At 37.4% G+C, this 72,089-nt stretch overlaps 1 protein-coding gene across 3 annotated transcripts; it reads right to left on the minus strand.

Moving 5' to 3' along the window:
* Positions 1–219: 219 nt before the first annotated feature.
* EHF (ETS homologous factor) lies at positions 220–39,998 on the minus strand. 3 transcript variants are annotated; one of them, XM_034417356.3, is made up of 9 exons: positions 39,825–39,998; positions 19,998–20,097; positions 18,264–18,509; positions 16,809–16,868; positions 13,422–13,490; positions 13,253–13,321; positions 5,764–5,829; positions 4,926–5,121; positions 220–2,477 (listed from the first exon to the last, which is right to left on the minus strand). In XM_034417356.3, exons 2-9 carry the CDS (start codon positions 20,092–20,094, stop codon positions 2,378–2,380), a joined length of 903 nt encoding a protein of 300 aa, XP_034273247.1. In that variant the 5' UTR covers positions 20,095–20,097; positions 39,825–39,998; the 3' UTR covers positions 220–2,377. The 3 variants fall into 3 exon arrangements, with proteins under 3 accessions (XP_034273247.1, XP_034273244.1, XP_034273248.2); XM_034417353.3 differs by having other exon boundaries at positions 18,264–18,512; positions 39,825–39,963; XM_034417357.3 differs by having other exon boundaries at positions 18,264–18,378; positions 39,825–39,953.
* Between the last annotated feature and the right edge of the window lie 32,091 nt (positions 39,999–72,089).

Raw genomic sequence — 72,089 nt, forward strand, 5'->3', positions numbered from 1 at the left:
TGTTCATGGCCATCCTCTTGACTTTATTTGCTCATTGATACACTGAAGGCCAACAATTTCGAGAAATCTGTATTTACACTGCTATCTGTATTCTTTATTTTGTGTGCAGCTGAAATGCAATTTTAATTCTCATATTGTTGAAGAACAATGCCATTTTTTTTAAATTTCACACACACACACACACAGTGATATTAAGACTATAATTTTTCACCCAGATTCTTACACATAAGACAACAGAACTTATTTATGAGTATATATATTGCATTGTGAAAAAAGTAGATATATCCTTATAGATACCCTACAATAACATTGCTTTGATTCAACAACACAAGACAGTATCAAATCCAACTTATTAGATGTGATATTTCTGCACAAAAAGATCATTGGATTATGGAGACCGATTGATTTAAAAATAAAGAACAGGAGAAACTGAAGAAAAATCTCATCCAGCGAGTCAGTAAATATTCAGTCAACAGAAAGGACTTACTCTGAAACCTGCTGTCCTGGTTACCAGCTTCTTCTGTAAATAAGATTAACTGCCCCCACTCACCTTAAGCAAAGTTCAAATATCACATAGCTATAATGAATGTATGCTAGCTAAAAGTTTTGGCAGGAAATGTGGCTGCAAAGGTATTTTTTAGCTGCCTTGTTTAGGAGTATTTTTCATCAAATGTTGAAGGAGCAGCTACCAATTCTTACTATAGCAAAAAGCATAGACTCTCTATTCCACAAGTGATTTTTATATATTTATGAAAAAACACTCAACTGGCATTTCTGAGAACACAGAAACTTTAAGTTTCAGACAAGTTTGGATTTAAGTCTCACAGCTGAAATTTAATTTGCTCAAAGAAACCATTTTTAATTGTAGCTCTTGGGCTGGTAGATGCTTGTACTGAATCATTTTCTTACACAAAGGAACTTACACGACTGAATATTCTTCTATATGCTACACCAACCCAGCAAGTAAAAACTAGGCACTGGGAGAAAGAGAAGAAAGACTGAAACAGAATCTTAGATTATTAGCTTTCTGAATGGAGGGGCATGGTTTATGTAACATAAAATCTTAATATCAAAGTACAATTTCATTATCACATAGACATCTATCAATAAAGGAGAATATTTGTAGCTCAGGGTTGAAATGAAGGGTCCATTGTTGCTCTCTGAGCTTGCTTGTTTTCTTGTAGACATTTCATTACCCTAACTAGGTAACATCATCAATGCTAGTTACCTAGTTATGGTAATGCATCATCTGCAAGAAAACAAGCAAACTCAGAGAGCAACAAACACCCCTCACACCGAAATCTATATTCATATCCAAATATATACTAGGTTAGCGACTAAACAAATGCTTAGGATGCAGAAAATCTCCAGTTCAGTTTGGTACAGATACAGATACAGATTAACACAGTTGGAAGAGACCTTGTAGGTCACTTCTGTCAAAAATGTGGATATTTGCTGCTAGTCATTACGCATTCTTCAACATGGCAGATGAACTAGAATTCAGTTGTCAGAATGTCCAGTTTGCATAGTTGTTTGTAGTTCCAAAAACCCGAGTGATTCCAGGTTAGGAAAGGCAGCTTTATGCTGCTGACACCTAAGATTTCATGATGAGTCACAAACATTCAAGATTGGTTATGAAGCTCAGCTAAAGTTATTGAGGTCTACAAATAAAGCATCCACTATTCCTAATTCTTCATGTTCTAAGACTTATTTCAACAGAGAATTATTTGGGAATGGAATGAGCTGATAAATCCAACTCTAAATGGATCCAGGCTACTGTAAATGGCCATATTATATTGTATAGAAGAAGCGGGGTGGGGGGTGGGGAACCCCAAGAAAAAAATTAAGCCATAACTCAACAGCCTTTGATTTAATTAACCATTGGTGTGTCACTAGTCGACAGCCTTTGAAAAAAGTTGTATATTTTGAATGGAAAGACCTATCTCATATAATTCTGAGACAGATATTATAAATCCCTAGTTCTCTAAAATGCAGTGATATACCTAAGTATAAAGTAATGCCCTGTAATTTGCTCCCACTACAGCAAATGCCTCTCGCAGCATTATGCTAAATCACATTTCTTTTGGAATTCATTTTCTTTAAAATCTTTACAAGAATGGCAAGTCATCCTTATACATTTACATACAGTATTATCATAGGTCACAGAAAACTGTGTACATACTCTCCATAAAAGGACATATTTCAAATAAAATAGTCATAACATCAATAAACAATAGTGTTCCTTCTTCCCATTAGACGTAGATTTCTGCAGCCCTCAATTTTTGTACATAAATAGAAGAAAACAGTCTTTGGGATATTTACATCTGCTAGGATTTCTTGTCAGTGAAGATTTCTACAGCTGTTTTTAAAGTTGTACTTAGTTTTCATTTTCTCTCCAGCCACGAGCATTCTTCCCAAATTTATATACCAGTCTCCGGCCATCTACACGTTCAAGAATTTCTCTTTTATAATAGTATCTGTTAAAAGGAGATGATGAAATCAGATACATAAAAACTCATTTTCTGACCATTTCCCCTTTTAATTTTATTTGTAATTGGACTTAGCATTTAAGATATTTTCTCATGAAATCAGAAAATAATCCAGTATCTCATCAGGTGTTGAGTTACTACCAAATCACAACCTTTGCATAAGCCCATTGCATATAAGATAGAACATATCCATACACTTTATATTGATTCTAATAGAATTGCCACCTTTGGCTTTGGATGGGGTGGAATTGCCCCAAACAGACCCAGTGCGTAATCTGGGGGTTCTCCTGTATTGTGACTCTTGCTCAAAGAGCAGGTATCAGTTGTGGTCAGTTGCACAACTATGGGTTGTGTGCCAGTTATATCTTTTCCTGGACCAACAATCTTTATTCATTGTCACTCATGCCCTAATCCAGTGGTGAAATCTGAACCAGTTTGCTACCGGTTCACTGGCCATGCATGCGCGCTGTCACCAAGCGTGCGCTGTGCATGTGCAGTTCACACCAAACGTGCACTGCATGCCCATGCAAAATAGGCACCGAAAGGAAGCTTGGAGAGGTAAGTAGAACAGCGGGGGGTGGGGAGAGAATCAGCTGCAGCGCACGATCTTGGGAACCATTTTAAAAACTTTTTAAAAGCATTTTTTACTACCAGTTCGGGCGAATAGGTAGTAAAAATGCTTTTAAAAAGTTAAAAAAAAAAAAGGTTCTGACGATCGCCGGAGAACCTTTTTTTAAAAAAATCTTTTTAAAGCATTTTTTTATTACCGGTTCGGGTGAGTAGGTAGTTAAAAAATGCTTTAAAAAAGTTTTTTTTAAAAAAAGGCTCAGACGATCACAGCTGTGCTGCGCAATCGTCCGAACCTTTTTTTACTTTTTTAAAGCATTTTTTTACTACCCATTTGCCAGAACCAGTAGTAAAAAAAATGCTTAAAAAGTTTTTTTAAAAAAGTTCCAACGATTGTGCGTTGCTCTGCTGATTGTCAGAACTTTTCTTTTACATATTTTTACTACCAGTTTGGCGAATCAGTAGCATTTTTTTACTACCGGTTCAGGCGAACCGGTCCGAACCAGTAGCATTTCATCCTTGCCCTAATCACTTTCCATCTTGACTATTGCAACATGCTATACATGTGACTGCTCTTGAAAAGCATCCAAAAGCTCCAGTTGGTTCAAAATGCAATGGCCAGAATGGTTTTGTGCAGACCTCAGTGTGCACATTTGTCACTGCTCCTGTGGAAGCTGCATTGGTTGCTGATTTGCTTCCAGGTGCAATTCAAGATGCTGGTTATCACTTTTAAAGCCCTTCATGGCTTGGGACCAAGTTATTTGAGGGAGCGTGTCTCTCCTTACATCCACCTTACACACTAAAGCAGGGAGGCAAGGAATGTTGCAGGTCCCATCCCCTAAGGAAGTACATCCAGCAGGACCCAGAAGAAGGGACTTCTCCATGGTGGCTCCCTTCCTTTGTAAGATCAACCCTTCAGAAATTAAACTGGTCCCCACTTTGACACTCTATCATAAAACCCTGAAGACTGGGTTTTGCCAGTGGGCCTAGAGAATCCAAAGTGGGATGAATTCATCAAATGGCTTATTTGACCATGTGTTGTCACCAGGTGGGTGGGTGAGGACTTACTGTTTTTTTTATTTTTATTGTTTTTTTTATACAGTGTGTTTTTTATTGTTTGTAAGCCGCCTAGAGTCGCTGTGAGCAAGTAGGCGGCTATATAAATTTTTTAAATAAATTAAATATTTTTTTAAAAAATCCCATTGATTGAAAGAAACCTATAGAACAACTGTACCTAAAACCTACAGTTACAAATTGCACCCATTGAATGCAAAATCCCTTGAATGCGATAGGCTATGCAAGTTTCTCTTTATCTAAGGAACTTTGAGCAGGAACTGAAACTGATCAATGAACTGATGCTGTTTCTGTATTAAGGGAAAATCATATGATTAATATCTGAAGTACGGTAAGCAGATTATTAGTTTGAGAAGAAATGCGAATGTTTCTGATGATTCAGGAGGACTCGCAGAGTCTGTACTTGCCAATTTTGTGGGACTTAAAGACAAATGGTGAGTCATTGTTTAGTCAAGGAGTCGACACTTTCTCATAACTGACAAAATCTCTGTGTTCATGTGAAGACAATTCGGCAGTCTTTCTAGCTATATAATGTGGTTTTCCAGGGGAGGGGGGAGGAGCCCTCAGAACAAGGATCTTAGATTTCCCATCTTGCCACATCAATTCAACCAATATCTTTGGATCAGGAAAAAAAATTCAGGAGGAAATTATGCCATAGGAAAATAGCTTGTGCTTCACACTATTTTACATTTTAAAAACTCCCCTGCGATTTCAGCATACTCTGGCTCTTTGCTTGTCATTGCCACTGGGATTAAAGGCAGTTATTTTTTTTAAGCAAAATGTTCCCCTTGTTACCTCATGGCACGGCTGAGTTTCTCATATGTCATGCTACTGTTGTTCTTCTTCTTTCCCCATAGCTGAGCCACTGCCTCTGATTTTAAGAATCGGAAGATGCCTTCTGACCGATCCTCCCATTTTATCAACCCAGGATTCTTCTCTGGATGAAGGAGAATGTCTCTGATAAACTCCCACAAGTGAGTTCCTCGAGGAGCTATAATGAAATAATGTTCAGAGGAAATATTATTTGTGTTGAAAAACAAAGGATGATGGGTATACATTTTAGGAATTCCTAATATTTCTTTTTTAAAAAGTCCTTCCTATACTTTCTTAGGCTGGTTCCAAACTCTAGAGTTAATCATTAGAATTTGGGGGGTGGGGGGAAGCAGGAAATTGATATCACAATTGCAGTCTCACCGCATTGTACACCCACATAATGGCAACACACATACAAAAGACAGAGTTTGGATCTCAGCATTACAATCCCTACCTTGTCGCTTTTAATCCTCCTGCACATCTTGTTGTTGTTGTTAGTTGCAAAGTTGTGTCCAACCCATCGCGACCCCATGGACAACGTTCCTCCAGGCTTTCCTGTCCTCTACCATCCTCTGGAGTCCATTTAAGCTCATGCCTACTGCTAGCTGCACTTAAATCTTAGTTAATGTAATAAGCTCGTATTCTTAACTCAAATTTATTCATTTATCTCAAAACCTATTTCGCTAATATTCTTATTCTATTGCATTTCATTGAAAATTTAATATCTCTGATATTAAAATTTAGATTTTTGTTCAGTATATATTCCATATGTCTTTAATGTCCCCCTCATAGGGTAGAAATCCAAGAATAGCTGTCTTACTGTGTTTCTTGTTGTGTGGCTTTGGAGGGTGATCTTGTGAAATTTTCTTCCCTTCCGAAGAATCCTCTGCAACAACAACAACAAAAAGGGAATCAGTTCTTGCCTCTACATATCTGAATCTGTTCTAGAAATGATGATACAACAAATGTACTTAAAAATATGTCCCATTCTTCAGCCATGCAGTCCTCAAGGCCTCAATTGGAAGCACCATAAAACAAAATGGTCTTCATTCATTTCAGAAAAAGTTTTCAAAGCAATTAGGAGTAAGTCAATTGCCCCTACCTCAAAAAATTGCAACTTTCACAGAGCAGCCAACATTGAAAATATCTGTAAGTCATGGAAAAGATGAAACCCTGTCTTCACAACAACAGCCCATCCAAACTTCACAGAATCATAGACACCTTGAGTTCAATTTCCTCCTTAGTGCAGGAATTCAAATTAAATCTAAATCCACCTGAATATATTCAATATGTAATGAATGGGAGACCACTCTTGGTAATTGAATGGTTCTGGCATTCAATCAGAATGTTTAATTTAATTTATCGAATTTCTATGCCGCCCAACTCCCAAGGGACTCTGGGCGGCTTACAGCAAAAATAATACAACAAAGAACATAGGAAAATTATTAAAAAACATTATAAAAACATTTTTAAAAACATTAAAAGCCCATGCACGCCATTCATGGCCGGATCTCGCAAGATTGCAACAGCGAGATCAATGGCTCCAGGCCTGCCAGAAAAGCCAGGTTTTCACTGCTTTCCGGAAGGCCAATAGGGTGGGGGTAGTCCGGATCTCAGGAGGTAACTGGTTCCAGAGAGCTGGGGCAGCCACAGAGAAGGCCCTCCCCCGCAGGTCCGCCAGCCAGCATTTTTTAGCTGACGGGACCAGGAGGAGACCAACTCTGTGGGATCTTACCGGTCGCTGGGTTCCTTCTGCAACTTTAATCTATTATTTCATATCCTATGTTCTTAATTTTCTTTTGTGTAACATTTTTGCAGGTATTTGAAGAGTGTTGTCACTCTTAGTCAGTGGTGAAATCCAAATTTTTTTCTACCGGTTCTGTGAGCGTGGCTTGGTGGGTGTGGTGTGGCTTGGTGGCCATGGCAGGGGAAAGATACTGCAAAATCTCCATTCCCACCCCACACCAGGGGAAGGATACTGCAAAATCTCCATTCACTTGCCACTCCTGGGGGAAGGATATTGCAAAACCTCCATTCCCATCCCACTCTGGGGCCAGCCAGGAGTGACATTTGCTGGTTCTCCGAACTACTCAAAATTTCTGCTACCGGCTCTCCGAACTACTCAAAATTTCCACTACCGGTTCTCCAAAACCTGTCAGAACCTGCTGGATTTCACCCCTTCTCTTAGTGTTCTCTTCTGAAAGCTAAAAATATCCAAGTTTCTGCTTTTTTGTAACTTATCCCAGTTCATTTGAATCCTTCTTTAAGTTGTTAGCTAGAAGTCAACATAATACTCTAGGAAGGATCTGTGTGCAGAATAACTATTAGAACTATTACTTCCTATAATTTAGAGAACTACACTTCTGTTGATATAAATTCATATTTCCTTTCTTTGTAGCCATATCAAGTGTCATGTATAATGTGTAAATAATTACTTTTCTACAAATCTTATTCTCAAACTACCGTAGGTAGCCAGATACCTACCATTTGATTTCTGTTTCCTAAATGAAAGCCATTTCATTTGCTTCCATTTAATTTAATTTTGTTATTTTCAGCACATTTTTTTAACCTATCATGATTCAATGTTGTGTCATTGGCATATTTGACAAGCAGTCCCCCTATCTCTTCATCTAAATAATTAAAAACTACAGGGCTTAGCATCAAACACTATGGTTAAGTTTTATGAGAAATAGTTGATGAATATTCTTTGAGTAAAACATTTGAGCCAGCTATTTATCTGTGTAATTGTCATGTGATCTAGACTATACTTAACTAAATTGCTAAACAGAATAGCATGGGCTATTTTGACATATACTTTGTTGAAATTGAGATACATTACCTCAACAACATTTCCACAATCTACTAAATAATTCAAAGTTTTCTAACAATCTGCTGAATAGATTCAACATTTTCAGTGCATATTCTTTACATCTGTCATCTTAAATCCTATTACTGCTAATAGTCATAAACCATCTATTTATATATTCTTTATAAATAATTAAAAACTTCCTCGTGAATAATATGTACTATATTATTGAGCTGTGGGCTCACTCATAAAGTTAGGCTACAGTCCTATTCCCATTTAAATCAGTGGGGCTGATTTCTAAATAGGCACATTTAACACTGTGTTGTTTATCAATCACTAATAAACAATACTTTATTTTCTCAGTTTGGAATCCAACCAGCTTCATTTAGGCTCTCATATTATGAAAAATAATGACAAAATATTTCCTCAGACAAGATTAAAATGAAATTCAGCAAAAGTTCTAAACCTTTATTTGTTATTTCTTATAACAGGATATATAGATAGTCCTCAGTTAGTGACCATTTACAGTTACAATCGTGATCAAAAATAACTTGACCAATTCTCATATTTATGATCTTTGCTAGTGTTTAAGGCAAAGGAAAGCTGAAGTTTAAAAAAATGAATTTCAATTAGTGAAGCTTAATGACCAAGTTGCTGGTCTCAGTTCTGATTGTTAAACAAGGATTACCTGTATCTTTGATTTCTTTCATAGCAAGGAAACATCTAATATCAACAGATGTAATGATCTGGCAAAGAGCTGTTTCTGAGGTAATGAAAAAAGCCAAATCCAGAGGAAGAAAAGCCAGTATTGTTGGCTTTTTTGTCAAACCAACAAATTTATAGAGGCCTATTTTTTTCTCACCATTGATATGTATTTTCTCATGTGACAGGAAGGAGTAGCTTCTACTCTCTGAACCCTAACAGTTTACGTACTAATCTAAAGCTGGTAGTTGGTTTTGATTTACCATATTTGCCAAAATGATAATCAGTTTACTATGTTGATAATTTACATGTTATAAACATATAATAGAACATGTATAGCGAGAAGTAGATAATTTCTATTTATTGTATTTGCCAAAATGAACATCTGTTTAAGGTGATCACCCAACCCACTCTAAAAGAAAATATTAGCCAGAGAAATTTGCCAGGAACTCAAGTTATACCTGCATCAGAGCACAACCATTATATAGTGTCAGAAAGCATAGAGCCCACATGCATTCTTCCACCTACATTCATGCATAAGCTGTCACCACAGCTTTCAGTGGAAATTAACTATTTGCATGTGCAAATGACTTACAGTAAATACCAGCCCCAGCTTCTGTACCAACTTGTTTGAATTATTTTGTTGCGATGCTGATAAGCATACTAGGGAAATGGATATAAACTACCATTACAGAAGAAAATGGCAAGTCCTTTTGCTCAGAGCTTAAAAAAAAAAACCACCAGAACAAAAACCTCAGCTAATTGCATTCATGTCTTTTCTGCACTGGCAACCTGAGAGCACCATCCTCTTATACAAACTGCTGACTTTGTGGGAAAGCAACAAAGCCCAATTAAGGATTGTTGTTTCCACCCTCTTTTATTAATGTGTATATATATATATCAAATTAAAGATTTCATTAAAAGATCATAAAAAATAACACAAACCAATATAAAGTAGGAAAGAGAAAGGAAAGAGAAAGAAATCAAAGAGAAGTGCAGAAAAGGCAGGGGAAGGAAAAAAGGAAAGGAAAGGGAAAAGATACAGAGAAGTAATTTTTGATTTTTTTTTACATCAGTTATAAATTTGCCTCTTACTCTATGGTTATAATGTGTTTGTTTGTTTGTTTGTTTATTGAAATAAGGTGGCAAACCTATCCAGCACACCTTCCTCCTATTTTCTTCAACCCTGTGAGGTGAGCTGGACTGAGAGAGCATGAGTAGCCAAAAGTCAATCCGCGGGCTTTCCTGCTAGACTACAACTTAGTCTCCCGCTTTCTAGCCTGGTGCCTTAACCACTGGGCCACACTGTTTCTCTTCTTTCTATAATCTGTTTTGTTTAATTATCAAAACCATAAATCACTAGTTCTTTTTTTCCCCCCTAGTTCACACAAAATCTGTAAGATTCGAGTCAGCAATATTGTTTTTTCTCTGATCAAAAAAGTTAATTTGGCTATCTCAGCAACCATTCTGCATTGTGGGTAATGCTGAATCTTTCCATCGTAACCTCACTACAGCTTTATAGTTATTCCATGATTCTTTTCAGCTGTCTGTCCATCAGTCCCAAAAGAAAAAACACTGGTTTTAATTGCATATTAATATTAAATATCCTCTTAATTAATGCACGTACAGTACTTGGATCCAGAATTTTCTAGTTTTAAAATGTCCACTAAATATGATAAAATGTCCCTTCTTTTTGTTCACATTTCCAACATAAATTTAAAGTGTCTTCATATATTGTATAGATTTTTTTCTGGTGACATATGCCAATGGTACATCAATTTATTAAAAAATTCTTTAAGATTATAACATAATATACATTTCAACCTTTTCAATCCTATATTTTCCCTTGTTTTATCTGTAAATTATAACCAAAAGTTTTGACCCACTTTTCGTACAACCTTTCACTTATTCTTCTGTTTCAAATTTCCTGAAAAGTATATTCATTTTAGCAATTACATGTTCATGATTTGTATAGAATTCAAACTCAGTTTTAGAATATTTAAATCCATAATTTTAGTACTTTATTTTTTTCTAATAATTGTAAATAAGAGGAGCATTGACAGTTATATCCCTCTGCCACCAGTTTTTAAAATTTTTTATTTTATATGCCCCTTGAAAAATGTTCTAGTATCTCACAAGAAGTTAGACATTTGTGTTTCCTTATTATTTATCGTATATAATATGCTACTTGGGCTGAGAGTTACAGAGATATCTTTGGGCATAACCTAGGTTTGCATCAGGGGTGAAATCCAGCAGGTTCTAACAGGTTCTGGAGAACCGGTAGCGGAAATTTTGAGTAGTTTGGAGAACCGGCAAATATCACCTCTGGCTGACCCAGAGTGGGGTGGGAATGGAGATTTTGCAATATCCTTTCCCCAGGAGTGAGGAGGAAATGGGGATTTTGCAGTATCCTTCCCCTGCCACGCCCACCAAGCGGTAGGGAAAATTTTTGAATTTTACCCATGGTTTGTATCTATTCCATAGTCTCAATATGTCTAACATAATGGCTTTTAAAATCCACATTGATCTTGAATTTGTTGTACCATTGCTATTTCCACTACAGCAGAAACCTTTGTGAAATTTGCTCTGAGTGTGAGAATCCTAAAAAAACTTATATTAGTTTTTAACTGAAGCAACATACAAGCAAGCAAGCACATAAATAAATTAATATAATGCAATAGCCTGCTGTAACATCTTATTTTAAAGAATAAGGGGATGGAATCCTTGCTGGTCTGATGCTTTCTTGTTGTGACTGATGTCACAGCAGAATGTTTTATCAGCAAAGAAATATCATCAAAATGATTGAAAGAAAGCAAAGTTGAAGGTAAGAAATGTCAGCAACCAGAAAAAGCTGATTCAGACTACAATTTGTCCCTCTCCTTCAATCTATGGCCAAGCCTCTTTTGCTGCTCCAGTGAAACTGGCATGGGAAATTTCTGTTTGGCTGTTTTCAGAGGGAGGGTAAAACAAAAGCAAAGTAGTTTTTTGTAAGAAGAGCAGCATAAGATAGCATGCAGCATGGTGTGGTACGATCAAGTACAGTTCAACAGCTCTAAAAAAAAAAAAAGCCATTGCCTGTCATTTCCCTGTCTGTCGTGTAATGCTTGTTTTCCTCTCCTCATCGCACCATAGTGTCAATAGAGGCGTGCATGGCTTTTCACATACCGCAGAGTTAATAACTAATTCTTTCACAGCTGCAAAAACAAAAGCTGATCATTTTACAGGGAGAAAAGTTTCAAGCATGAGGAGTTTTTGAAGACTGTGCCTTGATAAATGGAAAAAAGAAAAGATGTTTCAACAAAGGTATCTTGCAAAAGTTATCAAGCGAGAAAGAAAAATGCACAGAATTTGCATATGATTCAGAAGCACCCGGCTTCTTTTTGCAAAATACACAAATTAGGACATGCTATGACCCCGGCATGCTCCCCATCCAGTAGGATCACCAGTTGGAGGATAAATAGATCACAACAGGGGACAATGATCAAATTTCGCTACAGTTCTACCGGTTTGAAAAGGTAGCAGCTGCTTTACAAGAATGGGAAGTAAGACAGCAGGAAGAAAGCTGCTTGAACTGACATTTTCTACCTTCTGCACAAATAGTATTTGCATGTCCTGATTATTTTAAGAAACACAATTTTCAGAGTTTACCCAATATATTGAGTTTACACAGCAGTAATGGGCAGGTTTGTGGTTCATTGTGTTATGCAAAGATGAGTGTTATTCATGGAGCTCAATTTACCACCTGTCTCAGCTCTATTGTGTCTCAACTTGGCACCACAGGTCTCAGCCAAAGCATGTGGTGGTTGATTCATATCTTTACAGACTGAAAACAAGTAGTCAAGGCTGCAGAGTAGCCAGAAGGAGAACAGCTTGATTGTCTTATGTGCCATCAGCATGAGTTTCTTGCAAATTTCTTTGTATCAGAGGGAAAGAAAGAAAAGCTTTAGTCCAATAGTCTAACAAATTCTTCAGTACTTGCTGACTTACAGCTAAGTGTTTAGAGACTTACTGTTAGGTAAGATGAATTGATCTAGAACAGGGGTGTCAAACTCGATTTCATTGAGGGCCACATCAGGGTTGTGTTTGACCTTGGGGGGCCAGAGCAGGCATGGCCAGGATGGGTGTGGCCAGCTTAACGTCACTCATGTCGGGGGCACCTGTGGTGGCCTGAGCACTATGCCAGAGAAAATGGCCTCCTGAGCTCTCTTTTCAGCTGTGATGGCCTCCTGCAACCCTCTGTCAGCAAAATCGGAGCTTGGGAGGGCTGCATGCAGCCCTTCCGAGTTCCATTTTCACTGGTAGAGGCACTGTGAGCCAATCCTTCATTGTTTCCAGGGCGTCCCCATGGGCCAGATCTAAGCCCCCGTGGGTCAGATCTGGGCCCCGGGCCTTGAGTTTGACACCCCTGATCTAGAAGTTCTAATTTTGTTATTTAGCTGATTCTATTCCTTGGATCAAAGCAAAATATATATGTACACAGAGTACACTTCAATAACGTACTTCAGGATTTGCATAAGAGCAGCATTTCTGAGCTGCTAATTAGTAAATTAAAGGAACTGCATCATTTTTCAACCTTGAGTTTATGTGGTAACAGCTAGCACAGACATGATGTGGTTCAATAAGTACGAAAGCACTTGCTAAGCATGTCCAATCATGTGTATCTATACAAACAAAATCTATAAGTGCCTGCACGTCTATAGTAAAGAGACCACCCAAAGTGTATAGTAACATAGAATATGGTTTAGATATTTGACCTAACCTTGACATCAGGCCTAGATTATGAAATGTTAAACCTACTTACCTATAGGTTGGTGACCACTAGCGTTGACAGAAATCTGTGCTCGACAGTAGGCTTTGCTGTCCACTAGTTCTGAGGATTTAGGAAGAAAAAAATTAATGTAAGAAAATATTTTTTTTCAAAGTAATTTCCAGAGTTGCTTAAAAATATATGAAGTTCTTAAGGTAGTTACCTACTGTGCCACCATATCCACTCTCGTAGAAATAATTGTCTTCTTTCCAAGATGTCATTAGAGATGGATCTTATGCACAAAAAAAGAACAGAGCAAAAATCAATACTGATAATACTCCTAGTTAGCTACAAAAAATATTCCATATTCAGAACAGAAAAATTAAATTTCCAAGAGAGATAATGCATACAAAAGTACCAGATTATTTTACTAAGTACAAGAAGGCATACTGAATAGTCTTCATGGTCCAAAAATTGGACATTTTCATCTCCAAGGATGTGCAATGGGACATTGGAAACTGTTTTGCTTTTTTCAGGAGCAGAGGTGCTAACACCTTTAAAGCATGGCACCATTCCTGAGCAGGTTGAAAGTAAGCCCATTGCGGTCTTCACTGTTAGCATAGCTTCCAACCTGCTAAGAATGGTATCAAGCTTTAAAGCTGCCAGTATCTTGGGAATTTTGAATTTGCTGTAAGGGCTGCACCAAGATAAGGGCTGCATTTACAGCTGGTGTATGCTGAGGTTGCCTCTGTTGTGGGTGAGTAAGACGGCAAAAGGCTGATGAGTCATTGTTTGGCTCACTCTTCGTTGGTCCTGCTCCAAACATGGCACTCACCTGACCCCATTTTTAAGCCTGCACTCCATCCTTTAAGCTCCTGCAGCTTCTCAAGTTTCAACAATTGTCATTTAAACAATATTTTCATAAAGCCTTTCCTTCTTTCTTTGGATGCCTCATACTTCTGTTCATGTGTTATTGTTTTTTTTATTATTATTATTTTTACTGTGGCTACAAGCCTCAAAAGTTGGAAACTGCTCTTGGATCTCTAAAAAGTTCTGATTTTGTAATTGCTACCTTGGTAAGGCAGCAAGGAATCCTGTATGCGGCGAACTACCCTGTTTTTGTTATTTCTGTTTAAACACATTTCTTCAATTCTGCATCTAACTTTTGTAGTCATTGGGAAGACAGAGAGGGACATAGATAACTATGGCTATATTAAACTGCAATCACATGGTATAAATTTGCTCCTTTTTTTTTCTAAAATCATAACCTGATAATCTTCGAGTCTAGCAAGGAATAAACATATTATTGTAGGAAACGGGAAACAAAAATAAAGGTTTCACAATTGTTCTAAATTTATCTTTTGACCTATAGAACACACAGATGAGCAACATCTGGGTATTGTTGCCAGAGATTAGTCCTTCTGTACAAACACTTGTCCCTTTTTTAGAAGATGTTAACCTTGTTTTTGTTTCCATTTCCAAGTGCAAGTTTGGGGATCTATTTATCTTTTAAAGTATTGAATATGTGATTACACCTGGAAATGAATCATGAATGCTAAACCTTTGTGCTTTGCCAGCTTAAAACTTATGAAATAGGAATTTAGTCAATCTTCTGCTTACTAGCTACGTGTTTGGGCATCCCAAACCTATGTCCTTGCAACATACCCTCTTGTAGTTTAGATGCCTGGCCCACTCTTTGTTTGTTTTCTTTTCTTTCTAAAAATAAAAAAGACTCACCCAGGTTGGATTGGGGAGAAATGTTGTTGCTATTCTGCATGGTACAAAAATATTGCAGTAGCATTCAGCTTAGTGTAAGACACCTCCAAAGGATTCACACTGTTACATGGTGTTTTTTTTTTTAAATTTGATTTATATGCCGCCCTTCTCCGGAAACTCAGGGCGGCTTACAATGCGCTAAGCAATAGCCTTCATCCTTTTGTATATTTTATACAAAGTCAGCTTATTGCCCCCACAACTGGGTCCTCAATTTACCCACCTTAGAAAGGATGGAAGGCTGAGTCAACCTTGAGCCTGGCGAGATTTGAACCTGCAGTAATTACAGGCAGCTGGTCTTAATAACAGGGTGCTTTAGACCATTTTAGACCATTTTATTTGATAATGCAAAAAAATAATTTGAGGGGCAAGACCAGTAGTGGGTTTCAATTTAGTTTGCTACCGGTTCGCGCATGCACAGAAGCGTCCAGGTGGGTGGGTGGAGCCTCCCGCAGCTGCCGCTACTGGTTCATCTGAATCCAGGGTGAACCGGTAGCAACCCACCACTGGGCAAGACACTGAGGAAATTCAAAGTCAGGTGTGTCATTCAAGTTAGGCTTCAGCCATGGAAGCTAAGTGGGTGATTTTGGATCAGTCATTAATTTCTCCCCAATAGATCCTTAATCTATCTCACAGAATTATTGTTGTGGGGATAATTCTGTGAGATAAAAGTGGGGATCATTTGACCTCTTGGAAAAAAAGTGGGATATAAATCTAATGGATGAATGAATAAAATAATCTCAGATTCGTGGAACTGAAATCAACAAATGCTAAAAAAAAAATTCCCCTATACTGGGAAAAAATATTTTTTAAGGGATATGGGAAATAATCTGCAATTACTTAGAAATTATTGTAGGTTCTTTATATAATATGTGGGGATCTGGATGGTGTGACCTTTTACTTAGAATCTTTCTATATTTCTCCATTAATTTACCTCTTATTACCAGAGCAATCCCATTAAAAACAGAAGAGTCGGATAATTAAGAAATATTTCTTGATGGTTAGGTTTGGATCTGTCTACTTGAACATATTTTAAAAGTATATATCTTCTATTGTTGGTTCTATTATATTACATTGGCAATTGAGAAACCTTATTTTCTAGGTTGCCAATACCATATTATCTTTATTTATCAACATGAATCCCCGGAAATTTCTTATAGCTTTCTGCATATAATATTATTAATATTATAGTTATTATAATATTATAACAATATTATTAATATTATTTATTAATATTATAGTGTAATAGAACAGTGCCTATTTTGATGTAGTAGCTCTCAGGGGTCACAAGTGGAGAAAAATCTCTTTCATCAGGTATTATTTAATTCTTTGAAGGTTGACATCTGAAATGAAACTCAAGACCTCTAGCTTGAGAAGGAAGGAAAGAAGGAGATTCCCTTGTGGTCACTTGTGAAAAATCTGAATTACTATGAAATGGGGAAAAAGACTTGTAAAATAAACTGATGTTACACACTGTATTGTTAGGAATTTCCAAATAGCTCAATAGCTATGGATCATATTTTTTTAAAAAAAAATACTTTTCAGTTTAATATTGAAAATAATATTTCACCCAATATTAGATTATATAGGTTATATTGACCTAAAACATTACCTATGAAATCAATGAATTTAAATGGCTAATGTAATGTTAGTAATGTTATAATTATTAAAAAATAATTCTTTTAACATGTACATGGGCTTATCTACCATCCCTCTTCCTAGAATTGCCTGTTAGTTTATGGTTAGAATATGAGTTATTTGGTTCTAAATAATCATTCTTCTTGTTCTTGCCTGGTTTGCAATTGTTCAGAACAGAAATAATGTAGATATCACCCACCTGTTTGTTCTGTTTTGACAATGACATTGTGTGATGGATACACTTCACTTCCACACTGACCTGACAGAAATGAATGTAATATGCAATACAATTATTAAAAAAAGGTGGAATTTCAATCATACATCCCCAGAACAGCTGGATCATATTAACAATAGGACGCAATGCCATTTAGAGCTACATAAATAATATATCAGAATAACAAAAAAAAATAGGTATTCTCATGCTAGCCTTGCTTCTGATTATATGAAGTAGCAATTCACAAGCAACACTAGCAGATTTTCTTCTTATTAAATATTATTTAAAGAATCAGGTTGACTGAAGCAAAGAAGCCACACAGTTTTAATATAGGGAAGGCATACTTTGGTATTAATCAACAATAATGGTGACGATAACATAGTGTTCGCTAACAATAATGCATTACAGACAGTCTTTAGTGTGTGCCAAGTATCTTGTCCTGACTGAAAAAAAATTAAAGTATTTTTAAGTTTTTAAAAAGTTCATATTTATAATATGCTTCTAAGATTGCTTGAGACACCGCTAAAACCAGGGGGAAAAGTTGACTTGAGATAATACAGATTAAAGACCCCTGAATGCCCTACTCATGTATTATTTAGTGCTTGTGGATTTAATAAGCATTGCAGCCATTTTGTGAGAGTACCTATGTTCTCGGGATTCCAAATTTTTGCACTGAACTAAATCTATTTTTTTAAAAAAAACTTGCAGTCCCATTCTCTCTGGAGTTTAATTAAGAAAAATATACTGATATAGGTTTGCACTTCAATCCCAAAGTGTTTGTATACTATATGATTTGAATATTATATATCTGGCATAAAGATCTGATCCTGAAAGCCTGATTGAAATGTTCTGTATGATATTTTTCAAAACTTCCTATTGGACTATGGGAACATTTTGTAAATTACTGGAAGTAAATTATTTTTCAGAGACATTGTCTGTATGGTATCTGAGACCTGGATATGCTGCATAGCAATGCTTAATTAGTTGCATTAAGCCTTGGAACAAACTGTTTTGATCCTCAGCCATATTAAGAAATAGATATCTTTAATCACAAAAAGAAAGAGATGCCACCAGAAATATTATTTCTATTTCACCATACGTAGAAGATAATGTTCAAATTTTTAGATCAAGGTTTTATATAGTAGATTCAGATTTGTTCAGTGACAAATGAGTTGAGCAGGATATTTATTATGAAGTTTCTCTTTCCTTTTACCTCTTAATGATTTCTGAATGCAAGGAATACATTTTGAACAAATTTTATATATTGTGTCTAAATCTTGTTTTCCCAGCCTAAGCTTCTATTCATAACTAAATCAATTTGCATCATCTTTTATTATTGATCCCGTTGGCCAAATTTGATCAGAATTGTAATCTATTAGTACTATAATATTATAATATTATAATACTATAATACTATAATATTTTAGTGAAAGGATTTACCATTCCACTTTAGATGATGGAGGTTGTTGTAAAGAAGTTGTCCAGCAGAGCCAGCTGCCCGGGTGAAATCTTGCAAAGTCATGCTACACAGATGATCTCCACTGATGTCAAATTCCTGGAATGGGATACAGTTGGCATCAAGCTGGTTGGTGTCCAAAAGATGTTGGAGCCATTCCCAGACCTGATACTTTGTCCAATACTGAGGATGTATTTCATGCCACTGTGTTCCAAAAAAACTGCTTGATGCTGCTGCAGGGAAAGATGCATTAATCACTAAAGAAAACATTTCACTATCCATGAATAATATTGGTAAAAGTGAATAATGCTTCATTTTTATTGATGGATTAAATTATTGAAAAAAATCCTCAACACTTAAAAAGTCATAATACAGACAATGATAAATAATGAAAATAATCAAAGTGATATCAATGTAATCAATGTAAAGGTGTTACAATAAATTAAGCAGCAGAAAGCAGAGCCAATAAAAAGCAAACATCTTTAGGAATTAAAATGTAAATCTAGAACTTTGGCTCCTACCCTTCCAAACAGCAGCTAAATTCTATAACAGAATAGAAAACTAATTTTTTGGGGAAAAACCCTCATTGACACTGATGAAGAGGATTAGACTACTTTTATATACTCAATGGAAAACCCATAGCAGGATTTTCAAGGAAAAAATATCAGGTATGAATAGTTAAATAGTCTTTATGCAGTCTATGTTCAGATTAGTAATCTTAGTTTCCAGAAAATAAATGGAAACCAATGACATGATATCAAAATCAGAAATTCATGCAGTCTAACACCAACCTAGGTAATATTTAATGATATTGACTATGATTATGAATTCAGAAGTAATTACAATTTGGAGGCATCCTCAAAAAGCAGCCTCATGTAGATCACATTACAATAATCTCATTAAGAGTTCATTAAGAAAATTAGCTATGACTATGATATGTTTATTCCTATATTTAAAAGAATGCAGTTGGTGGGCAAAATGAAGTCAGCATGTGCATCAGCATACAGAATTCTAATCTTGGGATTTACAATTATCTATATTTTAGTGCTTTAAATTATATCACCTTTATGGACTCAGAACACCTCCATTACTCTATTTCCATATTCAGAAATAAGTGCTTATTTTAAATTCAGTAATGAGAAAAACATTTTTGATGAGCTAGTTATATGACTGTGATTTATTTAAAAGCAAGTTTAATGGGTACTTCAGTCAAGTGCCAAATGAAAAGGTTTCTACCTCACCCAAAATTACTTCTGGCCATCGGTGGCAATGTTAGTTTCATTGCCAATGAGAAGCAGTTAACATTAGCTCAGCACAGCAAGAATTGGGATCGAGAATTTCAAGTTGAAATGATGCGCTTTCCAGATTTCAAACTTAGATTAGAATGTGTTGTCTATTTGGGTGGAGTTGCCTCATAGATGCTACTGATAATATTACACTTTGCAGAAAGCAATTGCTCTTTTGCTTTAATACTTTAAATGGGAAAAAAATATGGAAGAATGGGAAAATAATTGCATTCAATTATTCATTGCATTCACTCAAATTTTAGTTTACAGTAATTGGACTGTATTCCATGTTGATAACATAAGATTGCAATCATATAATGAGTTTCACTTTTATCAAAATAAAATGCATGCTTTGCAAATAGCACAAGGACAAGAGAAAGTTGTATAGTTCTCAAACCTATTCATAGATCACCACTGGTGAATACTTCCTACCATTACATGTGGGATATCCTTCTGTCCAGGTCGACTGTTCATGAAGAAGACTTGTGACGGTATTAAGACTCATTCTGCCAGTTCCTTCTAAAATCATGATCTGTAAATGCACCAAACAGCTCACTTAACTTGAACTTTTTTCACCCCACAATTGCCAAGAATATCCCATCAAAACAAGCAAAGCCAAATATCTGTCAAAAGTTACCCTTTATTAAAGTTACACATTATTAAAATTCCTTTATGGATGAACACCCCCACCCCACCCCCAGTGGATAGCAAAACATGGTTACATTTCATTTTCACAGACACAAGACAAGTTATTACAACACACACACACCCATAAAGAATGAAGGAATGAATCAAAAACAAATAGCAGAGGAAATGTGCTTCTTTTTTTGTTTGCTTCCCGAAAGTAAAAAACAACATATAAAAGTATAAAACATAATGGTGAATGGTAAAACACAAGTAATGTTATTGGACATTCCCATTAAGGCAAATGATACAAAAATAATTTTAAGAAATATATAATTTACATAAAATACTTCCATGGATTTATATGCCGCTTGAGAAATATTGGGACTATGTTGCATTTGGCCAGCAGACGGTATTCATTAGTTGAAGCTCTTGAATATAAGTTCTTAATATTGTCATATTATCAAAACAAGAAATAAAAAGTAAGCTCAGACAAAATTTGAATCACCCTCTGGAGAAGGAGAGAAAGCTAACATTTGCCATTTTCTCCCATCCCTTTGTAGTTTCATCCTTTGCATTGTTCTAGATAGGCCCATCATCCCACAAGTTATGTTCCACTTTCAAGAAGTCTATATCCAGGATAATGTCTATTTCTGATCACTGTCAGTTTTGTGAAGGTTTAATCCAAAACTCCGTTCTGCTTCCTAATTTGCTCATCCAGGATTAATTTTATTGGAGTCCATGGGAAGTTACAGGGCTAGAAAAATGCTGGATGTTCCCAGGCTTCTGCCATTTAATTTTCCAGAACATTCTACCTAAAGTGATTTTCCCTTGCCAACACGAGACATTTTGAAGGTTTGAGTTGTAATTTATCACAACTAACTCACTTCATCAAATCTCCTGAATATTTTCAAATTACTCAGAACCTGCAACTTACACATGCAACATTGGACAGGGAACTAAATCACTTTTTTCCTTCCCCAAAAAATTGATTTCTCTTACTGCTGCTATTTTTCTCAAAAGATGCAGTTTCCTTATTTAACAACTATAATATGTTCTACAACAATTTCCTACCAAAATAAAGAATAAAAAATAAATTACATATTTGGTTGGCCCTGAACAAAAAGCAAGGTTTGTTTTAAATCTAATAACTTTCATTGTCATAAAAGGGAAAAAGTTAAACATTTCATCTCATTCCAACAAGAAATAAAGACACCATTGTCAGCAATCATGGTTTAAAAATGTATGTAACCATTTTAAGGGTGTAAGCATTATCATACTTCATCCTCTAAAAAAGAACTATCATTCATCCAATTGTATGAAAAAAAATGAAGATACTGCTATTTCTTCCCAATTACAATCAAAAAAAGATTATGATTTCTGAGTTAAGACTTGAATTTGCTCTCAAGTTGAAGATAAACTTCCTGGTTCAAACCCAAGGTTGATTGGAAGGTTAGACTATTTTCCAAGTCAATGAATGGGCTGAAATGGGATTTTGTAATCACTAGACACTACCTATGTAATGTGTGCGTGCACATGCATGTATATTCATGTGCATGCACGTGCATTCAAGATGCTATGGCTCCATATTTTTCCATGCCATTTCAATCAGCTTCCTAAAATATGACTATTTCCTTTAGTCACTACTAATCCTCCCATTAAGTAATGTAAAATTGCTGCCTTAGACAGCCAGTAAAATGAAAGGCCAACAAATTATTGCCAACAGAGATTGAGAAAGATGCTTTGCGATTTTTTCTATTCCATATGTCACATTCCTTTAGCACATTCTGCACAATGATTTAAGTTGGTATTTCAAGCAGCAAAATTTCTTGGGCAAGCCCTGGCTTTAATACTTTGTATGAAATTGTACTGCTATTAAAAATAACATTTGACGTTAAGAAATATCAAATTATCACTGAAGCTTGAAAATAATTTTCCCAGCAGATAACTATTACCCCTCTCCCACTACAAAAGTTACAGAAAGTTAGAACTCCGGAACATATTGGCATACTTATCAAAAAGTCTGTTTATCTGAAACCAGAGCTCTTATTTTGATAAAAGATATTCAGCTTAGCTTGCCACGCCAGGATTCCTAGCTTTATTATACTGAAACTTTTTCTTAAAGCAGAAATCATTCCAAGAAACTTTAAAAGAAGGATTGTCTCAGTTTATCTTTTTGCACCACCAAATGAAAGGTCTTTTAACTAAGATCTTGTCATTAGCTAAGCCCTAAGTTCCTGGACTGCAATGTTTAAACCAGCTGGAAATGTAGCCATCTTAAAAGAAAACAGCATGAGAAAGAACCTAAAAATAACCCCACCTTGATTTTATTTAATATCAGATGGGATAGAGAGAAATTTGCACCAGCTTTCACAATTTTGATATTCTCTTTTACTACAATAAAAAGTAGTAGTAGACCGCGATTTTGACAGCTCTGGGGTAGAGTATGTGCTAAACTAGCAAATGCTATAATTTTTTCATAAGAGCCTCAATGGATCTTTCTTGACCTGGCCTTTAATGATCAAGAAAATGCCCTGGTTTTATCCTTTTTTCTTGTTATTTGGTGTAGAAGGGGAAAGTGGCAGAACCACTTCCCATGATTAAAATGAAGAAAAGACAGCTCATCATTTCATGGTCCCATTATTCTATCAATAGAATAGAATAGAATTTTTTATTGGCAAGTGTGATTGGACACACAAGGAATTTGTCTTGCTGCATATGCTCTCAGTGTACATAAAGAAAAGATACGTTCATCAAGAATCATAAGGTACAACACTTAATGATAGTCATAGGGTACAAATAAGCAATCAGGAAACAATATCAATATAAATCGTATGGATACAAGCAACAAAGTTACAGTCTTATGTGGAAAGAGATAGCTGATGGGAACATGAGAAGATGAGAAGATTAATAGTAGTGCAGACTTAGTACATAGTTTGACAGTGTTGAGGGAATTATTTGTTTAGCATAGTGATGGCGTTCGGGAAAAAATGTTCTTGTGTCTAGTTGTTCTGGAGTGCAGTGCTCTATAGCATCGTTTTGAGGGTAGGAGTTGAAACAGTTTATGCCCAGGATGTGAGGGGTCTGTAAATATTTTCACAGCCCTCTTTATACAGGTCTTCAATGGAAGGTAGTTGGTAGCAATCAATGAAAATATTAAAAAGTCAAGGCAAGAGCGGTTCACCCTTTCCTTTTATCTCAGTGAAAAAAATATGACATGTCCATTGTTTTCTTGTTCTATCAGTAAACTTGTTAAAAAACAACAAAAGCAAACAACCCAAAACAGGTTTTCCCCCTCCAAGGATGAACTTAAAAAAAAAAAAAGCTGTGAAGAATGGGAGGATGAGGCAAATTTGTCTACAATGAAACCAGAGGGAAAGCAGGGAAACTAGACAGCACTCCTTGAATTGACACAGGTGAGAAAACATGACTTCTGAGACATGGAAGGGGAAAAAAACACATCAAGGTTGACTTCCTAATAGGCTGATTGTAGGTAAGAGCCAGGATTTTATATTTATATCTTTGACAAATAGTCAGTGGCCTGGATTCACACTGAGTTTTGCTGAACACAAGGAACAGCACTAAATGTCTTTGACTTTATGGATCCTGTTATAAAGGTGTGGGGCAACTATCAAACCATATAGCAATAGCACTTTTTAAAAAAAATTTGATTTATATGCCGCCCTTCTCCGGAGACTCAGGGCGGCTTACAATGTGCTAAGCAATAGCCTTCATTCTTTTTGTATATTTATACAAAGTCAGCTTATTGCCCCCACAACTGGGTCCTCAATTTACCTACCTTAGAAAGGTTGGAAGGCTGAGTCAACCTTGAGCCTGGTGAGATTCGAACCTGCAGTAATTGCAGGCAGCTGGTCTTAATAACAGGGTGCTTTAGACCACTGTACTACCAAGGCACTTAGACTTATATACTGCTTCACACAGGGGTGGGTTCTACTTACCTTTACTACCGGTTCACAATGGGAGCGCGCATGTGCAGATCGTCAATTATGACGTCCGGGCAGGACGAGCCTCCCGCTGCTTTTGCTACCGGTTCTAAAGAACCAGACAGAACCAGGAGCAACCCACCACTGGCTTCACAGTGCTTTACAGCCCTCTCTAAGCGGTTTACAGAGTTGGCATATTGCCCTCAACGATATGGCTCCTCATTTTACCCACCTCTGAAGGATGGAAGACTGAGTAAACCTAGAGCCTGGTGAGATTCAAACTGCTAAATTGCAGGCAACTGGCAGTCAGCAGAAGTAGCCTGAAATACTACATTCTAACCACTGCACCATCGTGGCTCTTATGAAAAAATTATAGCATTTACTAGTTTAGCACACACTCTACCCCAGAGCTGTCAAAGTCACGGCCTGCAAGCTGGATGTGTCATGTGCTGGCCATGCCCACGCCGGGTTTAGTAAAGGGGGAAAAAGTCCCGATACGTCACATGATGCCACCATGACGACACATGTTTGACACCCCTGCTCTACCCTAAAGATGAGGGTAGGGTTTTTTTTTTCAAAACTTCGGCATGCAAAATAAACATTTATATTTCTTTTCCCTTTGAACAAAAGATCACCAAATTAGGAAAACATGCAATACAAGACTCATTGGAAGTGAGACAAAAATGTTTGAAATGACTTATTCAGCTCAGGTTTTATTTTGTTTAGGAGAGGGAGGATGTCTTTAGCTTACAAAGCAGAAGAACACATCTTAGAGGTATAAATGCAGACTATAAGTCAAATAAATCAACACGGGAATATTTATAGTGTTCAGTGCTGTTGACAATATAGGGCCCTTGTCCCAGTGCCAGATTTAATGTTTTATTAATAAGTGCCTGTCTCTGCGGAAAACGTAAACAAATCCTTTCTGGCAAAGGAAAATTTGTATAGCTAGGCAATGGATAAATCCATTTCTAAAATTCTTCTCTGAATCTATATACACTGAGTTATGGGGAAAAAATCAGGGTTGGAAATCCTTGTCCCTTTGCCATATTCCTGGTTAATCTTAGTTTCCTTTACTCTGGCGCAATTTATCATCATGCTTATTGAAGGAATATATTATAATATCGAATCATGGAATCGACAAGGCTGGGATAATTGTTCCCTTGACCTTTGTCTAGAAAAGCATCTAGTCTAATACTTCCTTTCATTAGATCATAATCCTGTAATTTCTGATAGAATGCTAGGATCTTCACCACTTGTCCCTAGTTGTTGTTAGCATGCTGAAGTGAAGATGTTGTTGAGTCAAGATGCATGTGCTATGCCATCTTCCTGTATAATTTTAATTTACTCAAAAAATTGAATTCATACACACAAATACAGAGTACACACAAAAACACATACATAGATATAACACATTGTTATGCATGCCACAAGCAGTTTTCAGGCCATGAATTTCATAACTTTGCGCTGTAGGGTTGGCCCTCCTTTGCTTAGTTTGACTTTAGCTTTTATAAAATCTGCTTTTTTTAATATAGAAACAGTTTTATATAAACTGTAAAATATAACCTTCGGGCTCTGATTTAGCTTTTCGTTAGATTTTTGTCTGAAATAAATGTTCCTAGGGTTGTTTAGAGGAAACAGAAGCATGGCACTTAACAAAAAAATGTTTATTTATTTGTTCATTCATTTAATTGTTTACTTATCAAATTTTTACACTGTTATTCTCACCAAACTGACTCAGGGTGGCTTAAAAACAACATCGTAAAATAATACAAAAACAAGACTAAAAGCACAAATAAAAACAGAGTTAAAAAGCAAGGTTAAAATGTACAAGTTAAAAGTAAAAAAACCCACCAAATTTAAGAAGTTAACGAGGCTAAAGAGTTAAAACCGAAACAGTGTCCTCAAGCCATCAGCCCCCTCCAGGTTACCTAACGTTCTTAGACTCCCATTCTAATTAGCAGAGCCAGGTCTTTTTTTTTTTTTAATTTGATTTATATGCCGCCCTTCTCTGGAGACTCAGGGCGGCTTACAATGTGTTAAGCAATAGGCTTCATACTTTTGTATATTTATACAAAGTCAGCTTATTGCCCCCACAAACTGGGTCCTCAATTTACCTACCTTAGAAAGGATGGAAGGCTGAGTCAAACTTGAGCCTGGTGAGATTCGAACTTACAGTAATTGCAGACAGCTAGTGTTAATCACAATGCTATCAGTCTGCTGAGCCACCAGGTCTTAAGAGTTTTCTGAAAGCCCAGAAGATTAATGGCTCACTTCATCTGTGGGGGTAAAATATTCCAAAGAGCAGGGGAAGCTCTCTTCCTAGCTCCTGCTAGTCAAAATACTTTAACTAGCAGAATCCATTGCCCTTTCTACTTGATGGGGTGGGGAAAGTCAGTGCACTCAGGATGAGATGATTCCTCAGATAATCTGGTTCCATGCCATGAAGGGCTTTAAAGATGATAACCACACCTTGAATTAAACCCGAAAGCAAACTGGCATCTAGTGCAGCTCATGTAGCAATGTGTATACCTGTACCCAATAAAACAACAGAAGAAGACGAAGAAAGTAGAATTAAAAATGTAAACATGGATAAAAATAATTATCCTGAAAGACTAGCTTTCTTGAATCTGTAGGATCTTGAATCTTCCAAGAGCTCTCTACTATTCCTGACCTGTGCTACTAATTAAGCATCCCTGGCAATCTTTACATGTTTGGAATTCTTACATGACACTGTAGTTTCTCTGAGAGACAGGGATTTTCTAGTCTCTCAACGTAGAGAAAGCATGCTAAGCATGGCTTTGGAATTTTTTCCAGCCTCTTAGCAATGGGGCCATCTGGATGCAATGTGTGGCATACACCTATGTGCAGACTGAGAACGATTGAGGTGGTCTCCTCTGGGTGATGTGCCCAGGAGAAAAGAAAGGAAGGTTTAAAATGGAGCAGTCAACAATACAGCAGGTAGGTGTTTCCTATCCACCTCTCCCATAGGGATGTATAATTTCTTTCAGACATTCCTTTGGGCTGCAAGTAAATGCACAGAAATGGCTGCCATGGTAGTGGGGATGATTACTCATAACACTTGTTTACTGGAATACAAACTGGTGACCTTGTTACCCAATTCCCCTTTGGTTCTCCAGCTCTCCACTATTGCAGTCCAACTTTTTTTACCAGCAAAAAGTTTTACCAGCAAAATACCTGAAGATGCCTGGCATTATTTTTTCTAAGCATGCCTAAGAGTAAGTCTCAGAATTGTTCTTGTAAATAAAGATCGTGCTGAAGTTGGCTTGCCCTTTGACTTCATTTAAATTAATAAATTATAAATAATGTCATTTCAATTTATAAGTATTTTAATTAAAATATAAATACAGGAGGGTGGGGTAGCAGCTGGGCAGGTGCGAAGGAGGTTTGCCTGTGGTCACATTACATATCCCAATTTAGCACATAGCATCTAACATAGCATTTTAAACTTATTTTTCTTGGGTTAGTAGATGGGCAATACAACGAAAGTAATTGCAACAAATAAATAAAGCAACATTTTATAATAAAATAGAGTAAGTTCTAAAATATAAATAATATTTATAATGTTGGCTTCCTGCAACTTCTGCTTATACTAAATGCATCCTGGATACTTAAAACTAATTCAAACATTTGAATAGTTCCATGTAAAAATAAATACTCCTAGTACCATGCCAATAAAAAAAAAAAGCAAAATGGGAGGAGATTGGCACATTCACAAGAGCAATGTATCTGAATGTCCTGTTTTTTTTTTTCAAAGTACACTATAATCATCTCTTCAGAAGACTTATCTTCCCTAGCTTCCAGTTTCCCATGAGATTCTTTCCTTTGGCTTCTTCAAACTTTCATGGGTAGCCATAAAAGTTTTAGAATAACAAAAAACATGCACAACAGAAACCATAAATGGCTGCAGATGAACATTTTGAAATCTCCAATAGTAAAATAAGTTTAAAAACACTAAGTGAATTTTAAACAAATTCTTAAAAATCCTAGGGAGAACATTATTACCCAAAGATGAACATCTCAGAAAAAAAGGATGGCAGATTTCAACATAACAGGCTTAATATATAAAAAATATGTTGAAAATAAATTGATTCAACTCACTTAGATATTGGTGGTGATGATTAGAATTACAATTCCTAAATAAAACAAAGTCTGAAAACTGAAGAGGCTACTCCTAAATAGGTATCGGTCAGACTCAAAGTTTCATTAATTAAGCAAAAGATGAAGTACATAGGTCACAGAATGCTTAAGAATGATGATAGAATCTCTGACTATTTTGTTCTAGACTATTAAGATCAATGAACGGGAGATTCATTTCCTGATTCTCAGTCCTTTTCATGCAGAAACACAAGCTCTTGCACTTGGAGCTTATGAGAGCTCAGCATAAAAGAAAACATTATGGACAGTAACTAAGAAAAGAATTGTGAGATGTAAGTAAAGGTAAAGGTTCCCCTCACACATATATGCTAGCCATTCCCGACTCTAGGGGGCAGTGCTCATCTCCGTTTCAAAGCCAAAAAGCCAGAGCTGTCCGAAGACGTCTCCGTGGTCATGTGGCTGGCATGACTCAACTCCAAAGGCGCATGGAACGCTGTTACCTTCCCACCAAAGGTGGTCCCTATTTTTCTACTTGCATTTTTGACGTGCTTTTGAATGCTAGGTTGGCAGAAGCTGGAACAAGTAACAGGAGCTCACCCTGTTACGCAGCACTAGGGATTCGAACTGCTGAACTGCCAACCTTTCGATCGACAAGCTCAGCATCTTAGCCACTGAGCCACTGCTCAGTGCTGTGAGATGTAATTCATAGGGAGAAAAAAGCCAAAGCAGACATAGCAAATAGGAAGCAAAAGATTGGAAAGGAATCAGTGTGTTCTTTTTGGCTTGGAAAGAGCTATAAGAGGTAGAAATAAGGGCTGAAAAATCTACTTTAATCATAAAGATTAGATAATAAAGGTGGAATCATGGGAAGATATACAGAACATCAATATTCTAATTAAATTTACCTGTCATCCTGAAAATATTTCTGTCTTCTATAGCTTGCAGTAATTTTCACCTTTTCATGTTTAATTTTCTTTAAATCCTATAATTTTAACTGTAACACTTGATGGGACAGATCTTAATTTCTATGAGCTGTCCCACCCATCCTTATGTCACACCAGAAGGGCAGACAATGTGGCATAGATGGGAAGCTGCATAGGTGGAAAGTTGCAGCAGGAAGTAGAAATTAATTTAAAAATTTAAAAAAACCCAAGTATGAATGGAAATGATCTACTCTTTGTTAATAATTGTAAGAAAAACAAAGACAATTACACAGTTTAGTTCATAATGCCCATTTATAAATTTAGGGAGTTCCCACCTTCAGTTACTCTCTTAGCTACTTTTAACTCAAAAACAAAACAGTTTAGGCACCTGTATGGAGATTTTTGAAGTGATGGGGATAACAAAGGAAAAGGACTTACTCTTTCTGTTAAAAGCTTTTTTGGGATCATCCTTTTTAGTGAACTGATAGCCAACAGAGACAAACACCCCAAAAGATTTCATCAAGTTAATTACTGAGGATGAACTTGGCTGTTGAACTTGATGGCCACTAAAAGATACTTAATCCCACTTGATGTCCACTAAAAGACATTTAGGCTTAGAATTAGCAATAATTTGCAGGGAGTTTTCTCTACTTAATGAGCAGTGTAGTATAATGGAATGGTCAGAGAAGTCTTGAGCCGGGCCTATACATGTTACCACTCTTGCAATTAGCAAAGGCCTGCATTTTTCTAAGAAAAAGACAAGTCATGGGAAGCATGATGTGGATTAGGATCAAGGTGGTAAGGAGGTTTCAGCCCTTTGTCCCCCATTGAGATTCTGATCCAGATCACATTTATAAAAGTATATACACTTGCCTGCTCTTGACTAAAATTTTGCCCTATAGGGAGGTTTCCTTCCAATTCAAATAGTAATATATTCAAATTCATGATTCTGAACTCCTATTTTGTTTGATTTTTGTTTGACTTGCTGTGCTGCCTTGATGTATTCTGAACCTATTTTGAACAAGGAAGAAGCTCCATAGAAGTTAATGGTGCTGATCTCTCTGGTATTAAACTCGTCCTTTCCCACTTAATCTGGTAATCCACCAAAGAACTTCGAAAGCAGACTGTGAATTAGTTATCTTATTTCAGATGGCTGGAGTTAGATAACTTGAAGATAATGGCAATGTTTTTCCTTGTCTGCCACAAATATTATATAGAATTCAGGACAAAATATAATGCTTTTGAAAATAGCATTCAAATATTTTAAAATGGAAAAGTGCAATTGCAATATGCTCTTTATGGCTTTCTTTTGTTGGATGAAAACCCAGCCCTACCTTACAAATTAGTACAGGCACCAGAGAAACCTATCATCCTATCTTAAGTGCAGTACATGGTGCTCTTCTGAAGAGCAAGGTATATTGGAAATATACCAGACAACCAAAAGTGTACATGAAATAAAATTTCTGAGAACATTAATTCAATGCTTCCCAGCCAGGTGATAGGAAGAGAATAACTGTGAGAGGAACCTTGGAGTCCTAGTGAACGATCACTTAAACATGAGCCAGCAGTGTGTGGCAACAGCCAAAAAAAGCTAATACAATCCTTGGTTGTATAAACAACCATAGAATCAAAATCACATGAAGTATTAGTACCACTTTATAAATCCTTAGTAAGACCACACCTGGAATACTGCGTCCAGTTTTGGTCACCACATTAAGAAAAAGATGTTGAGACCTTGGAAAAAGTGCAAAGAAGAGCAACTAAGATGATTAAGGGCCTGGAGACAAAAACATATGAAGAACTGTTGCAGGAATTGGGTATGATCACTCTAGACAAAAGGAGGACTAGGAGTGACATGATAGTACTATTTCAGTATTTGAAGGGCTGCCACAAAGAAGGCAAGACAAGAAACAATGAATAAAAACTAATCAAAGAGAGAAGCAACCTAAAACTAAGGAGAAATGTCTTAACAGTGAGAGAACAATTAAGCAATGGAACAGCTTGCCTTCTGAAGTTGTAGGTGCTTCAGCACTGGAGGTTTTAAAGAAAAGACTGGACAGCTACGTATCTGAAAGGGTATAGGAACTCCTGCTTGAACGGGGGGGGGGGGGGGGGGTTGGACTAGAAGATCTCTAAGATCCCTTCCAGTTCTATTCCAATTAGTAATCTTTATTCACTTGTTCTCATGTGAATGGCCAGGGAAACACCATCCTAAAGAAAAGGATCCTTAAAAGCCACAGGTTTGATCCAAAGGAAATTCAGAAATTAATAGGAGTTAAGTGAATGCCTTTTTCTCTTAGCAGCCAAAGGAAAAATGGATTGCTTAATCAGCTGCTGAAAGCAACGTTTCTCAACCTAAATTGCTTTTCTCTTGCTGCTGTAGCAGCAGAAAACAGCTCCCCTGCCTATTGTGTAAAGCTGTTGGCAGGCTTACCAAAAGTAAGATGGATTCAGCAGTACAATAGAGCATTTATATATCAAAAGACTGGAAACAAGTTGTCAAGAAAAACGTACCATAAACAGAAATGTTAATTTGATTGTTGGCATGGCTTTCTTTTACCTTGTTAGTATCTTCCAAGTAATTTTATTTGAGTTGGCAACATTATCATTATTATTATTATTATTATTATTATTATTATTATTATTATTATTATTATCATTATCATTATCATTATCATTATCATTATCATCATTATTGCACCTGCTGTTTAAATTTGATATATTCATCTTATCAGAGTTGAGCTTAGACCCACTTTTGACTTGCTAAATTATTTGAAAGTCAAAAAAGCAAAGAAAAGGATGCATATCTAAAACTGTACTCATTCCGTCACTGATGTTTTTCCTTTTAAATGCTCATAGGAATGTTTTTACATCAGTAGCAAAATTTCATTGCTTTTGGAAGATGAGGGCCCTGTGAGATCGTAGTACTTGATGTACTTTTCCATACAACCAAAAAATGAAGAAGCAGTTTATGACAGAACAAATACAATATTTAGTATCTCTAAAGAGGGATTGTATTATAAAACAAATGTAAGCAAATTTTCTTTACAATTTCTCTTTTGCTGTATAACAATTTTGCAGAATCATTAGGAAGGACATGACAAAAGTGATGACAATGTAAGTTAATTGTGGCATTTTAAATCACCTCCCCAATTCCCCAGCTACAAAAAAGCATTTGCCTTAAATAGTTGTGTCTACAGATCTTTAACAATGAGTATTGGCGCTGAAAAATAAATGAAGCAGAACATGAGAAAATAAAGTGGTTTCACTTTCAGGTCAGAATTCACAAATGGGTCTATCTCAATGTTTGAATTCAGACCTTAAGAATACAATCAAATATGCACTGAATCAGGAGTAAGCTAGGTTAAAACTACAGAGACTTATGTCTATTTTGCATTCGTTGGTCTCCCTTATAACTCAGAATAAGATTAATTATTAAATTCCCACTATTAAAAGATCATAGGGACATGGAATCACATAGCTAATTTTTCAATATGTCAGCCTGCTTTTTGGTTGCTGATGTATAACAGTTTAACGGGCTTTCATGAGTTCATATGAAGTTAGAATAAATAACAAACACATTTCCACTTAAAAATATTTTCAAAACATCAACCTTCTCGATGTTCTCATCTTACATATCTCGGCATGAAAATGCATCAAGGAATAATTAGAGAAGAAATCAGAACCAACCCTTCATCCTTATTTCCTTAAATTATATAAATAAGGAACCAAAATGGCAGTTGCACATTTTAGCTTCCAGGGCTAAAGTTGTTACTACCAAAAGCACCTGTGAGTTTAAATTCCAAAATTCTGGTATCACTAGTTGTGTAGGTTCAAACCCCAGCTATATCATTATCAAGCAAATCCAGGAGCACCAGCAGTAAATTTATGGATCATACCAAAGATTCTTTTGTTATGTGACAGATAACAAACATGTCTGAGTACAAGAAAGGAAACAGCAACAATTACAGATTCAAAGCCATTGCCATAGGAAATCCAGAAAATGCCTCACCCTGATCTGTCTTGGAATACAATTGCCATACACAGAATAAATATGCTTTAAAAAGAAGTGCTCTTCGTTTCAACTATCCATTCTTGCTTTAGATACAGCTACAAATAAAGAGAACATGCCCATAATAGCATCCTTTCCATAAAATTCATTTGACAGGAGGTCAGTGTCTGAAACAGGCTATGACTGCAGCTACAGTATGTCATTGCATTGATGACAACATTCTATACATCCAGAATGTATAATTATAACAAAACCCACCACATTCGCACTATAATAATTATAACCAGCCTAAACAGCAGAAGAAAATACTCTCCTAGCAGAGACAAAAAAAATAAATAAAACTTTCAAAGATTGCACAACAGGCACACACCAAAATCCTTTGATTTTCTCACCAAATTCTGTTCCTCAGGTATTTTATATGTTACATTGCAATTCTGCCAAACAGCAGTCATTTTTAACGTAATTAAAAACTTATCATTGCAAAGAAAACTTAAGAAGAAGAGAAAGTATTAAAATATCAATTAGGCAGTACTACATCTGTCCACCTGCTTTTATTAATGAAATTTTGTGCAATTGTACCACAATAATATGTATAATAATAATATATTTGGTCAAAACCCATTAAGACAAATTTGGAGATAATTATGTTGGGTGTACCAGCTCTTCTAACCACAACATCTTGGCTGATTTTTCCATAACACGAAAGAGTAATGCTACAGTGTTCTAAATTAGATACTCCCTCAAAGGCAATGAAATGAAACCCTAACATAAAAGAATGTTTGAATTAAACTGATGAAAATTTGCTAAAACAAAAGAAAAAATAAAACAAGTTGATACTTGACCATATAAGCATACAATTTGAATTCTCTGCTGGGGAACAAATCTCACAGGCCATCCTTTACCCAGATTTCTTGGTTTCTTTGTTGGATTACTGAGAAACCAGTCTATCTATCAACTATCCTATCATGAGTAATAATGTTTTCCTAATAACTGAAATAATTTCTCACTAAAATGTTAAACGGCCCAAACACTAAACCTGGAGAATATTTCTTGTCTCTTGCACTACAGATAGAACAGAATTTGGGAATGTCTTCTAGCTTATAGTAGAAGAGTTATTTAGAACCTAATTATCTATCTATCTATCTATCTATCTATCTATCTATCTATCTATCTATCTATCTATCTCTATCTATCTATCTATCTATCTATCTATCTATCTATCTATCTATCATCTATCTATCTATCTATCTATCTATCTATCTATCTATCTATCTATCTATCTCTATCCATCTATCTATCTATCCATTTATCTATCTATCCAATTTAGATACTGCCCATCTCTGAGCATTTTACAGATTATAGCTGTATTTCCACCTTATTATAAACTTTATTTCCACTTTATAATTAATACTGTAGTCTACAGTGTTAATCCTAATTTTATTATATATATATTGCTATTATCATTGTCTTATGTCTTACAAACGTTTTTCAATTTAAATGTTTCTTTCTGGTTAACGAGGTTTGTGCCTATGAATTTTCTTATGTTATCAGTAGCTTTCATGTACTTATTTTCCCAAATAGAAAGTTCTAATTGTAAGTATGTTATGATAAGCTTCTGCTATTATATTGAGACACATACATTATCATTGATAATGTAACTTTGAAAAGTTCTTAGTTATAACTTTGTTGTAGCTAGAGATTACACATAAATTAAGTTGCAGTACTCCTATGCTTATATTAAAAACACATTTTTAGGCTATATATAAAACCAGTGGTGTCATTCCCTTAGTAGAATGGCATTAATCAATGGAACAGATTTTTCCTTTGTTCTTCAACAGCATGCTCTGTAGATCTGGATACTGTGCAGAACCAACAAGAAGCCTTGTTACATATGAGTTGGGAACTTGGTACTTGCATAATTTGGCAGCAGTAGTGGGTTGTCCCCGGTTCAGACCAGTTTGCAAGAACCAGTAGTAAAACCGGCGGGAGGCTCCGCCCACTGACCTGGACATCATCTGGAAGTTTCTGTGCATGCGCAAAAGTACGCACGTGTGCGCAGTCCCATTGCGAACCGGTAGTAAAGGTAAGTAGAACCCACCCTTGTTTGTCAGGCAACTCTTAAATAGTTCCTAAATAGCACATTGAATGCTCTGTCATGTGAAAATGCTCTGTCTTTATGATATTATAGAATATTAATATAGAGAACCCAAGTTGTCTACATTTGCTAATTTTATTTTTAATATGTTCTGTCTAGTAAGACTGATAAACAAATATGTAACCTAAGTGTTCTATATTTTGTACGATATTGGGATTTAGTTATGGGATCATTTACTTACTGTACTTAGTATAATATATCACAGTATTATTTCAATTATATTCATACATATACCAGGTTTGCCTAGGTTTCTTTTATAGCTATTAATTATTATCAAATTTTACTTCATTAGGGCTTCCAGTACTTTTACAAAATACTTAATAATATAGTTAAGATTCCTCTTCTTTCTTCAAACTAGAGTATGTATCACTATTATGACATATTAAGAGCTATAACTGAACTATTGTTTAATTTTTATGTCAAATCAGACAAACATAGGGTAAGACAATAGATGTCTTATTTAAATGCTGTAATAAAACAACGACTGAGAATTATCTAGGAAAATCATACATTTCAGAAAACAAATTGCTATATGTTGAATCAGACCATCAACACATATCAACACATGTAGTGTGCACTGTAGACTACAACAGACAGATATTTTTCCACAGGTGCCAAACATCAGTACAATCAAGAGTTCAATTTAGTAATTAATAAATAGCCACAATAATTTGTGAATCACAAAATCCCATCAGTTTTTTTGATGTTCGCATAAAATCCTGTGAGATTTCAGTGTTTTCCCATGAAATTTCATGAGATTATAACAGCTTCCTATAACATTTCAGAAGTAAAATGACCAAAACCCCATGATATTCAGCGAACTGGGAAAACACCTGCCATGTTTTAATGTATTAATCAGTTTCATTTTATAGTGCCTAGTTGTGTATCTCTTTATCTTTCCATAGGATTTCTAGTTTAATAGAATACTCTAAGACTGAAATGAGGTCCCAAGTATTCCAATTCAGATTGAAAAGTTGTTAAATTACATATCTTTTTTTCTATGTATATGAAGCTACTATATGTTGGATTCCCCCCACCCATGACAGATGTATGCCTATGATATATTTCATCATTGTAGCCTTTAGATCTTCAAATGCTGCCATACTCTTGACCCCAAAATATAAATCCCTTCCATTCCTACAAAATAGTGACTGTATTCATTTCATGGATAAAATCAAAAGAGAGAGGTTTGCACAAAGAGTGGGATACATTGACATTAAGCTAGACTGGAAGTTTTGGAAGTGAAAAAATCTCCAATCCATATTTATTGTAACTATGCTGTTTCATATTCCAGGAGGATAGAATTCAATACAAACTTGATAAAATAAGGAGTTTTAAGACATGTCTTGTATTCATATAGGCAAGTGCTTTCATTTTAAAAGAATTCTAGTTGGTAATGAAGCTATTATTAGCATAGTTAACATCTGTTGGTGTATAATGTCAACTTCTATATCTAATTTAATGTTGTTTACTTTGTGCCTTTAAATGCTGACTACACAAATTGACTAGTTAGAGAAAGCTATGTTTGTTGGGAAGTAGAGATATAATTCATCTTAAAATAATTATGTGTTCTATGATCCAGTACCCTGTGTGAATTCCCACAGAGAAGTCAATTCTTTGTAAAAAAGAAAGTTCAGGTGGAGTTCATCCTCAATTACAAAGAATAAGAAAACTAATTTAACCAAATTTTTGTGCATTGGTAAGACTATCGAGATACACAGATATCATAGGTTAAGTCTCAACGCTACAAATCAGTTTAATCACATTGGTTTTCATAATAATTGAGAATATTGTTTTTCAGTGCAATGCTAGAAATGATTACTCAGAAGAAAAATCTATAATAGGACTCAATTCTTCCACTGAACCTAAATTATTGTCATCTACCGTAAGTTATTTTCATCTACCGTGCTCAGTCAATTGAAATAAATTCTAATAGGTTAATAGATAACAGATTACATCTGTGTATGGAAAATTCAAATTCTAGTTCACTTGGAAGATCTCAAATTGAAGTTCTTTTAAGGGATTTGTATACAAACATAGCTTAGATACCCTCTGAATCTCTTTGAAGGAATGATGAATTAATGCAAGAAGGACAATTACTCTGTCTGTATCTGTCTGTCATCTGTCGTCTGTCTGTCTGTCTGTCTGTCTGTCTGTCTGTCTGTATTAATGGCCTTTTTACAGATTTGTATAATCCCTTGGACTAAGTAAATTGCAAAAATAGAAAACCTCACTGCATGTCCTCAATTGCAACATTTTACAAACAACTAAATGGATTTCTCATGTCACAATATTATACTGCCACTTTCTGTATATAAAAATTATAGCATATGCAAGAAAATTAGGTAGACTATCACCATCTGATCAGCTTCCTAAATCCAGCTATTATAACTGTGTTGTAGCACACAAGGAAAGCTCTCTGTCCCAGTTTTCTAATATTCCTTAGCATTTTTCCATATCTTATTAGAAAAATCTGGTTTTCTTAATCATATACTTTTGATCATATATAAAGAAAATTATACTCCCAAGGAGTGTGTGTGTGTGTGTGTGTGTGTGTGTGTGTGTGTCACATTTCTAGATGATGTGAACTCATGTTTGTAAACAATTTTATATTTCTACCTCACTTTAGTATCAGCCATCCTTTGCAATGACAATAACATAGTAAAATATTTTAATATTTGAACGCTACTTTGGGCAATATACAAAATATAATGGAAGCATATCTATTATATGCAATTGTATTGTGTACTTGTAGAACATTTCTCAACATAAAATGTTTATCTTTTTGTGCTTATAATTAATAGAAAAATGTAAAAAGGGAACTGTAGAGAGGATAGAAAGAAGAAATAACAACTTATATATATACATTATATTTAAAAATTTTAAAAAGCAAATACTAATTTATTGCAGTGTTTTTCTTTTAGTTTGTCTCAGAAGTGAATCTGATTGTAGTGAGTGAACTAACTTCCAACTAAGCGCATATAGGATCTGCGTTTGGATATGGGTGAAAATACAATAAGCATTTTTAGCACAAAATAAAAATAACTGGTAGCTGACTGTTTTTCATAATTACGTGTAAAAAAAAACTATTCAGAAACGGAATATATTGCCTTCAGTTTGATATTATTGCCAAAGACATTTATCTATCCTGAATTTATGTAGCATTAAAAGCAACATTCCCTTTGCTATCTCTTTGATAGAAATTATTTCCCAACTATCAATAAAAATTATCAGCCTCAGAATTCTGGTTAATATTAAACTTCAAATGAAAATGTTAAACATTGCCTGTTATACTGCATATCCAGGTTGTTCAGGCAGACACAGAATATACGTTCAATCTCTTTTCATAAATAACCCAAGAACAAAGGTAAAAACTAAAATTGCACTTATACAAATAGATATTAGACAATCATCGTGACAAACCTTCTAAAATGACTAGGAATTTAAGTGCACAGTTTGTTCCTAAAATACTACAACATACTGTTAAGTTCATTTAAATCATCTCTAATGTTTTGGAGTTAGTCAGGCAAAAAGAGCAGTGAAAGCCATTGGAAATGGGCACATTTTACAGTATACCACAATTAAACCCTAGTCCCTATTTTGCTGTTATTCCATTCTGCTAAAGTTCCTAAACTTGAAGTATATAAAGCTGTAGAAAAAATTAAGAGCATGAAATTGATGGGAAAGCAGCCAGAGGTATTTTTCTGGAGACTGGGCAAGATCATCGGGAATTTTTTCTTTGACTGAGATCAGACCAGAATAAGAAACATTTTGGTACAATTTCATGATACACAGCTATTAGTAATTCCAGAGTTGGCGATGCTAGCCATAAACTCCCTTGCCAAAGATTTCATTGGAATAGCAAACATACCATTTGGTGCTGATCCATAGTTATGTAAGTTTCTTATATTAATAAAACTAGCATCTCATATGTTTCAGAAAACTCAGAGCAATGTTACACTCAACAGATCTGACTTCTGGTCTGCTCATAGTTCAAAAATATACCATCAAGGAACATCCAAGAATTCAGTCTATCTAAAAGTAAGTAGGTGCAAACTCTTAAGAATTGTCACACACACACACACCTTTGATTGTTTTACTTCAGGTTAGTGACTGTATCAGAGCTGAGCATACAAAAGTCAAGATAAATAAATTGAAGTATTATTATTAGCATTTTTACTCCATATGTGCTCTACTTTTCTACTGGCAGAACAAATTGCTGCAGCTTGCACATAGCTATGACACTTTAAATTCACTGATTTCACTGAACTTCAAGCTGCCAAAGAGCAGGATGGCAGCCAAACTCTTTAACAAGCTCAACAGCTTTTGATCAAAGAATTCCACCTGCATTTTCAGAGTAGAAAGTTTATCATCATAGCTAAATGGTGCATGAACTTAAGCATTTTTAAAAATTCCAATCCTAGTGTTTTTTTAAGAAAGAAAAAAAAAACTGAAGGAGAGACCAAGTTAAAAAGCTCTTACCTCATTTAGCTGCTGATTCTGTTGAGGAAATCCTTTAGTTAGAGCAAAAAGTAAAAAAGAGTGGCCAAGATATGTCAGCTATTAAGTAAACATAGGTGGCAGGCTATCACTTCACTCGTAGCAGTGAAGATAAATGGATGTGTTATTAATTTTAAAACTTCTTTTAGAATGCTTACCTGTCCAATTGTGGAATCCCTTAGGTCACTTCCTGTTATTCTGATTGGATCTTCTAAAATTAAACTTAAAAAAAAAACAGTGCTTGCAAATATTTGCATACAGCCAGCCAACTCACACCTTCACGCACAAACAAAACAAGTCTAACCAGGTTACATTTGTGTCCTGAGAACAAAAGAGAATCTTTTTAATAGATGAGACATTGGTTTCCCTCTGAGAGTGTTTGTGTGTTGTTTGTGCGTGTGTGTGCCTGTGCTTTTCTTTAAAAGGCCAATCTATCCCCACTCCCACCACCCCCACAAGACAGGTTATTTCAGGGAATTAATGTATGTAATTAGAAGAAAGGAAATTATGCTCCAGAAACGTATTTGTAAATTCAGATCATTTGAAATCAACACGATGGGAAAAAAAGTTCAACTACAAAGCAAATTGTATGCAACAGATTTTCACCGGCAGCAAGTTCAAGCAAATGTCCCTGCCCGGTATTCATTTACCCACAGTAAGTCAGTGTAAGAGTGTTTGTGTCTAAAACTATCCTTTCCACATATTATTCCTGCACACGCACACAAAACAATACAAAAACTTGGCACAAACTGAAAGCAGCATACCTGCCTAAGGTGTGACTATGGATGTGGCAATCCGTATCAAAGGGGACAAGTAGAAAGTATTTGCTTCATTCAGTTCAATATTGAGGGTGCCTTTTTATATTCTATGAATAAATAAGTGCTATATATTCAGGAAAATTTCAAGCCAATTTGGTAGATGGGATAACAAGACCCTTGAGGTTTGTTGAATTGTGGCCATAACATACAGTCCAGATGGAACTGCACATGGATTGTGCCCTTCAACTATGTTTACCACCCCAACTGCTTTCAGCAGCATAAAGAAGAACAGATAAAGGATGCTGACTCTTGCTTTACTAAACACAGGTGGAAAAAAAATCTTATTTCTCTGTATCTAAAACCCTCCTGGACCAAAAGGAAGAACATGACAATGATGTCACTTGAATACCTGGAACAGCAATGGATATAAATCAGCAAGCTGATCTATTTTTCTTTTAGGGCAGTCCTTTTAAAAGATTTATTTGATTAATTTGGTTTGACTGGCATATTGAACCCAAATTGTTCCAAGTGCTTCAACGTGAAAGCTTTTTCAATCCATTAATAGTAAATCAAGAATAAGGAAAAAGAATGTGCTATTAACATAAGTTTATTAAATTTAAAAAATCACTCTTTCTTTTCTGCTTCAAAATGGTGTCACAATGAACTTCCATTAACTCCACCTGTGTTTCCTCTGCAACTCCGTCGGGTTCTGTAGCAAATGGGGTGGAAAGAAGCTGAAAGGATTGTTCAAGGACCTGAAACTCCTTTAGTTTGTGTAACAAACTGTTCCTGTAATTTATAAATGCTAATTTTTTTAAAAAAATCTTTCAGTTTGGCTTCATTAACAGAATTCAGAGGTGGGACATGGACCAAACAACTCAATGTCAACAGAACAATCCTCACTGCTCACCAGACAACAGTAGGTGGTGCAGAAGCTGGTGAGCCCATCAGACTTTTCTGATATCACTTCACTGGGCCTTGTAGGCAAGTAGGCAATTCTGGATTTAGGTAGACTACAGAAAATGACATGAAGGATTGTCCTATAGTCCACGAACCATGAATTTGAGACCGTTGGTATTGAAAGGGTGTGCAAAAAGGTGACCATAATATTAACTATGGAGCCTAGTTCAGGATCACTTGCATTCAAGTGACCTACGTTTATTTCCTCCTGGCGACATCTAGAAATATGGGATTTGCTGTACAAGAAGTCAAATTATCTCACAAAGACCAAGCACAATCTTTCTATTATTGACTATCAGTCTCAACATGGAAACTGAACCCCATTTTGGTTACAAATCAGAAACTATAGATTTAGAAGAGACAGTTTAAACTAAGGAATCCAGGCTTGGCTCAATACAGAAATCTAAATTAAACTATTCCAATAAATGTTTATCTGATCTCCATTTGTAAATATATGATAAGGAGGCCCAGAGCTTTCTGGATATTTGGTTGTCAAATGTTAATAACAATATACTTAATGATAATAATATTTTTCTAATTGAGTTGGAATCTGCCTTTTCAATTTAAATCCAGTCTTTCCTGTACTCAGACAACTGAGGATAGTGCTTGACTTTCATTTGAGTGACATCCCTTTCAGGAATTTGAATAAGATGATATTATATTATTTCTAAGTCTTTCTTTTTTTACATCTCAGTTGAGATGTAAAATGCTTAATGCAGAAATTCAAATTAAATCATCTTTGACAGCTGGTGTCTTTTTCTACTTGATCAGGTCCAATGAAAGTGACTACCATTATACTGGGTAAGTGCTTTTTCTATCAATCAGAATCTATCTTCTGTACCTTAAATCCATTATTCCAAGTTCTGCAGTCTCAGAACATGTAATGGTGTATGACATCCTTTTAGAAATGATTAATATGAGAACATTCTTCAATCTCCTCTTCTAAAGATCAGTCATATCCAGTTTCTTGAATTTCTCTTCATAGAATTTGACTTCCCTTTTCTTGAACATCCGTGTTGTCCTTTTCTGAACCTGTTTCTGTTCCTCTTTCTTAAAGATAGGTCCTTCAACTAGATATACTATAGGGTAGCAGAACAAAGTGGAATCCGTGATTTGGAGACTGTAGTTCAGTTGAATGCAGCCTAAAAATATGTCACACTTCTAAATCAGATTCAATTTATAATCAGTACTATTTCAATATCTTTTACATCTTTTATATTATAACACCAGGTATCCTGCAACCCATATCTCATGTTTGAATTTTATTACCTATGTGAATAGGAATATGGTCTCTGTTGAATTTCATGTTCATTTTTCCATCTTTCATTAATTACATTTTATGTAGCTGACACTTGCCAATCAGAATGTCATCAGATAATTTGTCAAACACACTTGGTTGAAATCTAGATATATCAAGTCTGCAGCATTCCCACAACCTATTAAGAATTTATTTTCCTTCTAATACAGACCATAATTCAGATTTGCTTCTAGACTTAACACAGTAAAACTGTTTCAGTGATTTCCCAGTTCTTGTTTCTTGATTTATTTATATCAGTATGTCTGTTCCATTATGTCAAATGTGCCCCCAGATGAAATTGTAACAGCATTATATAGCTTTCATTCAGGGGTGCTATTCAGCAGTTCTGACAGGTTCTGGAGAACCGGTAGCGAAAATTTTGAGTAGTTCGGAGAATCGGAGAATTCCATCTCTGGCTGGTCCCAGAGTGCGGTGGGAATGGAGATTTTGCAATATCCTTCCCCCAGGAGTGGGGAGGGAATGGGGATTTTGCAGTATCCTTCCCCTGGAGTGGGGTGGGAATGGAGATTTTGCAGTATCCTTCCCCTGCCATGCCCACAAAGCCATACCACGCCCACCAAGCCATGCCCACAGAACTGGTAGTAAAAAAAATTGGAATTCCACCACTGCTTTCATCTAACTTTTAGGCAGGTTACATTTAAGTGCTAGATGAAAGAAAGAAAGAAAAATCATAATATTCCTTTAAACATGGGACTTTTTCTTAAATTGGCACCCAAAAATTGCATACTACATTTGGTAGCATAATATCACAATCACTCCTAATGATCACTCGCATTGGTAGCCACAGCTTCTTGATCCTTGCACTTGTCTCAGGACCACCTTTTTTTTCATCTGAATTAATATATAGCGGCCAGAATTAAGATAATAAATACCAACCACAGGCAGCAACATGCTGGCTAGAGAAGTAACCATTTCCCATTCAATGCAATAATGACAACAGAAAGCAACAAGAGAAACTTCTGCTGCACTGCATAGCCAGCAGACAATGCTGCCAAATTGAATGCAGGAAGGGGAACACACTAGGGAGACTAACAATTCTGGAACTGCCCTTGGTTATAGGAGATAAATATGAAGGAATCAGGTGAATTTCACACAGAAATTCAGAGAGAGGCACATTTCAAAATCACAAGTACTTGTTCATTCATACTCAGCCTTTTGATTGCTGTGCTACTTCAGTTGCCACAAGGATTTGCCATTTGTGCTACAAAATCATGCATCATTTTTATAAAGTATTGATATTGTTTCTTGCAAACAAAGGTAGCTATAGCATTCTTCAAATCATATATCATGATTTCTTTCTTTCTTTATGTATAGTATTTATATAGCAGCCCAGCTTATGTCAAACTCTGAGTGGCTCTATTGAGTTAAGAATTAAAATGATATTAAAAACATTTTTTTCCTTGTAGACACAAAGTTTTCCCCTTCAAACAAGTAGCTAAGATTTCCATGGAGCATCTCTACTCCAATTACTATGAAATATTGCCACAGACAAGTCAGTGGCTGGAAGATAAATGAAGTGCAGCAGCAATCAGAGAAAGAATCTTTGGTTGTTATTTTGAAGTATAATTTCCAGATCGAATAGAAGCCACTATAGAGCAGCATCAAGCAAGTCTTCTCTGGGCTGAGCATGATTTGTCCTAGTTAGCCCAAGAATGGGGATATAGACTAAAGTGAAAAGCCAACAAAAAAGATCTACAGATGAATAAGATTATATAGGGTGCAAAAATTGTCTGCTACAACGTCCTACCTGTCAATGACTACTTCAGCTTCAACCGCAATAATACACGGGCAAACAGTAAATACAAACTCAAGGTAAACCACTCCAAACTCAATTGCAGAAAATACAACTTCAGCAACAGAGTGGTCAATGCCTAGAATGCACTACCTGACTCTGTTGTTACATCTTCAAACCCCCAAAACTTTAACCTTAAACTAGCTATCGTGGACCTCATCCCATTCCTAAGAGGTCTGTAAGGGGGCGTGCATAAGAGCACCAGTGTGCCTAGAAGATGGATCGATTACATACAGAAGAAGAATCCGAATAAGAAGATTCATATAGCATATGAATGAAGTAACTTTAAATAGTTTATGTTTGTTTTTTTAATTATAAGGAGTTAAGGATCTAGGGAGAATATGAAATGTAACAATTTGTTAGCATATTCTAGCTTTTGATTTGTGAATGCTATACCCTGTGCTTGTTCTGGGAAGTCTAGGGAGGGCGGTGGGGGGGAAGGAAGGGTGTGGGGGGGTGAAAATGTTTGTATTTTCTACAAAACTTTTCAATAAAAAAAAAAGAGCACCAGCGTGCCTACCGTCCCTGTCCTACTATCCCCATTTATTCGTACTCATTACCGGTGTTCATGTCCATGTTTATACTTATACCTGTTTTCTCGTACATGTTTGACAAACAAAATAAAATAAAAAATAAAAATCTAAACAACCATTGTAAGAACAAAGTGGCAAGCTAATTCAATACTATTGTCAAAGAAAACGATAGAACATCTCAATGACATTAGCATGAATGGAGTCTTACTAGAAGACTATAGTTTATCTACTGTGAGTAGATAAATAGGTATCACTTTGGTGGGGAGACGAGCTGGTGCTTTGTGCAGACGGTCAGATTTCTACTGGCTCTGAACCTTCCCAGTTGTGATATCTGTTTGCAAGGTGGCTCCAATGGTGGGAGGGGGCCTTTAATGATGCTTCAGGAAGAGCCACTCATCTTTCTTTCTGATGCGAAGCCAGCTCGCCCTCCTGTGGTACATCTTGGGGAGCCCATAAATGTATATCACAAATGTATATAACAGAGCTAGTAAACTGACAGCCATACTACTATTCTGGATTAGCAATGTAGTAATGCTATACTCTAATAATAATAATAATGTATCCTAAAGTTAGCTAGTTTCCATTATTCATTTATTCTTAATCTGTTATTACAGAATCTTTTTCCTTTCTGATGGACTGTTGTTGAAATTGAAAAATCTGGTGAATACAAGTCCATTTATATCACTGGATTTTAAGACTTTGTCTTCTTAACCTGCAGCTCTCTAGAGCAAATGTTGAGAGTGGACAGGACAACTCCTGGCTCTGCCGTGTTCCCAGAAGGAATGAAATCTATCCACCATAAACTTACAGAATTCCCCCTACAAAATATCACATTGAACGACTGTATGTTTACATTATGCAAGCATTCAAAAAGGATTCTCTGACTAGTATTTTTACCAGTATTAGAGTGATACAATAAGGAGACCATAATATGCTAGAAAAAAAAGAATATTTCAACTATGGATTATCCCACATTTGCCGATCTATAATTGTACATATAATCCTAATTCCCAGACATCCAAGATGGAGTTTTTCAAACTCTGTTGCATGGAATCTTGGGACTACAGAGTTAAAAGAAAAAAAAATCAGAAGAAGAAGAAGAAAGTTTAACTCAAAAGCAGCCAGGGGCATTATAGCAATTTTTCTAAGGCACAGCTGATAGGCCACACGACTTGGCAGATGACATTCATAAGCTCCATCACTTAAGGGTGTTTGTGCTCATGATGACACATTGCTTTCCTTCAAGGATTCCAGAAATTAATTAATTAAAGGAAACTAACCGGTTCTGTAGGCTGGAAAAGTTTGAAAACCCCTGTTCTAGGAAACTGTAACAAATAAAAAGAAGGTAAATTATGATGTCATTTGCTCCAGTTTCACCCTCAGGTTTAACAGTGTGATTTGGAACCAGTTCTGCTTCTAGAAGTAGGTCAAAAACCCCAGTACCCATACCTTAACAGAAAGCAATAACATTCTGATTCATCCATGCCAGTAAATATGATCAAAGAAATGGTTAGGCCCCGTATTGGCTTCCGGGTACCAGACGTATGAACATGGTGGAGAACAGTATACACATGAGAATGAAATAATAATATTGCACACATAGACAAACATGATCATGCAAGCTAACTATAATTGAATATTCTACCATAAGCTTTTAACTTAACCTGGGTTAAGTTCACTAAATTATATACTGGTAAATCAACCACACAAGAATAGTGTCCCTTTAAATGTGTATTTGCATGGACCATTAATGATTTAGTAAGATACCATTGAAAACACAGAAATGTGGATGTTTACACGTGAACCCCTCCTTAAATACACCCATTATATGAATCTGAAAAGGATTATTTTATTATATCTCAATACTCATGATAACTATATATCCCAGAAACTTCATGTTCAAACTCAGCACAAGGGTACCTGCAGATATACAGAAATCTATTGACTAATACTAATATTGAGGCAGGATATCACTGCAGGATAATATAATAGCTGTCAGGATTCCAAGTAACACCCCCAACGAACGAAAACTCTGAGACTTGAGTTTCCTCAAAGTTCCATTTTATTATTTATTTATTTATTAAATTTATATGCCGCCCCTCTCCGGAGACTCAGGGCGGCTCACAATACATTTTAAAAAAAACCATTCTAAAAACATTTAAAAGATTAAAAAACATTAAAAACCTTAGAACGCATTCACACCATTCATGGCCGGATCTCGCCAGATCGCAAAGCGAGATCAACGGCCCCAGGCCTGCCAGAAAAGCCAGGTCTTCACAGCTTTTCGGAAGGCCAGTAGGGTGGGGATGGTCCGGACCTCAGGAGTTAACTGGTTCCAGAGAGCTGGGACAGCCACAGAGAAGGCCCTCCCCCGCGGGCCCGCCAGCCGGCATTGTTTAGCTGACAGGACCCGGAGGAGACCAACTCTGTGGGATCTTACCGGTCGCTGGGAGCTATTAGAGATGTCATATTGGCACATCTGGGAAAACCCAAAACTGAAAGCTTTCAGGTTTTCCCCACCCAAAGGAAAGTTCAAGTCCCTGCCCAACACCCACAAGTCCATCACATGGTCCAATCAAAGCACCGTCCCAACTGGAGATGCCTCCCAGTTCCAGCCGTCCAGGTGCAGCCGTCCAGGTATAGGGCAAGATGTCCTTGACTTTCTGAGAAAGGAATATTATTATGACTATATATCACCCTGGCTCCATACAATCCCCCCTCCCAGTTTCCCACAGTAATAAATGTGGCAAGCCTGAAGATCCAACAAAAAAGATGACTTCCAGGCCTGACAATAGCATTGGGCAAAGGATTCTAAATTTTGGACTGTGGGAAAACAATGCATTTTAGTTTATTTATTTACTTACTTATTTATTAAATAAATTTATGTGGTCACCCAGCTACCAAAAGGAACTCTGATTGGTCGTTGTACCATACAGGTAGTCCTCAACTTATGACCACAATTGAGTCCAAAATTCCCATTGCTCATCAAGAACGTTGTTAAGTGAGTTTCGACCTACTTTACACTGCAGAATCACTGCAGTTGTTAATTCAACAACATGGTTGTTAGGTGAATCTGGCTTTCCCATTGACTTTGCTTGTCACAAAAGGTGTGCACATGATCTTGGGATACTGCAACCAGCCTAAACACATGCCAGTTGCCAAGGGTCTATTTTGATCACGTGACCACAGGGATGCTGTAATGGTTGTGTGAAAATGGTCGTAAGTCACTGTTTTTCAGTGCAATTGTAACTTTGAACAGTCACTAAAAGAATGATTGTAAGCCAAGGACTACCTGTATTGACCTGAACAGAAGCTGGATTACTGTTTACTTTTACCTGAAAAGTGCAGTTTACCAGAAAAAGTACACACTCTCTCTATATATCTGTATCTAAATATCTGTCTTATATCACTGTCAAAACATGCATTATTGACATGAAGTAGAATCAGGTATGTGGATCCAGTACTATGGTCTGACATTTATTTCACTTGCACCTTTATCAAAATGTTTGAAAAGCATGTAACTTTAAAGGGGAAGACTTTACAAGCAAGAGAGGATTCTAGGGTTAAAAATAACTGTTCTAATTTATAGAATAGAATAACAGAGTTGGAAGGGACCTTGGAGGTCTTCTAGTCCAACCCCCTGCTCAGGCGGGAAACCTTATACCATTTCAGACAAATGGTTGTCCAACCGCTTATTAAAAACTTCCAGTGTTGGAACATTCATAATGTCGGGAGGCAAGTTGTTCTACTGATTAATTGTTCTGTCAGGAAATTTCTCCTTAGTTCTATGTTGCTTCTCTCCTTGATTAGTTTCCATCCATTGCTTCTTTTCCTGCCCTCAGGTGCTTTTGGAGAATAACTTGACTCTCTCTTCTATGTGGCAGCCCCACAGATATTGGAACACTGCTATCATGACACCCTTAGTCCTTCTTTTCATTTAACTAGACATACCCTATTTCATCAACCATTCTTTATGTGTTTTAGCCTCCAGTCCCCTTAATCATGCTTATTGCTCTTCTCTGCACTCTTTCTAGAGTCTCAACATCTTTTTTACATCATGGTGACCAAAACTGAATGCAATATTCCACGTGTGGTCTTACCAAGGTATTATAAAGTGGTATTAACACTTCATGTGATCTTGATTCTATCCCTCTGTTTATGCAGCCTAGAAGTGTGTTGGCTTTTTTGGCAGCTGCTGCACACTGCTGGCTCATATTTAAATGATTTCAGGCATATGTGTTTGTTTCATTCTTTAACTAAATACATTTGTACTCCAAATTGCTCAGTCCTCCCACACTTGTGAATACCCCTTTGTTTGTAGCTACCACAGGCAAATACTTTTGGAGCCAGTTCATCCTATATCCAATATCAACACAAAGTACAGTGGTATGAATATGCAAATATCTGGCTTATGTTTAACTGCTTTAAAATTCCATGAAGGTGTCTTTTTATAAATATATTGACTGCAGCTCAGTATGAACCCTTAACAAAGAAATCTTGTCAACAATGTAGAGATACAAAAAATCCTCTCCTAGGTGTCAGGAGCATAAAGTCATGAGACAATAGAAATCTCTGTTAGAGTTGGCTAGGGATGATGGAAGTTATAGTCCAACACATATTGACGATTGAGGAAGGTTAGCAGAAGTGCTTTACTGTCATATATAATTTCCCACTCTCTCCTAGAAATAAACATACCCCATGCTTTCATGGTTGCACATTTTAAACTACTATATCAAATTCCTTTGCACTTCTACATAATATCAAACCTGTTGAAATCAGATGTTGCTGAAGGACCTGTCTAGGCAAAGGTACTTACGTCTAATAACTTTATATACCTAATCAGCATATCATTATGGGTTCAGCTTTAGTGACCCAGGCAGGCACCCTTGTTTATTATTTTCTGAATTAAAATAGATTTTAACCACAGTAATATATTTTCAAATATAGTGAATATATTTTTATATGTAGTACAGAACTTTCATTGTTAATTAGAATTTAAGAGACTGGTTGAATTTTTCTGTTGTTATATTTGGAGGGTCTATCTATATGTTGCAAAGAAAAAAAATGCTTAAAATTAAAGAAGAAAACTTATCAGCCATCCAAATCCATTTCTTAGAAGTGATTTGTTAATGAATGATCAACCAGTAGAGTACAACTAATTGAAATCTCCTGTTGCTTTCACTGATCTCGGATATGTTCCAGTGGATTGAGAAGCCATTGCAGGGGATGGGAAGTATGCTCACTTTTCCTACAGAATCATCTTACTTGCAACTGCTTTCCAGAGCTTGCTGGGAGGGAGACGGGTGGTGTCAGGCATTATGCATTTGAATGTTAGGTGGGGAGAGAAAAGAAACCCATCTTTGGAGATGATCAAAATCCAGAGTTGATCATCGAGGGCCTATCTTGATGATGGATTTTGGAATCCTGAGAGATGGCATGTCGCAAGGAGGGGGCTGTGAGGTTTTTTGGGGAAGTTTTTAAACAAGATTTTAAAGGGTTCTGGGAGGGGATGGGTTGTGTGGGTTTGGGGGAGAACCCGCGGGGGAGGGGGCCTGGTCCAGCTGAAGAGCACAGCACAGGAAGTGCAGGACTCGGGGTCGAGGAGGGGGTTAGAGCTTGTGTTGTTGATGGACATTACATCAGTACTGTGGGTGGGAGGGGCAGATATGGTGGGAGCAGGGGGCCATATCATGTTGTGGGAGTGCACTCGCTGTCTTCAAGCGGTGGCACGCTCCAGCCTCCAATGCTCCTCTCATTCCTCAGGTTGCACAGACCCTCAGGCCCTGGACTTTTGGCTGATGCTATGCAATGCCAGGTCTGTGTAAATAAAGCCCCCCTCATTTGCGATCTTGTTCAGGAGGGGGGCGTGGATCTGGCGGGTATTACGGAGACCTGATTGGGCCAGGAAGGGGGGTTCCCCTCGTTGAGATGTGCCCACCCGGTTTTCGTGCATTTCATCAGCCGAGGTCACAGGGGAGGGGCGGGGGGTAGCGGTTTTCATTAAAGAAGGTCTTGGTCCGAGGGAGGCCACTGTTCGTCAGACGGCCGGATGTGAGTCCCTCCTTGTGAAGTGGGGTCATAGGGTGCAGATGAGCCTGCTGGCTTTCTGCCACGTGGCAGTGGCCCTGCCCGAGCTGCTCAATGTTATAGCCGCAGTGGTGGTTGATACCCCCAGGCTTATGGTCATGGGGGATTTTAACCTGCCATCCGTCGGTGAGGCATCTGAGGTGGCCTGGGAGTTCATGGCTTCCATGACGGCCATGGACCTGACCCAGTTAGTTCATGGCCCTACTCACATGGGGGGAAACACACTGGACATGTTTTTTGTCTCTGGTCAGTGGTTGAGTGATCTTGAGATAGGGGATATAGGGATCTAGCCCTTGTCATGGTCTGATCACTCCCTCCTTCGCTTTGACCTTCGAACCGCCACATCCCGCCGCAGGGAGGTGGAACCGATGAGGTGGTTCCGCCCCAGATGCCTGATGGATCTGGATAGGTTCCAGACAGAGCTTGGGCCATTCCCTGAGGCTCTGGCTCACAGCTCAACTGAAGACCTAGTGGCCGCCTGGGATAGAGCGGCTGCTGGAGCTTTGGACCAGGTCGTGCCTTTGTGGCCTCTGATCCGGCACCGGTCTCACCTGGCTCCTTGGTTTACCGAGGAGCTGAGGGAGATAAAGCACCAGAAAAGATGCCTGGAGAGCAGTTGGAGGGCCAGCTGTTCTGAATCCGACCAAACACTGGTAAGATCTCATATTAAGACCTACCTGGTGGCGATAAAAGCGGCAAAATTATTTTTCCGTTCTTATTGCATCATCAGATAATCGCCTGTTTAGGGTGAACCACTCCCTGCTCCACCAGGGAGCACGGGAGGACCCCTTGGAGGGTAGGGCCAAGGATTTTGTACAGTATCTGTATGACAAAATCGCTTAAATTCGGGAACACCTGGACTCTGACTGGGTAGATCCAGGAGGGGTGATGGAGGCAGGTCTTGAGAATATTATCTGGGAAGAGTTTGATCCTGTGACTCCTGAAGATGTGGACAGGATACTGGGCAGACTGAGTGTGGCCACATGTTTATTGTGTCCCTCCTGGTTGGTGCTGGACTCTCGGGAGGTTACACAAGGCTGGCTCCAGGGGATTATTAATGCTTCCTTCAGTGAGGGTGTCTTCCTCGTCGCCTTGACCAGGCGGTGGTGAGGCCTCTCCTCAAGAAGCCTTCCCTGGACCCGGCAATGTTGGCTAATTATTGTCCAGTCTCCAACCTTCGCTTTATTGCGAAGGTTGTTGAGAGAGTGGTAGCGTGACAGCTTCCTCAGTACCTGGATGAATCGGCTTATCTAGATCCGTTCCAGTTGGGTTTCAGGCCTGGGTACAGCACGGAAACGGCATTGGTCGCATTGGTTGATGATCTCTGGAGGGTTCGGGACAGGGGTTGCTCCTCTGTCCTGGTCCTATTAGACCTCTCAGCGGCTTTTGATACCATCAACTATGGTATCATGCTGCACTGGTTGGAAGAGTTAGGGGTGGGGGGCACCGTGCTGTGGTGGTTCTCCTCCTTTCTCTCCAACCAGTCGCAGTCTGTGTTGGCAGGGGGGCAGAGGTCGACCCTGAGGCCCCTTGTATGTGGGGTGCCACAGGGATCGGTCCTCTCGCCCCTTCTGTTCAACATTTATGTGAAGCCACTGGGTGAGATCATCTGTGCTATAACTCATTGAAATTAATATTAGATCAGATTATAATCTAATTGAACATTGTTATTCAGTCTAAATCAAGGGTGTCAAACTGGCGGCCCACAGCCCGGATGCATCAGGTGCAGGCCATGCCCACCTCAGCTCTGCAAAGGTAAAAAAACCTCATGATGCATCACGTGACATCACGTGATGCGATGAAGCTTGACACCTATGGTCTAAATGAGTAAGCTTTTGCATATCTGCTCAAGAGCTTAAGCTATATCTGATGTTTATCCATTATTTAATATGAATTCATGGATTTAAAAAGAAATCATGCACACATTATATATCTCATGCAAAAAAATATTTCTTAATGGTTTAGAACAAAGGAGTGTTGGTTTACTTTCTCAAAGAACAACACAAGAAGTCCTTCAGCATAGCCAAGGAGACTGTCCCTTCCAGATGCAAATGATATCATGAACATTGCTATTATTTATTCAGTTTATAATATAGCTGTCCATTTTGCTGTTGTGCTTTAGCCAGCTAACATTAGAGCTAACATTATATAAAAGCAATGCAAAAAAGCAAAACGTACAACTTATATGTCAGCTCCGTTGGTGGAACAGACCAGAAAATCAACTCCAGGGGAAGACTAGAATTATCCTTTTATTGAGATAAAACTGTGCTTTAGCTTCCCTCTTTTTTATATCCCAAATGGATCAAGGAAGCATTTGTCTCAGCTACTTCCAAATATCATCTTGCTTTCCAAGACTTAAAGAGCATTCAGCTCTCTTTGCTGTGGGTTTCTGTGAAGGTCATATCCTTTACTCTTTACACTCTAAAACAGCAGAGTTAAAAACCATTCTATAGTAAACATAATACGGGCTCACAGTGGGCACCTGACCCTTACGTTTAGGAATACATATTCAAAACCTGCTGAAAAGCCATCCTAATTTTAGGTACTACAGTATTCCATAGAGCAGGACCTGCAACAGAAATATAGGTGATATAGGTGATGATCCATTGGATTGTCATATCAGTAATAATTCCTTACTGCTGTCAGCTTAACTATGGATAACCACCCTCTGGCAGCCAATAGTGGGACTTGGTCTCCCAAGGGCTAGGTTGGGATTGGTCTACTTCTAGTTGAATGAGGGACTGTCTAATCCACCACAAGAGGGTCTAAGGCAGGATCTGCCTACTGAACCTCAAGGCAATGGCACACTACTGTGGCAGCACTGAAGTGACCACAAATTTGCCAAATTCCAATCCCACAGGAGTTATGGGTCACAGATTTTGGATACATCTGATAAATTAGACCACTTGATTAAAAAATTGTTGCTCTGTGATGCATTGTTTTATTCAGTTAAAGGTTATAGACACAGGAATTTAAGTAGTGTATAGATTATCTATTTTTAAATAGATTAAACACAAAAGAGATAATGTTCTCAGTACTAGTACCCGGTTTTAGGGCAGCTGGCATTTGACAGCTTTTTTACCAGATTTATATTCATCTAAACTTTTCAAATAAAAGGCAATCAGAATTTTTAACCATTACATTTGTGCTCTGTGATTATATCTTATATCTTTCTTTACGCATATCCTGGGTCAGTTCTGTTAGATTGAAAGGCCATCTTTTGTTGCAAAACCTTGCAAATTTGGAATGATATAGCTGTATAAATTGGAAACTATTTTTTAAGACCATCCAAACTTATTGATGAAATGTGAGGCTATGGAGAAGAAGATGTATACAAGTCTTCATTTTCTCAATGCATACATACACATAGTCACTCTATTCTTTTGTGTATCTTTTGCCACTCTCTTACATTTCCCCTGACTTTTGAACCTTCTTAGTAATTTAGTTGCTCAGTTTATTTCTTTCTTCAGTATAAACTGCCTCAATCAATTCCCTGAAATCAGAAAATTTGCTGCTGGAACAAAAAAAAAAAAAATGGAGATGCCTCAATCTAGGAAACTGACTTGAACCTATGTCTCTCTGAGTCCTATGAAGTAGCAGAACTTGCACATGGCTTTATGTTATACAGCTTGGAAACTGTTGCAGTGCTGCAGGTCACTCTACCATCTTTCTCACCCACAGTAGACAAAGAATTGGTTGTATGAACACATTATATGTTGCCTTTTCCCTGGACCTATATTCAGTTTCACAGTCTTTAGCAATGGGTGGAAATCCTTAACAGACTAATGGCTTTGCTTAATATTTGGGGAATATTAAAAAGCAGAAACAGAGAGTGGAGCCTGTTCTGGTGTGAACACTTGTGCCTTCCAGGTCTTTCCAAAGCTCAAAGAGAAAGGATTATATCTCTACCTGGCAGGGAGTTTGATGCCCATGAATTATTCTGGCATGGTATAAATGCCAAGAGCTTGGCTTCCTGCCTTTGCCTGGCTAACAGAACAGAACCTCCTGCACATTGCGGTTCAGGTACCTGCTAATCCAGTTCAAGATGGTTATCTCAGAGAACCTCAGCTGGAGAGCTTGAGCTCACTCCAGATTGCGATTTAAGCATAAGCTTTCACCTTCCCTTCTGCCAAGAAGATCCAATTACATGCTGAGGTGAACAAACCATAGAGGTGGGCAAGTGAAAAAAAAACCATCAACATATCCAGCCACTGAGCCCTTGCCTAAAAAGCAACAGCAGAGTTTTTCATAAGATTTTTGGTTTGAATTAAATTTGATTGACAGTATATCTTTTATATAAGGAGGGCAGGTTGGACTGGGCATGTATTTCTGATGGTTGGGTGATGGTTTAAGAGTCATTGCTGCCACTTAATTTCAAAGTAAATGTCACTGCAAATGAAGCAGCTTTGCACTCCAGATAAAGATCAAAAATAGAGTAGAAAGCAAGAGTACTTGAGATGAGTTGTAAAAAGGCCCAATAAAAGGCCCAATATTTTGTTGAGTTCAGCCGAAGAGGGACATATAAAAGTGCAAGCAACTGAAATTATTTTTAGCTATTCTGTAGCTGCTAGTGAAGAGCCATGCTTTTTATTCTTATATTTTCCCCTTCTTTTCTTTTAATTATTATATTTTAAATACATTTTTAAAAGTTGTCTTGAGTTTCTAAAGTACAGAAGAATATAATATTCTTAATCTAAAGAAGCAATTTGTCAGGCTAATTCTGATACCAAAAAGATTATGACAGAATAATAAACTAATCCTGTGTATATTAATTCTACTGTGTTACAAAAATAAGTGGCTTTTGAATCAGATTTCATTCAACCAGGTGCTCTCCAAATGTCCTAATTTCAATATTATTGATTCTCAACCAGCATAGGATCTGATTCTGAACACATCTAAAATGTGGTTGCAGTTTTAAGTGGTCAGTGTCCTGTGTTTATGACAGGGGAGAAAGGGAAGGTGATGTTCCATGCATCAAGATGTTTAATAGAAAATAGTGTACCATCTTTTTTCATATTATTTTTTTAGCCTGTCATTTTTAAATCCAGTTTCAAATCCATCTCAGTCTTGTAAAACTAGTTGCTCTTCCCTAGAATCTTTAAATTCGATCTACCTGTTATGTCAGACATTCTTAAAGTTAACTTCTGGGTCCATTGTCTACAAATATCTTTCAATACTGTTACAGTATTTTGCTCTATTCTTTATTTGTAAATCTAAATGTTCTCCTTTAATTGTAATCTTTAATTCCTTCTGTTTCCGTCTACTTTTTTTAGAGGGATGCTTTGGAGGAAAAAGTGAATTGCCTCTTCAATGGCATTACAATCAGCAATTTTTTCATAAGGCAGTTGTATCAACACCCAAGACCTTGAAAATAAACTGCTCAGATAAGCCCTCACAAGCAAAGCAAGTCTAATAAATAGGGAGCCTTTATGAGTCATGAGTTAGTTGGAAAAACAAAAGAGAATCCACTCAATAAAGTGATTTTTGAGACTGATAATAAGAGTTGAATGTGGTTTGAAAGCAAAAGGCTTTTTATTTGTCAAGTCATGACTCAAAAGATCAAAGTCCTATAGGAATTTACTGTAAGGCCATTCTCATACCTAGCTGCCTTAACAGATTTCATAAGAGATGCAATTCTATTTTTCATATTGTATATGAAGAAGATTAGAAATTGGCATTCTGTGCAAAATATATAGAACCATGTTATATGAGCGTTGGAAGGATCCTGTAGGAAATCTAGGCTAGGACAAAATTGTTTAGTTTGTGTATCTGAGCAATTGGGCCACAACAACTTTCTCATCTTACGAAAAAGAAAGAAACACACATAGCTCAGGGAAATTTTCTTCTTCTAGTGCTATAAGATGAATTCTCCCAGGAAGAATGGAACTTTTATTTTCTCATATCAGAAACAGATTGAGACAGATTATCCCCAGAATAATTTAGGAAGGCTGATTTGGAGACCCACAATTTGAATGCCCCCCCTCCAAACCCAGATTAGATTGTTTCTATGCAACCCACAATCGCATCCCTATTCTAATATTTCTCCAGTGATACCAGATACAGTATATACCTATAACATTTCTTTTTTTAAAAAAAAAAGTTTTTTTATTAATCATTCAAAATTAAAAACATCCGACATAGATATGACATCACTGGTTCTAAATATCTTTCAACACTTTAAACATACAAATTATGTTAAAGTTAATATTATAATATAATTCTTTAACCTTATACGTTATTTATATATAACATCATGCTAACAATCTATATCATATTTCTACATAATTATACATACTTGTCTATTAATCTATACCTGTACCTATTTATGCAATTTATATACATATTTATCCATCATAACGTATATATTTCTCATCCAACACTACACCCTTGTCTCGGCTATCCTCCTTTTGTCTAGCCATTCATAAAAAAAATTCCAGATTATATAGTACTGTGTTTCACATTTATCCTTGAGTTCCAAGGGCCTATAACATTTCTTGAAGCATTTGTAACTTATCTTTATAATTAACAAAATACTCATTTTGTTCTATTGTTACCTATAACACTATTACTCCAATGCAAATTTTCAGCATTCTTTCACTTCTGCTACACAGTCTTTTAGCCCTTTTCATATACATCAAAAAGAGTCATTTATTTCCATCAAAATCTCTCTGCATTTCCTCCATCTGTTGAATATTAACTGTTCTTTTCTCTCAATACATTCTTTTATCTATATAAACATTACATTTTTTGTTATCTTCATTGTTTGTACATTCTCTTACCACTTCATCATTTCACCAAACATTCCTTTTCATACCCCATTCACACAACTACACACACTTTCTCATCACTTTACATAATATTTTTCAGTCTGTTCCAAATTTACACATCTATTTGGGGAGATTACTCTAAATACCAATACTTTTTAAATATAGGATCAGTGGTGGGTTCCTCCCGGTTTGGCCTGGTTCCACCAAGCCGGTAGCGGTGACGATATGACGTCACCGAACCAGTTCTGCCCCACCCCACCCCCACTCCCCGCTTTATTCTTATCTTTTATTTGGCCCCACCCCCAATCTATTGCTGCCTCCTGAGTCCCAGCTGATGGCTAGAGGGAAAAAACTGTTTAAACTCTTGCCTCAGGGCTTCAAAGGGCCGCCCTACAGCTGATCAGTGTTAAAAGAAAACAAATGAGTAGACTGGTGCCTGCAAAAATACATGAGTAGATCAGTGTCTGCAAAAATACATGAGTAGATCAGTGCCTGCAAAAATAAATGGGTAGATCAGTACATCTCTGCAAGCAGTTAAAAGCCTGGTAGACCAGTACCTCTGCTAAATCCTAAATAATTGTCACATGACCATCAAGCCATGTCCACAAAATAAGCCACGCCCACAGAATTGGTAGTAAAAAAATTTAGAACCCATCCCTGTATAGGATTTATGTTGTATTTTCTCTTCTTGCAGCCTAATTTCACTAGCTTTTTTTCACTTCCCTTCTCTTCAATGCCTCTTTTTCCCAGGGTCTACAATAATGATTTGTCCTATGTCACATCTTATTCCTTTTGTAACCTTCACTAATTCCCTAAGCTTTTATCATAAATTGTTTCCTCATACGTTCCTTTCTCATGTGTACACATGGATAGACTTTTGTTTAAACTAGCTATTGGAATCAAACACTCTTCTAAACAGATATTTTCCAGTTGCCATTTCCATTCATAACCAGTATTGTTACATAATCTAAGCGTTTAATGGATAAAAGGCTCAAAAGTATATTTGTTGGGATTCCTAAGACATTAATATATTTTATAAAAACCTGAAGGAATTTTATTAAACGTGTACTATTTGCAAAGCCTTTGGAATAACTAAAGCATCCTGTTCTTTTTTTTAAAAAAAAAAATAGCTTTAAAATGTATTTTGCTTTCCAAATGAGACTATGAAATACAAGAGGGGAAAAAGATTTTTATTGAATATTAGACAGCCCAGAGAATTTTTAATAATGTTTAGTTGCAATTCAGAATTTGAACAATTAGCCACATGGTTTCAACTTTTTCTATAATTAGCAAATTGGGCTAAAATGGACAGGATTTGGAACATGACTTTATATCAATTTTTGCTAAGAATGGCATAAGCTAAGAATGGCATGCAATAATCATGCATAGTGATTGAAATCAAGGCCTCAAAACAATTGACTTTTAATGAAAGCCTTGTTAGGCTTTTAAAAAAATGGTTCTCGGAGTATGATGGTCAGTGTAGTGGCTATACTGACTGTTATGTACAGAGATGATTACTTTAGCTATGAATTTTGTTTTGATATGGTTTGTTTTTTTTTCTTTTTAATAGTTTGTCTTATTGTATTAGTTTGCTCTTTTTACAAAAAAAATTTAATTGTGAGCCACACAGTTTTTTTAATTGTGAGCCGCACAGAGTCTTTGTATGGAGATGGACAGCTATAAATTGATAAATAAATAAATCCAATCTTATTTCAGGTCATTAATATATGAATAGTGCAAACATCATGGAACAGTATTCACTGGGTATCCACTCTTTTCATTTTTATCCCATAAGGAATAAAAATGTGGAGAAGATGAATTCTTATGGAGAAGATTAATTCTTGCTCTTAAGCTTTTCTTCCCATTTGTGCATTGATAAGCAAGGATCCGGTTTACTGCATTTCTCAGCAATCACCTTCAGTAAATTTGGATCCTGCTTGTACTGAGCACAACAAAAGTCGTAGTTTATTGTTTGATTTATTTATTTATTTATTTATTTATTTGTTTGTTTGTTTGTTTGTTTGTTTGTTTATTTATTTATTTATTTTGCTGCTTTATATTAAGCCAAGCTGATACAATTGATCCTTCAAGTGTTCTCAAACAAAGTTGAGGTAACGTGAAGTCTGAACATGGTGATCAGTGTCATTTTCACTTTCTGGATTCTTTAAAAAGACAATGGATCTCTTTTTATGATGTGATATCCTCCTTTCTCAGAGTAAATTACATTAATGAGAATAACCTGCCATAGTAATATATGTATGTTATGGCAGAACCAGTCACAAAGTTAATTCATACTTCAAAATAATGTCTCTGATAATATCTCTTTTCATGGTTGAAAAGCCCTGTTAGAATTATGAAGACCAAAAAAAGATTTCAATAAAAAGTGATTCAAAGCACTGGATGGGAGAAAGAAATGTAAAAATTTTAGGGTCTAAATATCTACTCCATTCACACAAACTATAGTGTCAGTCATCATGGCATCAGCAGTGGCAAAAAGACTCCTTAATTGATTCAAATAATACTGAATCCATCAGTTAGTTTCTCCCTAATAAGAGCATCTTGCCCAGTCTTATTTTTTTAAACACAATGATTTCTGTAACTTTACTGTTGTCATCAAATTAATCTGTCTGTGACATAATTGTAATGTAAAATCGAATGTAGAAGTCATGACGTGTCTGTCTCTGTGCGTATGTTGTCTGAGCAACAGAGAGATTCAAATTTGCTTACTTTCAGAATAAGAATTAGGGAATTAAAAACATAATAAGTAAGAAATAAAGGAAATGCTAATGATAAGGATTAATCCTATGATTACATCCTTCCCACATTCTCAGGGTATTATATTTCTAGATCATATTGTAAGGTTGTATATTGAAAAGCTCAGGACTGACATAGCAGCATGAGCACAATATCATTCCATGTCAAGATCTAAAATCATGGACAATTTTTAAAACAAGTCGATGGCTGGTGGAGTACATAGTTTTTACTTCCTCTTTTCCCATCATCTCTGGTTAAACAGGTTTGGCAGGCTTTTAAGGCACTACACTATATTTGTGAACAACAAATATATTTTGATATAATGAAAAAATGTCTAGATTCTTTCTGGTGCTAAAATATCCAGATTAATTCTTTTTAAAAGGCATTGAAAGGTATCATAAAAGAAGCTTAGTATGCTATTAGATTCTATGAAGGGACACAGTGTTGACTATTTGGAAGCAGATCAGAACAGAATAACAGAGTTGGAAGGGACCTTGGAGGTCTTCTAGTCCAACCCCCTGCTTAGGCAGGAAACCCTACACCACTTCAGACAAGTGGTTTTATTTATTTATTTATTTATTTAATTTGTATACCGCCCTTCTCCCAGAAGGGACTCAGGGCGGTGAACAGCCAAAATTAAAAAACATACAAATGCAAAAGTTAAGATAATTAAAAGAATTAAATCATTGGCTACCCAAATTTAAAACCCCAAATCCATAAAATTTAAAATCCCAATTAAAAACCATTTAGGCTAGGCCGGCTTGATGAAATAAAAATGTCTTCAGGGCTTTACGGAAGGTCCGGAGGTCCGGGATCAATCGTATTCCAGGAGGCAGCTCATTCCACAGGGCGGGTGCCCCCACAGAGAAGGCTCGCCCCCTGGGGGCCGCCAGCCGACATTGCCTGACCGACAGCACCCCAAGGAGGCCCTCTCTGTGAGAGCGTATTGGCCGGTGGGAGATTATCGGTAGCAGCAGGCGGTCTCGCAAATACCCTGGCCCTAAGCCATGGAGTGCTTTAAAGATGAGAACCAACACCTTAAAGCGCACCCGGAAGACCACCGGGAGCCAATGCAGCTCGCGCAGGAGAGGTGTTACGTGGGAGCGCCACGTCGCTCCCATAATCACCCGCGCGGCCGCATTCTGCACCAGCTGGAGCCTCCGGGTGCTCCTCAGGGGGAGCCCCATGTAGAGAGCGTTACAGTAGTCCAGGCGTGACGTAACCAAGGCATGAGTGACTGTGCACAAGGAGTCCCGATCCAGAAAGGGGCGCAACTGGCGTATCAGGCGAACCTGATAAAAAGCCCCCCTGGCCACGGCCGTCATATGCTCTTCTAAAGACAGCCGTGTGTCCAGGAGGACGCCCAAGTTGCGAGCCCCCTCTGTGGGGGTCAGTGACTCACCCCCAATAGCCAGCGATGGCACCAGCTGGCTATACCGGGACGCCGGCATCCACAGCCACTCGGTCTTCGAAGGGTTGAGCCGAAGCCTGTTCCTCCCCATCCAGACCCGCACGGCCTCCAGACACTGGGACATCACTTCGAGGGCATCATTGGGGTGGTCTGGGGTGGAAATGTACAGCTGAGTGTCATCAGCGTACAGATGGCATCGCACTCCAAAACCACGGATGATCTCACCCAGCGGCTTCACATAAATATTGAACAGGAGCGGCGAGAGGACCGACCCTTGCGGCACCCCGCAAGCAAGGCGCCTCGAGGTCGACCTCTGCCCCCCTGCCAACACAGACTGCGACCGGTCAGAGAGATAGGAGGAGAACCACCGCAACACGGTGCCTCCCATCCCCAGTCCCTCCAGCCGGCGCAGCATGATACCATGGTCGATGGTATCAAAAGCCACTGAGAGGTCTAACAGGACCAGAACAGAGGAACAACCCCTGTCCCGAGCCCTCCAGAGATCATCCACCAATGCGACCAATGCCGTCTCCGTGCTGTACCCAGGCCTGAAGCCGGACTGGCACGGATCTAGATAGACGGTTTCATCCAGGAACTGTGGGAGCTGTCGCGCAACCACACTCTCCACAACCTTCGCAACAAAGCGAAGGTTGGAGACCGGACGATAGTTTGCCAAAACGGCCGGGTCCAGAGAAGGCTTCTTGAGGAGGGGCCTCACCACCGCCTCTTTCAAGGCGGGAGGCAAGAAACCATCTCCTCTTAAAAACATCCAATGTTAGAACATTCACAACTTCTGGAGGCAAGTTGTTCCACTGATTGATTGTTCTGTCAGGAAATTTCTCCTTACTTCTAGATTGCTTCTCTCCTTGATTAGTTTCCATCCATTGCTTCTTTTCCTGCTCTCAGGTACTTTTGGAGAATAGCTTGACTCCCTCTTCTTTGTGGCAGCCCCACAGATATTGGAACACTGCTATCATGTCACCCTTAGTCTTTCTTTTCCTCAAATTAGAATACCCAGTTGCAGCAACTGGGTATTCTTTATATGTTTTAGCCTCCAATCCCCTTATCATCTTTCTCTTCTCTGCACTCTTTCTAGAGTCTCCACATCTTTTTTACATCATGGCGACCAAAACTGAATGCAGTATTCCAAGTGTGGCCTTACCAAGGCATTATAAAGTAGTATTAACACTTCACGTAATCTTGATTCTATCCCTCTGTTTATGCAGCCTAGAACTATGTTGGCTTTTTTGGCAATTGCTTCACACTGCTGGCTCATATTTAAGTGATTGTCCACTAGGACTCCAAGATCCCTCTCACAGTCACCACTATTGAGCAAGGTACCACATATACTGTACCTGTGCATTTTGTTTTCCTTGCCTAAATGTAGAACCTTACTTTTTTCACCATTGAATTTCATTTTGTTAGATAGCACCCAGTGTTCAAGTCTGTCAAGATTCTTCTGTATCTTAAGCCTATCTTCTGAAATGTTGGCTATTCCTGCCAGCTTGATGTCGTCTGCAAATTTGATGAGTTCCCCATCTATCCCCTCATCCAAATCATTGATGAAGATGTTGAAGAATACTGGGCCTAAAACAGAGCCTTGGGGTACCCCATTGCATACTTCCCTCCATATAGATGCAGTTCCATTGAAGACTATACATTGAATGTGGTTGGTCAGCCAGTTATGAATCCATCTGGTGGTGATTCTGTCTAACCCACATTTTTTTATTTTATCAAGTAGTACGTTATGGTCTACTTTACCAAATGCCTTACTGAAGTCCACGTAAATTATATCGACAGCATTCCTCTGGTCCACTGATTTTGTCACTTTGCCAAAAAGTTTTTCAGATTCTGGAAACAAATGAAAAGTTTCTGCTTCCTGATCACCCTATGACATTCTTAGAACTAGCTCCAAAAAATATCTACTGGTATAGATGTCAAATAATTGATTCAGATAGACTCCTCTCTGTTTTCCCATGTTTCTATTTTCTTACAAAGTGGAAGGATAAACTAATGAATGGATCAAGATGCATACTTAAAATACTGTGGATCCACCAATATGAGTTTAGAAAGGACATTCATATACACTGTAAGCACATTTCCATTTTTGTGAATGTAATGGAAAAGAAGTTTCTCCATTACTTGCAACTTAGGATCTCTTTTTCTCATTTTGTTTGTACATCTAGGGACACTCAACCTGTGAGTGACATCATTACATAACAAGCCTTTCTATCTCTGCTCTATTATGATAGTTACTCCTTTCAAGGGTGGAGATGTTTATAACCTGATCAGTCCACACTTCATATCACCAAAATTTCCTAAGCATTGCAATAAGGAAAAAACCAAATATTGGGGGGGGGGGAGGTGTGGTGGCTGACCTGCTACCTTTGTGACATTTACCTTCAGCTTTAATTCATTGGCTTGCAATTTTTGAAGTCTTCTAAGTTATTTTTAGAGAATTTAATCTTATTACCCGGGAAAACATGTAGTACAGGCTGATAATATTAATCCCCATCAAGTCCTAGACTGTTTAGTGTTCATGGTTTCTAGGTAGCATCATGCAGGCAAAAAAGATAAAAGACATTTATACCGCTGCAAATAAGGAATGTCAACATCTGAGAATAAACTGGATTAACACTCTGTGAAGAACACCATGTATCATTTTAAATCCAAGGCCAAAGTTAGGGGCAAAAGAGATTGTCCTCTAATGACAATGATGAGATGCAATAGAGGAAGAAATTGCATGTGTTTAACCTGGGCGTAACCTGGGCGTCCTCCTGGATTCACGGTTAAATTTGGAAGATCATGTTATGACCGTGACCAGGGGGGCATTTGCTCAGGTTCGCCTGGTACGCCAGTTGCCCTTATTTGGACCGAAATGCCCTACGCACGGTCACTCATGCACTCGTCACCTCCCGTATTGACTACTGCAATGCTCTCTACATGGGGCTGCCCTTGAAGACCACTCGGAGGCTTCAGCTGGTGCAGAATGCGGCCGTGCAGGTAGTGATGGGAGTGTCCCGACACTCCCATCTTACACCCCTCCTGCACGACCTGCATTGGTTGCCAGTTGCCCTCTGGGTGAGATTCAAGGTACTGGTGATCACCTATAAAGCCCTACATGGCTTAGGCCCGGGATATTTGGCGGACCATCTGCAGCCAGCAACAGCTTCCCATCGCTCAGTGTGCTCTCACAGGGAGGGCCTACTCACAGGGAGGGTGCCGTTGGCCAGACAATGTCGGCTGGCGACCCCCAGGAAGAGAGTTTTCTCTGTAGGCACACCCACCCTTTGGAATCAACTCCCTCTGGAGCTCCAGGTGGCCCCCGACCTTCGCTCCTTCCGCCGTGGGCTGAAAACGTGGCTATTCCATCTAGCCGCCCTACACTGATGGGGTTTTTAATAGAATTTAATGGGGTTTTATTGGATTTTTTGTCATTTTTATCATGGACTTTGTTTTTAATGGTCTGTTTGTTTTTGTTTATTGTTGTGAGCTGCCCTGAGTCCTGCAAAGATAGGGTGGCATATAAATCCAATTAATTAAATAAACAAATAAATAAATAAATAAATAAATAAATAAATAAATAAATAAATAAATGTGTTTAAATTAGGTCAAGTTATACCTAAGCTTCTCGCTAACACTGCAAGGTTAAGGGGGGGGGAGGCTAATTTTCCCATTTTGGAAATTAGCAAGAGTCACCATCTTTTTGCAAAAACATATTTCTTCAGCAAACAAGAGTAAGACGAGCAAATGGACTTTAGAGTATTAGGTAGAGCATCATTGCTTTCTGCATTATTTGTGAATCAGAATTACTTGTGACTCAGACATTAGGGTTAAGCTTGAACAGAGAGATTGGCAGTAGTTTACAGCTAGATATTTAAGTAAACCGAAGGGCAATAAAATAATATAGTTTCCTATTTTGTCATAGGAAAAGAGAAAGAGATACACACTGTGGCCCATGTAAAGGCAACGGAAATCATTGTCGTATTGCTACCAAGAGAGATTTATAGGGGTTTTCAGATTTCACTGTGGTCGTTTCATTTCAGCCATAGTGTTAGGAAAGGCTTGTAGTTCAATGCATTGGTACAGCTTATCAGATGAGCATAAGAGAAAACCCCACAGTTCTTTCTTGGCACCAAAACCTATCCCAGAATAAATTTGAAACATACTTGAAAATGAACTTGAGCTTCTGTCTTTCACTTTCAACTATGCAGTTCTGAGGAAGGTTTTTGCCTGGGAAATCAGGAATGGGCTAAAAAAAAGAGCATGATTTTGCCCCCTCATCATAAACTCAGTCAGGATTAAAAGAAAGAAAATAAGAGAGGAGGGGAGGGGAGAGGATCAGGAGAAAAAAAAGGAAGAGAGGGGAGGGGAGGGCAGGAGAGGAGAAAAGGAGAGGGGAGGGGAGGAGAGGATAGAAGGCAAGGGAAGGGAAGAGGGGAGGGGAGGGGAGAAGAGGAGAGAAGAGAGGAGAAGAGAAGAGAAGAGAAGAGAAGAGAAGAGAAGAGAAGAGAAGAGAAGAGAAGAGAAGAGAAACATCATAAAGAATAGACACACATTTCTTACCTACTTTAGTCCATAGTACTTCCTCCATCCACAGTCAGTAGTAGAAGTGGGTGAAAAGTGTAACACACCTTAGAATATCCTGATTCCAAAATCATTTTAATTCATGAGTCAAGAGCAGGCAATGTAATTTCCAATCTAGACATAACTATATTCATGACTTATTGTTTGATACCTAGTCTCTATGTAACAGGAGTATCCAGTTGGCTCATCAATTGGAATGAATCTATGCAATCCCTTTTTAACTGTCTGAACTGAGGACCATTGGCACATGGTTGGATTGTGACCTATCCAAGTTCAATGCATGCTTGTGATGTGGTAAGTCTTGAATCTTGAACCTGCCTTCTAAGAAACAAAAAAGGTTGTCTATTTAATCCTCTTATGGCCTTAGGGTGCCATTTCTTGATCATTTCCTGCACAAATGCACTAAAGGTAGATTGATGGGCAAGCTTAGTGCTGATAAACTTCATAGGAAAATACTTTAATACTATAACAATGATAGAACAGGTAGCAGCAGAAAATCAGGGGCAAGAGTAAGGACAGAAATAGAAAGAATAGGAGAATGGAATGGAAGGTACAGGAAAAAAAAAGGGTCCAATGATGAAATGGTTACAAAAGCCATTTGCTAGTGGTACAGAGCTGTTACTTGTGGTACATAGCACATATGAAACTTGTTTTCCCCACATTCATTCATTCATCCATCCATTCATTCATTCATTATTTCTCAGACATGTACAAGATAGCAGGTATGAATATGAATATGGACATGAACGAAGGAAATGAATACAAATAAATGAGAACTGTAGGACATAAAGGCACGCTGGTGCACTTATGCACGCCCCCTTTATGGACCTCTTAAGAATGGGGTGAGGTCCACGGTAGACAGTCTAAGGTTGAATCTGTGAGGGTTTGAGGATGTAACAACAGAGCCGGGTAGAGCATTCTAGGTGTTGACCACTCTGTTGCTGAAGTCGTATTTTCTGCAGTCAAGTTTGGAGCGGTTTACCTTGAGTTTGTATCGATTGTTTGCGCATGTATTATTGAGGTTGAAGCAGTGGTGAAATGCTACTGGTTCGCACCGGTTCGGGAGAACCAGTAGTGATAAAAACTACCAGTTTGGGCGAACCGGTAGTAAAAAAAAAGCTACCAGTTCCTCCGGACCAGTATTTCCAATGATCAGCTGTGCCGTGTGATTTAAAATTGCTAGAAAGCAGGAAATTCTGCTTTCTAGTGAATCTAAATCATGCAGCACAGCTGACCCCACCTCACTGTTCTACTTAACTTCACAAGCCTCCTTTTGGCGTATACTGAGCATGTGTGTGCAGTGTGCATTTGGCACACACTGTGCATGCGCACACACCAGGGGTGGGTTCTACTTACCTTTACTACCAGTTCACAGCAGGGCCATGTGCATGCGCAGAAGCGTTTTGATGACATCAGGGTCGATGGATAGGGCCTCCCGCTGGTTTTACTACCAGTTCTATAGAACTGGTGTGAACCGGGGGCAACCCACCACTGGCACATTTGGTGTGCACTGCCAGCGAACCGGTGGGAAACTGGTTCAGATTTCACCACTGGATTGAAGCTGAAGAAGTCATTGACAGGTAAGACGTTGTAGCAGACAACTTTGTGTACTATACTTAGATCAGACCACAGGCAGCACAGTTCCAGACTGTCCAAGCCCAAAACTTCAAGCCTCTTGAAATTTATTTACACTCAGGAGCACTAACAAAATGATCTAATGGTTTCAAAACTGAGAATCTTTTATCTTTGAATTGCAACGCTCATCAGTTTTGGGACTTCTTTAGCATTAAGAAACTGAGTAACACCCTTTTGATTTCCTCTCATCAAATCAAGTTTTGAATTAAATTCTGGGAGGTATGTTTCTCCTTCAATCTCTTACATTCTTGGCAGTTGCTTTAACTTACTAATAAAAGCCAAACCCTAGAAAGGGAATAGATTTTATCTAGGTGCAACTCAGGGCAAGATGTACTTCTAGATGATAAAATGATCCAGTGAAATATAGGACAAGAGTCAGACAACCATTGCAAGTTTTAACATGCATTTGCTAGATAAAATATTCATGATACCTTGAAAAAAAAATTGCACACAAGGACAAAAATTTTAAGCAGAAAAATGCTATATCCATAAATGAGCTGCAGAGAACTTCAAAGTACAGTTTTGGGATGTTGCAAATTATTACAAGTTCAGCTTTTGCAACTTCATGTACCTTGTTTTGCCAACAAATTTCAAGCAAGTTTGAACGATGTCTTTCTCCGTAATTGATCCTCCTTGAGAAGATGGTATATCTATGTGTCTTATGTTGCCACATTATAAAGGAGGAGAGCCAATTTGGCATTGTGGTGAAGATTCTGGCTCAGAAACTAGGAGACTGGGAGTTCTAGGCCACCCTTAGGAATGAAAACCAACTGAGTTGCTTTGAGGCAGTCACTCTTCCCCAGCCCAAACATCCTCAGAGGATTGTTGTCCTGGGAAAATGGGAAAATGCACCTCTCAAAGGAGGGGGGGCATGAAAATCAGATGAGACTTATCCCAAATTAGGTCTCCCCATCTTCCTTTGTTCTCTCCCTCTCTCTCTCCCTCTCTCCCTCCCTCCCTCCCCCCCCTCTCTCTCTCTCTTATTTTTCCCTTCCCCTCCCCTCAAATCCTTGGGCTCCCCGATATGTTTGACACCTTGAATGAACCAAATATAAAGGTTGCATCATCATCTCTAGATTTTGCATATCAGCTGCATCAATCATCTAAGAAATCAGGTCAAATGAATACTCAGTAGCAAAAACAGCAACCAAGATGTTGCTTTACAATACTGCATAGCTTAAAAAGAGTTTTTAAAAAGATCTAAGAGGCCTAGCAATTGTGTGGCTTTTTGTTCCAGTGTTGGAACAAGAAATCAGAAATCATTTTTTGATTTCTGTCACCAAGGATTCTTTGCACTTTCTCCTCTGTGGCTCTTCTTTCCTGAACTAGCTGTCTAGCATGTGACACGGAAAATCTTTTTCATCTTTTCCCCATGTAAGAGGATGAAAATACCTTCTTCATACAAATGAAGCATCCAGCTAGGATCCTAAATTGACTTCATAATCAAGAAAAGTTTCTTCATTTCACAGATGATCCTTTGATCCAATGGAAGCTCCTATTGCCATATATGGGGAAGGGTAAATAATAATATAGGAAACTAAAAGTTGAATTGGTTGTTGGCTTTTTTAAAACCAACTCAATTTTGGGTTTTGTTTTTTATTTCACTTGCTATTCTTGAGAAAGGAGGAAGATCTCCCAGTTCCCTAGAGCAAATTTACAAGGTTGTAAAAGAAAAAAGAAAGAATTGGTGACTATAACTGTTCAACATACATATATGCTGCCATCAGCAACAATATGCTGTGCGTTAAATGTTGCTTACTTGAATTAAGGACAAATATTACTTTAGCTTCCAAAAAATCAATCTTTGTAAATGTAGATAGATTCCTGAAATTATACCTTTTTTATTTCATTTACTGTTCTTGTAATGATGGTTAATAATATAACATAACATGATTTAACAATACATTGCTACACTTGAATGGCTTATCTGTACAAAATTTCTACTCATCAGGAAAGATTAAAATACCATTTATACCAATTAGCTCATTTAAATATAAACATCTAATATATAAATATTCTTAACCAGTGCTGGCTTCAAGGTGATATGGTGGTGCAGCGAGAGAATCCGAGTCCCCAACTTGATAACTGCTTGATTAAAGTTTGCAAATTAAGAGTTCTCTCTGACATTTTTCTTGCCTGCTCTATGTGATCTTGAGAAAACATCTTTTAATCTCATTGGTAACATTTGGAATTAACATTTGGTTGACCAACAGATTATTTTAATTTCCTACTCTGTTCATTCAAAGAGGAGTACATTGAAATAGTGCAAATTTTGTTATTGTTTTTTTCTTTTTTCTAGTTTCACAGATATCATGCTGGTTAGAAATCCTCTAAAGCTTAGTCTTGATAGATTTTGAGAGAACCATCTTGGGAAAATTTGTTCACAAAAGTACAGTTTGGTGGTCCTACTCTGAGCAATCTATGCCAGCTTCCATTCTCTTGAGTTCTTCACTCGGCTTATGCTTAATATCGGCATAAATTGTCATTTGACCAACAGTACCATAAATGATAATTATTTGGGTCTGGTGGTTAAAGTGGTTGAATTAGGAGCTGTGAGTTCTAGTTCTGCTTTGGCATAAAACCAACTGGGTGATGCCAGACCATTTATTATCTCTTATTGCCTAGGAATAAAACAAGGAAGAACTAAAAATGTTACAAGAAAACAGCATAGACCTGATTCTACTATTGCTAGGATTCAGATTTTAATTTATTTATTTATAGCCCCACCTTTGTTAATTTTATAAACAACTCAAGGTGGCAAACATATTTAATACTCCTTCCTCCTCCTATTATCCCCACAAGAAGAACTCTGTATTTTGAATTGGGCTGAGAGCCAGCTGGTTTTCATGCCTAAGGCAGGACTAAAATTCACAGTCACCTGATTTCTAACCTGGTGCCTTAACTACTAGACCAAACTGGCTACAAGCTCCACAATGGACTACTGTATTACAAATGGACCAAGGCAACCACAAATGTATCATTTCTCTAGTGGATAGTAGTAAGTCTTCCCCAAATCTCAGAAAACCACAGTATAATTCCAAGTCTTATGAACCTTTGAGCTACCATGTAGAAGGTACCACTGGACAACTATGTCCAGTTACAACCATGTTGTAAGCAGATTGTGCATTACTGGACTACGTGAGTTCTTCTATAGGCTTTATCTTAAAGGTCCAGGGAAACATAAGCTATTAATACTAATCAAGCAAGAGGAGACAGTCTGTGTCATAACATGAACAATGCACATTTTAATAACTTGTTCTATGACACAACTGCCTAGGGGAAAATATCAAGAAGCCACCACCTGGAAGATATACGTTATGTGGAACTGCCCTTTAATCCTATATCCAAGACAAGGAATTCTAGGGTGCAGCAATATTTCCTGCAGCCATGTCAGTTGCTCTGCTGGAGCAATCCATTTCTCTCTCCTGCTGATTCACGAGGTCAGAATTTCCCAGGTCAGAAACCGTAAGGTCAGAAGGAGGTTCTGTGGTGGATTTATGATATAACAACCTGAGCAGCTTGCTGCTGTTTTGGCACACACACAAAGTAGCTAATTCAGACTTGGGTTAGAATCATTTCACTGCACGTGTAACTTTAAAAAGGGGGTATTTTATATCGCTGGTTAAAACCTTCTTTTAAATCTTT

The sequence above is a fragment of the Pantherophis guttatus genome, chromosome 1, assembly GCF_059756535.1.
Source record: "Pantherophis guttatus breed Tessera chromosome 1, ASM5975653v1, whole genome shotgun sequence".
Taxonomy (NCBI): Eukaryota; Metazoa; Chordata; class Lepidosauria; order Squamata; family Colubridae; genus Pantherophis; species Pantherophis guttatus.

What these genes read in the sequence shown, in the direction of transcription:
- EHF (XM_034417353.3), bottom strand. Translation starts at nt 20,094, where the DNA reads ATGATTTTAGAAGGAACTGGCAGAATGAGTCTTAATACCGTCACAAGT. An exon ending in CCATCATCTAAAGTGGAATG is followed by an intron (nt 16,869 to 18,263) that starts GTAAATCCTTTC and finishes CATTTCTGTCAG; the next exon opens with GTCAGTGTGGAAGTGAAGTG. An exon ending in TGGATATGGTGGCACAGTAG is followed by an intron (nt 13,322 to 13,421) that starts GTAACTACCTTA and finishes CTAAATCCTCAG; the next exon opens with AACTAGTGGACAGCAAAGCC.